Source organism: Diospyros lotus, chromosome 10, assembly GCF_014633365.1.
Source record: "Diospyros lotus cultivar Yz01 chromosome 10, ASM1463336v1, whole genome shotgun sequence".
Classification (NCBI taxonomy): Eukaryota; Viridiplantae; Streptophyta; class Magnoliopsida; order Ericales; family Ebenaceae; genus Diospyros; species Diospyros lotus.
The window spans coordinates 5,128,998-5,201,086 of NC_068347.1; the positions used below are offsets into that span (position 1 = coordinate 5,128,998).

Below are 72,089 nucleotides of genomic sequence, written 5' to 3' on the forward strand. Positions count from 1 at the left end.
GAGACTCTCAGAAAGGTTCTGATACACCATTCGGAGAGAAGTTGATTGGCAGGAAAGAGAAGGGTCTTTTTCAGGAAAGGGTTTTGAAGGGCCTCGGAGGGAACTGGGATTCTTTTGGTGGGGCAAAGATGTCTTTGGCTCAGCTTCTGGAAGAACTACAACACGCAACAAAGATTAGAAGGCTTACAGGAAGGATCTCTTACAAAGACGCTCTGATGGTTGAGTCAGTGGGTAGGAAAGTTAAAAGGCGTAGAAAGAAGTGTAAAGTGCTTTAGAAAGGAAAGTTTGAGAGAATTTAGGTTAGTTATCAGATATTCTAATCCCGCCAATCGTGTTATGTCTTACTTTTTATAGAAATCTAGGTCTCAATAGTTGATTGGGACACATGTACGATACCTCGTTGGCCTTTTGAAAAGGATGTCCCGAGCTAACCTCTCAGAAAGGATGTCTGGAGTGGTTTCTTGAGGGAAAGAAACTTTCAGAGGGAGATCCTTCGAAAGGCTTTCGAAGAAAGGCTACTGGAAGCCACTAGAAGGTCTCCGTGGCCTTCTCCCCAAGAGCCCTTCTCTTGAAGAAAACTCTCTCTCATAGAGAGAGAAAAAAAGGTACAACATTAATTAAAATAAAAAATAAATTTTAAAAATATAATCAAACATAATACAGATAACAAATTTAAAATCTTACTTTTAAAAGTAAATAATAAATTTTAAAATTTCCATCTCTAACTAGGTTAGGGACAAAAAAATTTCGGTCTCTAACCTTTTTTGGACGAAAATACGTTTTTGATATTTTTTTAATATTACAAAATGACTCTAAAATATTTTTAAAATTATAAACATGATCTAAAATTATTTTTTTTATATTTCTTGACATTTGGTATAAAAAATGTTTCAAAAAGGCCTAAATAACGCCCTTAAAGCGTTTTCATACATCATAACTTGACATGCTAGTTGAAGTTATGCGCAAGTTGTCACGTTTAAGTATCACATATTTATTGAATTATTAAAATTCAAAATTTTAGTATTTTGTAATAATTGACCTTTTTATGCAGGCTGGTGAGTGGTGACCTCCACTTTGGACTAAGTATATTATGGAAAACGAATAAAGGCAAGCTTATGAAATCTCACTTTCCCAGATGCCTCCATTTTTTTGTCCTTTACGGTCCCTCCAAGTAGTAATAATAATAATAATAATAATGAAAAAAAATTAAATAAATATCTATTAGATGACATTTAACAATAATTGTTTAAAGAATAAAGTTATTTTTAATCTAAACTATATTTAGTTTTTGCAATTTAGGGCATTTAAAATATTTTATTGGGTTATTTAATATATTTTATAGCTCGAACTACAAAAAAAAATAAATGTAATTTTGATCGTAAATAATTAATTTTTTTATTTAAATTTTAATTATTTAAATGAAATTTTAAACAAAATGAGTTTTGATGTAAAAGTAAGAATTATTTTAGAAATTAATTATTTTAATTTAACTAAAATAATTGAATCGATCAGAATTATCGATTTTATTTAATTTAAAAAATTAAAAATAAATTAAAACGATCAAATACCGTCCAATAAAGTCTAATACCATCCCCTTCTTCTCTCTCTCTCTCTCTCTCTCTCTCTCTCTTATATATATATATATATATATATCCACACACAAAATAAATAAACAGCAGCCACCAATGTGATGTCTTCTACTGTTCATCGATCTTCTTCTTCCACCACAAGAAGAAATCTGAAGCTGCGGTGGACATGGCCGCTAGCATCATTATCCGTTCAAATCCGGTAATCGGAGGGGCCTGCCGGCCGCCGGAGCTGCTCGCAGCCGGGACAATGCCGCCGGTTCATGAGGCGAAGAAGAAGAAGAAGAAGATTACAATGATGCGGAGGCATCTCCAGACATCCGACAAGGGCGACGGTCTGTTGAGTTTTCCTCAGGCTGTTGCATCTGAGGCTTCATCCGCCATAGATCAAGAGGTAAAGCACTTATCTTTTAATTCTCTTTCCTTTAATTTTATACCCAAAAAAAAAAAAAAATGATGGGTAAATGGAAATATCCTTTAGGGTTTATGTGGGATTGTTTTAAAATTTAAAGAGAGAATAATTGAGGTCGAAACAATCAAGTATGAGATTATGGGATCATTAGCATTATCTACTTCACTTAATCAACTAGCTCGATCGTTTTTAAATAGCACGTGTAAAGAAATGTTGCCCAACTCAATGCTCTGCTCATGTAGTGGGAGTCACACAATCCAATAACACTTAAGAGTCGGTTATGAGTCTAATAATATTTCGTTAAGCTTATACGACAATATCATTATCTATTTTACTCTTACATAAATATTATGTTTATTTTTCGTCCAAATTTTAGTTAACATGATTGAGTGTTAGTTTATATTTGGTTGGGAGGTACGAAGAGGGACAAGAAAAGAAAAGAAGAGAGATCTCTTTATTTTATTCGAATATAAGTCTTATAGTAGAAGGGAAGTTGCATAATTCTTTTAACTATTTTGTCATATTTGATTATCTATCCAAACAAAGTAAAACTATATTATGTTCATTACGTTATTTTACTCTTCTGCTCTAATCTATTATATACTATTTCATTCTCTACTCCACCTCTATCCCGAAGACAGAGGTAGTTGCAAAAGAAGGTTTTTGTTTTATCTTATTATAAAGAAGATTACTCCACTCAAGATCTAATAAGAAAATAACTGCTTAAATTCGAAATCGGGCATTTTTTCTCTCCTCTTATGCATCTCTACTAGACCGCTTTCTACCAACAACCACCCATAAGTTTATTAGTTATAAGCATCATATGTTATATGGTATGTGACCCGTCACCTTTTATTATTAGTATCTCATATTAATCAAAGTAATAAACTTACGTGTTGGTCTGTAATTAATTAATCTAGGTTTCCATTTGAAAAATCTAAAAATTAAGAATATTTAAGAACTATTGTTGCCAACAAATTTTGTCACATATTCTTAATAACTTAAGAATGAAATCTCTAACAGAAAATCTAGAAACTTATCCATACAAAAGTTGGAGAGTAATGAATGAAGATAAGTTGCTATTAATTATATACTAAGATATATTAAATGTATTATATTCAAAAGATATCATCTAAATCTAATATTAAGCCACGTCACAAACAACGTTACCTCTTGCTCATCTTTGCCTATGATCAGATTTTTCTTGTCATCGATCTCCTCTTGCCTCCCTTTTGCCTCGTCTTCACCATTGCTTTCCTAAATTCATCAATCGATCTATTATTGTAACAGACTGAATTGATAATAGATCGGTCTAATCTTCAATTTTCACATAAAATATTTTTTAATTTCAAATCAATTCGGTCCAAAAACGAGTCTAACTTTGGACTAATACTCACCCTTCAAATATATTTAAAAAAAAAATTGAGAATCAATGAATCATAACAACACGTTATGACCTTAAATGGCAAGTTTAATCTTTTTGGGAACATAATTTTAATCCTTTTTGGACATTTGAAAGAGACAGAAAGCAATCCATCACCTGATAAAAACAGGAAAGAAAGATCTAGGATCGAGTCTCACCAGCGACAGTGTGAGAGCAATCTCTCAAATGAGGGGGACTTCTTGTGCGCAGTATGCACTGGTCTAGTTGCTGTTAGTTGGCTGAGTCACTATGATTAACTTCCCTTCACATTCCTGTCGGGGCGAGAGTGGGGAGCGCTCGAGGTGAGTGATTTCACCTTTTGGAACAAAACAAGAAAGAAAGAAAGACACACGAAATGGTCCAAAAAAATAAAAAATAAAAAATAAAAGAAAGAAACATATACGAAATGTCCAAAATGTATAGATGGGCCCACTCGTGTCGGGAGATATTTAGTGAGAATGCGTTTATAGATATGTTTATTTTATTATTTTTTAATTTACATAATTTTTTAACATCCTGTAGCCACAAAACAATAATGACGCTTTCGACGAAGCATTTCTTTTTTTTTTTTATTTATTGAAATATGTTTTGATTTTTAAATTTAACATCATTCTCGAAATTTTACTTGACCTAATAATTTGAGGAGCCATGTTACAGTGTCTGAATGATTGATGCACGAAATGACCAAATGAAATGAAACCTGCTCGGTCAAGGTTCGGCGGACTTCATCTAAGATGAAATCCACCCAAACACTGCTATTAAAATAAAAATAAAAAAATAATTAAAATTATAATGTAAAAATTAAATTAAATTAAAATTAAAATTATAATATAAAAAACAATTAAAATGAAATCCGCCCGCATAGCAACAGGTGGACTTCAACATACTTGAAGTCTATGTTGAAGTTCGCCCATTCAGTTGGGTGGACTTCATCCATGATAAAGTCTGCCTGACTTTATTTGGACGTGTGTTTTGAGGTGAAGCAGCAATTTTAAGATGAGAGTGTTTTTGTCATTTAATGCTTTTAGTCATCCTGTGCGTCAATCAATTCGGCCCAAGTAACATTTTTCTAATTCGAGAAGGAAACCAAATGTCCCGCACAATTTTTGTCAAAATCATGTTACTTGTAGATATTAAGAGTTATATTTTAAATTATATACACGTATATAAATAATTAAAATATTTTTTGTGTCTGATCATCTTGTCTCGTTACTTTTAAGTAAGAGGTATTTTAATCATACATCTCACTTTCTAACATAAAGGGTATTTTTGTTATTTTAACTATATTATATATTTTAAAAAATACAAATAACATTTTCTCTTTTAGATATATTACTGATTTTTTTTAAAAAATTTCTATGATGAAGATAGAGTTCTTGGGTGCATCGAGATATTCTTTGTCTTTTCTTGTGAATATTTGTTAATTAAGATATGAGATGCATTCCGAGCTTCTATAATTTCTAACATGTTTATTAAACTTATCTGATCATTTTTAAAAATTTCATTAATGATATTTTATTTTGATCTTTCAAGATATGCTTATCTCCTTCTCTCAAGATAAACATATCTTGATTTTTATAGATAAGAAAAAAATGATATTTGTGTTTTCTAGTATATTTTAAAAAATTTAACAATCAGTTTGATAAAAATCTTGGAATACTTCTCAACTTTATCTTGACCATTCTATATCTTGGTTCGAAAATCATTCTGAACTTATTTTGATACTTTTTTATCTTACTCATTTTAACAAACGCTACCTTATTATTTTCTTGCTCTATTTTGCATCGATTTTTCAGGACATTGTTTATATGTTGTACCTTAGAAATTGCAGGATCCAACAATTCCCGTGACGGACGTTGGAACAGTGCTACTAAACTATGTGCCAGTCTACGTAATGCTCCCTGTAAGTCGCCGCAAAATCACTTGATACAAGCGTATGTTAGTCCATGAGTTTATTGGTAGGAGACTAGACTGCACGGAAATGATAATGGGAAGATATTATTTAAAAAAAAAATAAAAAAATATGAGAAAAATATATAAATAAAAAAATATAGAATTTTTTTGGTAAATATAATTTTTATATATAGTTTATTATACGAAACTAGGTTGTACGTAGAGATGGCAAAATGGGTTTGGCATGACGGGCTGGTCCGTTGGGGCCCGGCCAGGCACCGGGCTAGGACCAGCATTTTGCTGGCCCATTTAAGGCCTGGCTGATTTGGCCCGGCCCTCTTGGCCCAGCGGGCCAAATGGTGGCGAGCCGGGCTGGCCCGCTAATCGGCCACACAACCCCTCCCCCCCAAACAGCCCTCGCCCTCACCCTCTGTCTCGCCCTCGCCCTCTGTCGCCCTCGCCCTCACCCTCGTCTCGCCCTCGCCCTCGCCCTCACCTCGCCCTCGCTCGCCGGTCGCTGCCCTCGCTCGTCCTCGCTCACCGATCGCCGCCCTCTGTCTCGTCCTCGCCCTCACCCTTACCCTCGTCTCGCCCTCACCTCGCCCGCGCCCCTCACCCTCGCCCTCGCCCTTGCTCGCCCTCGACCTTGCTCATCCTCGCTCGCCCTCTGTCTCACCCTCTGTCGCCCTCGCCCTCACCCTCGTCTCGCCCTTGCCCCCTGTCTCGCCCTCGCCCTCGTCTGCGCCCCTCACTCTCGCCCTCGCTTGCCCTTTGTCGTCCGCGCCCCTCGCTCTCAGTCTCGCCCCTCGCTCTCAGTCTTTGGGTGGGCTGGGCTGGCTCGTTTGGCCCGCGGGCCCGTGCAGGGCCGGGCTAGGGCCAGCAATCTGCTGGCTCGTTTTTAAGCAGGCTGATTTGGCCCGGCCTGGCCCGTTTGCCATCTCTAGTTGTATGGAAATAAAAATTAAAAAAATTATATTTTAAAAAAATAAAAATAAAAATATAGAAAGATACATAAATAAAAAATATATTTTTTTTATAAGTATAATTTTTAATATAAAAAATAATTATTCAATTTAAAAATAAATATAAATTTCATAATGCATTCAAACAAATTTTAGAAACAATATCTATATCTAAAAAAAATTTGAGTTATACATGAAATTTTTTTTATCTCTATTCGATGAAAACGCATTTTCATATTGGAAATATATTCTTAATATTTTTTTAATATTATGAAATGGTCATGAAAAGTTTTTGAAATTGTAAAAATAGCCCGAAAACGTTTTAGAAATGAAAATTGTAAAATTTTAGGACCCAATCACTTATCACTCGAGTTAAAAGTTAGACAATCATTCAATCTTATAAGAGCTGCAAGTAGCGCCATTACTAGCGCATGAGCCTTGCGAACCAATTTTGGGTCAATTTTTGAGTAGCTAAACCAAGTCAGGGCCATATTTACCGGGGACTATCATATTAAACCCAACAATTCCCCATCCATTCCAGAATTGCATTTGTGCAAACTTGAATATATGATTTGCTCTGATACCAATAGAACCTCAAAATCCAAGTGCTTACCACTCAAGTTAAAAGCTATAACTGTTAACCGATACAACTACTTAATCCTATAAGTGTTATGGGTGGTGCCATCATCAGCGCACAACCCCTGCGAACTAACTCTGAGTCAATTTTCAAGTAGTCGAATCAGGTCAGGGCCATCTCTTCGGGACTACTAATATTAAACTCAACAAAAATGTTTTAGAAACATCGAAACAACACTCTCGAAAAAATGTTGTGCATCATAAATATGAGATGTTTATGATTTTATCAAAAAAAAAATCCATAATAGGGGTTTTACTTGGGACAGGTGAATGTCCTAGTGAATCATCTCTACGAAGGGTGGTCACTATAAGTGAACTTAAATGGGCAGCCAGCCAGGTGCTCCAAATCTCTAATCATGGTTTGCATTTAAACTATTTGATTAATTAATGATAAATACACTTTATTAGAAAATAAAATACAATCATTGCATCTTAATCAATATCATTGTTATTTATTTAATAAATAAAATTCTTATTCAGCCTCTAAACAAGTCTGACCCTTAATCTTTCTTTACATATCTCTCTCGTTTGCCATTTAATATAATGTACGAATTTAGCATAAAAAATAAATCATGATCAAATTATCAAACACATAAAAAAATATAAAAAATTTTACGTGAAAAAATTAAATTGAGAAAAATCCTGATTAAAAAAAATAAAATATCATTATGATAATTTTGCTATAATAATTTTAATATATTAGATATTTATTTATAAATCTAATATTTATATATAAATGTATATAAAAAATAATTAATTTATATAAATATATATTTTAATAAAAAAATGAGACACGAAAATAAATCTTTTAATGAATCCCCACAATTATAGATGTGTTAATTTAAATTGCTGACTATTTGAAGCAACATTGCCTCTCTGGCATTGGCAGCTGGACGTTATTACAGTAGATAATGTTCTTGAGAACGAAGATGGCATGGAGAAGAAGCTCAAGCAGCTGAGAGCCGCCGGCGTTGATGGGGTGATGGTCGACGTCTGGTGGGGCATCGTCGAATCCAAAGGCCCCGAACAATACGACTGGAACGCCTATCGGAGCTTGTTCCGCCTTGTTCATCGCTGTGGCCTCAAGTTACAAGCTATAATGTCGTTCCATCAGTGCGGCGGCAACGTTGGAGATGCCGTCAACATTCCTCTTCCCCGGTGGATTCTTGAAGTCGGAGAATCGGACCCTGATATCTTCTTCACTAATCGGACGGGTAACAGGAACAAGGAATACCTCACCATTGGTGTCGACAATCTGCCTCTCTTCGCCGGAAGAACAGCTGTCGAGGTGAGACTTATGGTGAATTGTCGTCGCTTTTTTGCGGCTAATTACTGTGAGCGATCATGGTTCCGGTTTTTGATTCCAATTGATGACATGTAGGGCCTTGATGTGGTAAGATTTCTGTCAGGCATTTATGCGACCAGGTTATAGGCACGAATAGAAGCCATGTTAGGAAACGTGGGGGACAACAATTAACTATGGAGAGAAGTTATTGAACCTGAATAACAAGTAATTCTCCTAAGAAAAATCCCCCCAAATTCTCTGAGTGTAAGATGCCCTTTGAATAGTAGGGCTTATTGGAGCCTTGCATCAATTAGGCTGCATCAAACATGGATTTGGAATGACCCCAGGATGTTTAATTGAAGTGATTAAGTCAAAAATTGGTCCAGGCTAAGTTTGCTTTTATGGGCACTAAGATCTTGCATATTTCGGCTACTATTGAACCATTAAACTTCAAACCATTTGCACTAGCAGCAATTTGCATTCTGATAGTGATGTTGCAACTTGGATGTGTTTAGGTCTACAGAGACTACATGAAGAGCTTCAGAGAGAATATGTCAGACTTCCTAGAGTCCGGCCTCATAGTGGACATTGAGGTAGGGCTTGGACCGGCAGGCGAACTAAGATACCCCTCTTACCCAGGAAAACAAGGATGGCTTTATCCCGGCATTGGAGAATTTCAGGTGAGGTTGGCTTGGGTTAAATTTGTTGACTTGTGAATGGTTAATCTGTCATCTTAAGGATCTAAATTTTTTCCAAGATCATTCCTTGGGATTTAAGATATTATCAAAGTTATATGGCAGTGCCATGACAAGTATCTCAAAGCAGAATTCAAGGAGGCTGCAAGAAGTGCCGGGCATCCCGAATGGAACTTGCCAGACAATGCAGGAGCATACAATGACACACCCGACTCAACTGGGTTCTTCAGACGAAATGGAACATACCTTTCTGAAGAAGGGAAGTTCTTCTTGACTTGGTATTCTAACAAGTTATTGAGCCACGGCGATCAAATACTTGATGAAGCCAACAAAGCTTTCCTGGGGTGTAAAGTCAAGTTAGCAGCTAAAGTAAATGTCATCAATGTTTTGCCTTTATTATTACCTGTAATTATCACCGTTCACTGTACTTCAATATAACAGTTCACATTTCATTGTCGTTACACAGGTATCAGGAATTCATTGGTGGTATAAACACCATAGTCATGCTGCAGAACTGACCTCAGGATTCTACAACCTAAAAGATAGAGAAGGGTATCGCCCCATAGCAAGGATGCTTTCGAGGCATCATGCCATGTTGAATTTCACGTGTCTTGAAATGAGGGATTACGAGGACAGAGCCAACGCAAAAAGTGGACCTGAGGAACTTGTTCAGCAGGTAAATCAAGGAAGAGACTTATTAGTTATGTGTTAATTCATGGCTCATAGAATGGGAGGTCCCGTTGCATTTTCTAGGTTAGTTTTCATGGCAATGTCTACAATCTACGTTAAGCCCTGGTGCCAATGGTAAAAGAAAATAATACTCTTCTCCGAAGAAAGAAATGTTGATTATATGACACGGTAGCAAATTAATGATTTGAGTGCTCAATGTTCTGCATGTAAATTTACAGGTGCTGAGTGCAGGCTGGAGAGAAAACATTGATGTTGCAGGTGAAAATGCTCTTCCAAGGTATGACCGTGCAGCTTACAATCAAATTCTTTTAAATGCTCGGCCAAATGGTGTCAACAGAGATGGACCCCCGAAACTAAGGATGTACGGGTTGACATACCTGCGCTTATGCCATGATCTACTAGACTGGAAGAACTTCCGGATATTCAAAACTTTTTTGAAGAAAATGCATGCAGATCAGGTGAGTGAACCGTTGAATTGCTAACCAACTTCTCATTTAAAAGCCTAAGCTTGTAATCACTCCAACGACAAAAGTAGCTTGTAATCACTCCATTCCTCTTCTACTCAGGATCTTTGTCTGGATCCCAGAAAGTACGGCAATGAGGTAGCTCCCTTGGAGAGATCAAAGCCAAAAATCCCAATTGAAGATCTGTTAGAAGCTACTGAACCCATGGAACCATTCCCGTTTGATGTCGAAACAGACATGCCTGTTGGCGGTGTGCTTGCCGGCTTGGTGGATAACTTGATCAACGCGATTGCCTTCTTGTTTAGTTGATACCATTGCCGGCTTAGAAGAGATGCAATTTGCAGAGTAAATGAGAGGATGAACAAATTGTTACTTGTTCTTATGTGACAAACACACTATCATGTTGTACAGTTCTGTTTCACTCGAGTACATGACATTGGACAAGCTTTGACCTAATGGTAAAGTTAAAGCGAATATTTGGTTATTTTGGTTGATTGTACACTAATCAGGGAACCGAATTGAACTAATTGATTGTGTTATCATTGTGACTGAAGGGGAAGATAAAGACATACAATCGAAGAACTTAATGTGAAAATGAAAGGTGCATAAATAAAGATTGAAGATTGAAGGATTCTAGTGAAGATTGAAGGAGCCAAAGTGTTGATACAGTTTCTTGAGGAGATTGAAATGTCAAAATGTTCAAGAATCTTTTGGCTGTGATTGTGTTATTTCATGATTTTAGGGTGGGTTATGCAATATATACTTGTAAGGTACCGATATCCTTCCCTTCCAAAGTGTATTGCACCCTTGAATTATGCTATACCCCTTCGTGTTGCACCATCTTCTCACTCTTTATTTTTGCATCACACCCTTTGGTTATTGCATCGACCTTTCTTACTTAAAAGTTATTGTAACAATCCTCATACTAGAGTCAATGCAATATGTGGTGGACGAGTTCTTTTTTTTTTTTTTTTGGAGTGTCTCAATCCATTAAGCTTTCTGACCAAAATCCTCTACAAAAGGCAACAAGACAATGCCATTTAGCTCAACTATGTTGCTATTAGGTGCGTTTGATAGGGGTGAAAAATGAGAATAGAATTTATTTTTCATCTAAATTTTAAAAAATTCTATCAAACAGCTTTTCAATTCCATGGAATTCGAATTCCATTTTAGTTCAAAAAGTGAAGATTTTCTTTGAAATCAAGAAATTGGAATTCTTAGGGGTTGGGATGAGAATTGGAATTTCACCCTTATTTTTTATCTCTATCAAACGCACCCTAATAGCAACATCGTTGAGCTAAAAAGTGGAGTGGAATTCCAATTCTATGGAATTTCAATTCTCACCCCACTCTCTAGGATTTTCAATTCCTTGATTTCAAATAAAATCTCTACCTTTTAAACTAAGATGGAATTTGAATTTCATAAAAAAAAAAATTATTTGATGAAATTTTCTGAAATTTGGATGAAAAATGAATTTCACCCTCATTTTTCACCCCTATCAAACGCACCCTTAGAGTGTTAATCCTTAGTATAAAGTGTTTATTGTTCAGAAAAAAGTCTAAAGTTCAAAATCTCGTAAAATCATTATGCTTTGCCTCTTAGGTTATTCGATTCTTATCATTATTAATTGGGTTTAAGGAGTCATCACATACTTTAAAGAATCTCTTGACAACATTGGGATTATCTTTTATATACGAAAATAATTACTTACAATCATTATGAATCTATCATGCATAAAATTGTTTGCAATTAGTAAAAAATAGGTTAGCTATCTCAATATTTCTTCTAGTTTTTTTCTTTTCCTTTTCATGTATACAAGATAAAGATACAAATTAAAAGAGTTTTACACACGACAAAAGTTAAATTTAGGACCTAAAAATTGTAGGGTCTCTCTATTTTGTCACTAAACTAAGGTTTCATTCGCTTAATTTGAACAATTTTATTCATTTTTCTCTTTTTGTTAAGTTAATTTAAAGAGTATGTAAGATATGTATTTAGTGAATTATTTCAATTTAGTTCGATTAATTGACAACACATCCATTAAACTCAAACGGAGACCCATTTCTCATGGTCTCCTTTTTGTCCCCTTCTTTTCCCTTGTCCATGAACTCCACTTGTCTCTCTCCTTTCTATCCCAATTAAATTTGGTAAAGTGTTTAGGGTATAGTCTTTATATTTTAATTCACAGATAAATTGGTCAAATAAATTATTATATTTTAAAGTCGAGATCAATTTGATCATTATACTCTAAAAAAGTGTCAAATAAATATTATATTTTTAGACCCATTATTGTGTTAAACATTGTTGTAGATATTTTTTTAACATCGTTCAATATATTTTAACTTTATTAATAGTGTCAACGCTATTCATAATCAAAATAACTTCACATGGTTATAAAGGCTCATATCAAATTCTGTCAACGTTCAGAATTGATCGACTGTGATTCGTCAGCTTGTACTGATAGAATAATCACGGCACGAGGGGAAGAAAGCTATGGCACAATCAATCAGACATTAAACAAGAATTTTTACGTGATTCGACCATAATGATACTTAGTCCACAACTGCTCTCTGATCATTTTTACATAGCAATAGTATGTATTTTCTTCTCCATCTCTCTATATAATGGTTTTTGACCCCCTATTTATAGTGTGGAGGTGTTTGCAATTTACACGAAATTCAAAGTAGTGGGCCACATCATGGGAGACAATGTGTCCTTATTATTTCCATAAAATTGGAGAAAAAGCTTCGCACCATCTAAAACTTGGTTTACCATGGATAAGACAAGTAGATAGTATTTTCGGCTATCCTGCTTTACAGTTCTTTTTGCGAGTTGATCGGGTTGGCCAGCGAGCTAGAGTCATCGCTAGGAGCTCGCTTGCTATCGTGGTCGGAGCTCGTGCTTTAGTATTTATGCGACCTCGCTGAGATGTCTTCAACCTTAGGTTCACTTGGCTTCAAGAGGTTGGACCCAATCATTAAACTATTCCCAGCCCACAACAGTCCAGTCAATAATCCAAGGCGGCTCAAAAAATGCCCGTAACAAATTCTGAATTCATATTAAAAAAACAAAAATCTACAGTTGCAGTATGTGTCTCTTTAAAGAATAGTGGCTAATTTGATCATAAATTTTAAAATATAATAACTTATTAACTATTTTTAACATATACTTGTCAATTTGACCTCAAAATTAAATTATAATGACTCGTCCTAATAACTTATTTGGTGGCTTGTATAGTATTTAATGACATAATTATTATTATATATATTATCAGAAGATTGTTGTCCAGTGGTAGATTGATAGCATTGGTGAGTTCAAAGTTATGAATTTAAGTCTCATGGGTGTCAATTATTTCTCCACTAAGTCACGGATGAAATAATCTTATATATATGAATATAATAGTTATTTTCATTTAATTTTAATTTATATCACAAGGATTAGATTTAGGCATTATTACATGTTAAATAACTTTGATCATAAATACAAAATAATTAAAGCTATAAAATTTCAAATAATTTTTTTTTTCAAATTTCATCACAAAAAAAATCAGTCGAACACATGATATCAAGTGTCACATTGTCACTATGACACAAGCAAAATAGCATGAACACGCCTAAAAAGGGATCGAGTCTTTGTTATATTACCTACTTAAATAGTGTTTATTAATCAAAATATAGACCGAAACAAATAGAATATAAAAATCATTCTAAACAAAAGTATTTTTCATTATATTTGTTAAATTTATTTAGTGACCCTTAAAAAATAGGACTAAATTCATAATTGATTAAAGTCAAATGTATAAAATCCTTTTTGTACTTTTCACAGGAAAAAAAAAATATTTTTGACTATTCAAATAACTCATTACACTCTATAATCACTTTTATGCAAAATATCAAAAATACCATTAATGAGATTTTAAAATAGAAAACCCATACTGTCCTTAGCCTCATTTACCAAAATACCCTTATCTCTTTCATATAACCTTTCTTCTCTCTCATCTTCCCACATTCACGTTACTCTCTTTCTCTCCATTGTCAAACTATCCAAACTCAGTCATTCTTCATATATTCAATCTTTTTTCTTGTTGGGTCATTCAATCTTCTTCATCAATTGCAGCGACTTTACTGAAGTCCCATTCAACAAGTTTCTTTCTCTCCAACAAACAATTTCACCCAATCTCAAGGTATCTATTCGATTTGTATTTGTTTTATTTTTTTAAAAGAATTTTTGTATTCACATTGCTTATTAAGATTGAGTAGAATGATTGTAGTTGTGAGCAGAACATATTTTGATAGATATCATTCCAAATCTGCACTAATTTTGGTGGAAAAAAAAATTTGAAACTGCACATCATTAACGAGTTTTGTGAGCGATTAGGGTTTAGTTAATCGGGCTTAGTGAGGAAACAAAGCCCGATCAGGCTTAGTAGGGGAACAAAACCCAATCGGGCTTTGCTCCTCACAAAGCCCGTTCGAGCTTTGCTTCCCAACTAAGCTCGATCGGGCTTTGTTCCCCCACTAAGCCCAAACGGGCTTTGTTTGGGCACAAAGCCCGATTATGATTTTTATATATATTATTTTTAAAATAATATGAGTATTTTGTTAAATAATTTGATGTTATATATGAGTAAAATAATATAATTTAATATAATATATTTAATTTTATCATATTATTTAACAAAATTTGACTTCTTAAGCATTTGTGCCTAAATGTGTTATGTTAAAATCCTCCAATGTTTTTCATAAAGTTTTTAAATATTTTTCATAAACTACATATTTAGCTATAGAAGATTGTTGTTGGTTTATAAGTAAAAAATCATGTTAAATTGTACAAATTATCTCTTTAAAAAAAGAAAATAAAATACAAATCTCAAAAAGCAAATAAACTTACTTACTTATAGTTATGACTTGGTTTAATGAGGAATTGAACCCGATTTGTGTAAGCACCCCCGCCCGGATATCCCCAATCGCCCGGACTACCCGAACGGGAGCGCCTACGGGAGGAGAAAAGTAATAAACACGAGACAAAGACCACCCCGGCATGCATACTCAAAGATGAGAGCAACGGAAGCGAAGAAAAACACATGCATGCACTACGGGTACCCCGCTAACACAGCGGTCACAAAATAAATAAATAAACACAAACTCCTGTGCCGACATACACAAGACTTGAGAAAACACCTGGCACAGTACGAAATAATAGTGTAAATTCTAGTTAGACATCAGAGTGGATAGGGCTTGACGAGACTGCCTGTACACCACACCGACTCTGCCGTTAAAGCTGACTCCCTTGCTATGGCCCACGCCGCCACTACCTGGAATGATGGAAAGCAAGGTGAGTCGAGAGACTCAGCAAGCATAAGGAAGAAAAGGCTGAAGGCTACACAAAACCAGAAATCTCACCCCAGAATAAACCCCCAGGTACACACAAGCCATGAGACGCTACAACACAACAGCTCAATAGCATAGTAAAATAAAAGCACATACCGGTCATTAGGGCCCACATAAGACACTTGGCACCCAAGTCCCATACCAACCTGCCGTTGTCCTGAAAGGCAACAAATATCTGCAACAAACCTGCGCGCGCTGTCTCAGGCCGGTACTCCCGTCACCTGTATCCGTCGGTACTCCCGACAACCGAGCCAAAGGCTCCCTCGGAACGGTACTCCCGTCCGAGAACTAAATACTACCAGTATCCATGCAATGCACATAAAAATGTAATGGCGTAATGAGCATCAACGTGATACAAGGCGCCCATACATCCAGGCATCAGGCCATGCTCCGCCCACATAGTAAACCACACGCCATGCATATGCTCGCGGTGGATGCAACCTAACCAAACTAGAATGTCCGTGTTCAAGCATACTCAATAAATGAATATCCCAACATGCATCCCGTACCCATGTGCATATCAAATCATGAACAATAATACAAGGTATCTAATCATGCAGTAAATCACATACCGGCAGAACTAGTCAGCAGTGCGTGGCATCGGTCAACGGCCAGTGACTAGGAGTATCCACCCAACGATCCTCTTCAGGGTCGTACCGTAGTCTACCCCAACGTCACCAAACGGTTGACCCCTGCCCCACTGCTCAATAGCTCTAACCAAATCATAAGTGAATCCGAAAAAAACCGTAAATAAAACCCGCACGACTAGGAACCTAGTTCCCCAACTGGGTTCAGCATCATTCCGGAAGGAATGGGGGCGGTACAAACCCCCGTAAGCTCACAACGAATAAAATTATAGAAGCCTCGAATTTAATTTAAATTAGAACAAATGAATAATACTTTAACAAATAAGATTAGGAGCTGAATTAAAGTAAGGGAGGTGATAAAATACAGGAAACCACGGGGTCTTACACGGGAACTAAAAATCAAGAAGAGAGGGTTAAGAGCTTGCCTTTACACGGCCGTTTCTTCTCTTTCTTGCACTCCCGCTGCGAAGTAAAACGTTCGCTGGCAATAAATAAAATCGCAGCTTTAATTAAATAAATCTACCGTGTAATATAATTAATTTAGCCATCTAAAATCCCACGTAAGCACACCTCAAATAAAATCTCAACGAATCTCATATTTATTTTAAATTAAATCATGCTAATAAAATCCTCAAAGCCAGCTTAATGAATTAAATTTAACTCAAATGTCCATAATTAATAAACGAATTGAAACAGACGAAGGGAGGGTATAAAATATGAGAAATCACAGGGTTTCTCACGGGAATTAAGGAATACGAGGAAAGGGGTTGGAACTTGCCTGAAATTAGCTGATTCCGACTTCTCTCAAGCTCCCGAGGCAAATTAAATAATTTCCTAGCAAATAACACAATCGGGACCCAAATTAATTAATTTTAATCGCGTAAAATTTATAATTTAAACATATAATGCTTCTACTAATTTTTACCCACGTACCTGATCACTTCCCTTGTCGAAAAATCCCAAAATCCCTTTATTTTCCCCTTATTTTCTTCTTTTCTTCTCCTTTTCTTCTTCTTCTTCTTCTTCTTCTTCCCTTCTTCTCCCGCGCACTGCTCTGCGCGCCTTCTTCTTCTTCTTCTTCTCTTTCTTCTTCTTCTTCTTCTTCTTCCTCTTCCTTTCTCTTCCTTCCTTCTTTCTTCTTCTCCTTCTTCTTCCTTTCTTCCCCCCGTTCTTCTCCCAGCGGCTGAACCAGCACCGCCGTGGCCACTCGCGCGCAGCTGCCCGCCATGGACGGCCCTTGCTGCTCCAGCCGCTGCAACCTCCGACCGCCTTCGCTCGCCATAGCTGGTCATCAAAGCCCCCATCGACCCCCCCTCAGCTTCCTCTCAAGCTCTCCCTCTTTGTTCCTTCTCCATTCTCCATTTGACAGAAAACAAACACTGTTGATGGCTTGGAGACCACGCACACGCACTGCCTCTCATTTTTCATTTTCATTTTTGTTTTATTTAATTTAATTTAATTTAATTTATTCTTTTATTAATATTTTCAAAATTTGAGGATATTACAATTTGGGTGTGTATGGGTCCGTTGCATCCATGGTAATGGTGAGACTAATTTTTTTCTCCTTTCAATCTTGCAGGAATGGATTTAGTGCAGTTGGTCATCGTGTGGAACGGGGAATGGAATGATAATAAGTATATTGAGGGTAATAGGATGTGTGTGAGAATCTACAAGAATACAACTTTTACTTAATTGGTTGAGATTGTGTACACGGTGACAAGAATTAATAAAACAAGGTATGCTATCACCATTCATTTTGTAACGAAACACTCAAGCGAACTTCCAGCTACTAAGTTCCCTATCAAGGACGACTATGGTGTCATGTTTATTATGTGCGATGACAGAAAATATAAAGTGATGTATGTTGATATGATTTGTAAAGATGTTGGAGTTTGTAACCTACATAGTGGTGGTAATCAAGATTCAGGTGTTTCCATTCCATTTACATTTGCACATAGTCCACTGCAAAATGATGATTTTGGTATATATAGTATGACTGGTTTGTCAGATGACGCTCCATACAAGGATGATGATTGTGATAATGAAACTGATGATAATAGTGACAATAGCGATGGTGATAATAGCGATGGTGGTGGTGATGAAAGAAGAGTCAGTCCGGAGTATCTAGAAGTAAGATTTTCAGGTTCACAATTTGAGGACAACCATTTACAAAGAAATTGGATTGTTCTTGGTGTAGAAAATTATGCAATTGAGGAAACAAGACCCGAAATGTCAATTCCATACTAGGGTGATCTTTTACACATGGGTGCACTCTTTAAAAATAAACAGGAACTAATTTTGGCATTTGGATAATATTGTGTTGATGTGAAGATGGACTATCGAGTCAGACGTTCGTGCACAATTCGATTTGAGGCTGGTTGCAAGGATGTGAACTGCAAATTTATGTTTCGTGCAAGATATAGACCTGATTGTTCGTTTTGGCATATGGTGAAATTTATGCCAAGTCACACGTGTACTGCAGATGTCTACGATTCACATTTTCGAAGTGTGAAGGCTATTGTCATAGGAAGTTTGTTTTCAGAAAGAGTGGCGAGTAGTGAATATACACCTAGAATGCTAATAGGGGAGTTGTTGGAGCAGCATGGTGTGCAGATTATGTACACTAAAGCTTGGAGGTCTTTACAACATGCAAAGAGACTTACTTATGGTAATGCAGATGAATCATATCAGTAGCTACCCTCATATTTTCACATGTTAAAAGAAACAAATCCTGGTAGTATCACGGTAATAGAGATAGATGAAAATAATCATTTTTTATATTCATTTTTTGCACTCGGAGCTTACCTTCATGGTTTTCAATCTTACATAAAACCAGTTGTTGCCGTTGATGCCACACATTTGAAATGTGAACACAAAGGGGTGATATTCATTGCTATTTGCAAAGATGGGGAGGAAATGATTTATCCCATCGCTTTTGAATTTAGAAATTGTGAGTCTGACAGATCATAGATATGGTTTTTGATGAAATTGAGAAAGGCTATCGGAGTGCGAGAAGATTTAGTCATTGTTTCCGATCGTCACCAAAGCATTGCGAATGAGATGAGCCACGTCTTCCCTTTTGTCCCACATGTCTTTTGTTTCTTCCACCTTAAGCAAAACTTAAAGAAATGTTGTAGATAGTGAAAAGATATGATGACTGCATTTTACCTTGCAGCATAGAGTTACACCATAATAGAGTGTGATACATACTTGACAAAAATACTATCGATGCATCCTCAGACTCATCTGACATTGATGGAAGCAAGACCGAAAAAATGGTCATGTGCATATTGTCCAAGAAGAAGATATTCCATGATGACCACCAACATTGCCGAGTCTCTCAATAAATGCATAATGAAAGCACGTCAGTTGCCTATAATAAGTGCACATGAATTTCTGAGACATATGCTTCAGAAATGATTTAGTGATAGGCGTGTTGCAGCTGCTAGACTCGACACCATTGTGACCTCCGCTGTAGTAACACATGTCAATTTGGCGCATGCCAAAACATTAGAGTGAGGATGTCGTGTAGTTCCTGTAATACAAGGGAACAAATATCTCATGCAATATGCAAAGGAAGGCGATGGGATAGTTGACATTGATGTGAGTATATGTAGTTGTCGCAAGTGGGACATTAATCAAATGCCATGTCTTCATGCAATTGCTACTAGCAGGTATCATGGTTTGAATTTTATTTGCGTATTATGTTCGTAATTTAGTGTGATATGTTAACATTATGTGTTTCTTTAGCGTATGCGACAGTTTCATGAGGGTGCACTACCATATGCTTTGTCAATCATATTACACCGCAAATTGGGTCAAACCCGCATATGCACCTCCCATCAATCCTTTCCCTAATAAGTCCGCTTGGGTTCTTCCAACGTACGTCAGACAGATGGTTATACTTCCACCCGTACAAAGAAGACAACCGGATAGAGCGAGAAATGGTTAGATTCCTTCCATAGGGGAAGCTTGTCAAAGAAAAAAATGTGAAAAATGCGGTGAACTAGGACATAACAGTCTTAGTTGCCCTAATGAATGGATTTCCTCTATTGGAGAGTCGAGCATAACCACTACTCCGGAATCTAGGGACGCTGCTAGGGCCTCTGCAAGGGCAAGCCGAAAATGCAGCATTTGCAAAGAAACTGGACACACTTGTTGTCGGTGCCCTGTATAGTTGACAATTCCAGGTGATGATAATATTGGCAATGATGAAAACAATCAATAGACATGAACTCATTTAGGTATGATATAATATTATCACATATGTAATCAATAGTTGTTAGATCGTTTGTACAAAAAAAAAACAAGTTTTTTTATTCGCAAAGTGTTAATGAAATTTTTACTGACCATATATCCTCTCTCTTTCAGCAATGCTTAAAAATCACTGGCACAATACAAAAAGGATGACAACATCAATCAAATCTCTTTTTGTCGGGGGTTCAAAAATAAATATTATTTTTTACGTTAATCTTTGAATTTGATTTATTCATATTTGTAATCTTTCAGTTTCCTTCACCTAGACTCATAATTAATGATTGACAGATTGTATTGTAGTATGTTGTTGAGCAGAGAACTGAGTATATAATATAGTTTCAATGGCCTAGAAATAAGGGAGACTTTGCCAAATTTTTTTGAAATATAAATTACTAACAACATTGGACCAAGATGATGCAATGATAATAAACTTACTCAAAACTTAAAGTATAATTTCTTAACAATCATTATTATTTGAGATTACTAGTGGAAAATTTCACAAAAATCCAATTGCAAAAAAAAAAAAAAAAATTAGGCTATGCGGCCCATAAAACCCAGCCATCGAGCTTTGTGGCCCACAAAGCCCTAAAATGATTTTTTTTTTAATTTTTCTTGATTTTTCTTCAAATTAGTGTGTTCCATTAGCACTAAAATGATATCTTTTTATGTTTCTTGGGTTAATTGAATGTATATATCACAACAAACGTCATTATTTTTTACTTTATGTGAGGATGTCCATCTACTATCAACACAACCAACACATAATCAATTGTTCTAATTAATAATATTAGACAAAGTAAAGATAATAATGCTATGATAATAAACTTACTCAAAAATTAAAGTGTAATTTCTTAACAATCATTATTATTTGAGACTATTAGTGGGCAACTTCAAAAAATCCAATTGCAAAAAAAAAAAAAAAAAAAAAAAACAGGTTATGGGACCCACAAAACCCGATGGCTAGGTTTCGTCGAGCTTTGTGGGCCACAAAGCCCAAAAATAAAATTTTTTAATTTTTCTTCAAATTAGTGTGTTCCATTAGCACTAAAATTATGTCTTTTTATATTTCTTGGGTTAATTGAATGTATATATCACAACAAACGTCATTATTTTTCACTTTGTGTGAGGATGTGACTATCAACTATCAACTATCAACACAACTAACACATGATCAATTATTCTAGTTAATAATATTGGACAAAGCAAACATAATAATGCTATGATAATAAACTTACTCAAAAATTAAAGTGTAATTTCTTAATAATCATTATTATTTGAGACTACAAGTGGACAACTTCAAAAAATTCAATTGCAAAAAAATAAAAAATAAATCGGGCATTGTGGGTCACAAAGTCCGAAAATAAATTTTTTTAATTTTTCTTGATTTTTCTTCAAATTAGTGTGTTCCATTAGTACTAAAATGATGTCATTTTATATTTCTTGGGTTAATTGAATGTATATATCACAACAAACGTCATTATTTTTCACTTTGTGTGAGGATGTCCATCCACTATCAAGACAACCAACACATGATCAATTGTTCAAACTAATCATATTGGACAAAGCAAAGATAATAATGCTATGATAATGATGACGTTCAATTTCAGCCGACCGTGATTCGTTTTGGGCCGCGGTGAGTGAATCCAAAGTGCTAAGAAGAAGAAAACAAAGGTTTTGGATGTGAGTCAACACCAGAAGTTTTACGTGGTTCGGCCATAACGATGCCTACTCCACGACCGCGCTCTGATTGTTCTTTCAGAACGGCGATGTCTCATTATTCTCTCTGTCCCTGCCCCTCATGATATCTCCGATTCTTATTTATACTGAGGGGCCTTTACAATTTAGATAACATATAGAAATACAATGATTACATAATGGGGGACAAACAGCCCTTATCATCTACACAAAATCGGGAGTGGGATCCTTATTACGAGGGGCATGGGTTATTGCAGATAAAGTGAATAGTCCATGCCTCTGACTTCTCAGCAGCTTTACCACTTGTGTGAGCTGGCGATTTTAGGCCAGCGACCTGAGCAGTCCTGCGAACTGAGGGTTTTATTGAGAGCTTGTTAGTCGATCGTTGAGAGCTCACTAAGGGGCTTTACCAGGAGCTCGCAAGGTGCTTGCTTTATGGGCTTCAGGATTCGGTGGTGTATGGATTTCCTTTGACGAGGTCGCCTGGACTTTCTGGGCTCTGGGTGATTGGGTCGGCCCATTGGACTGAGCCCGACCCATGAGGGGTGAAGTGGGAATGGCGTATAACAGATAATAAACTTGCTCAAAAATTAAAATATAATTTCTTAACAATCATTATTGTTTGAGATTACTAGTGGGCAACTTCAAAAAATTCAATTGCAAAAAAAAAAAAAAAAAAATCGGGTTATGTGGCACACAAAACCCAATGGCCAGGTTTTGTCGAGCTTTGTGGGTCACAAAGCTCAAAAATGAAATTTTTTAATTTTTCTTCAAATTAGTGTGTTTCATTAGCATTAAAATGATATCTTTTTATGTTTCTTGGGTTAATTGAATGTATATATCACAACAAATGTCATTATTTTTCACTTTGTATTAGGATGTGTCTATCAACTATCAACACAACCAACACATGATTAATTGTTCTAGTTAATAATATTGGACAAAGCAAATATAATAATCCTATGATAATAAACTTACTCAAAAATTAAAGTGTAATTTCTTAAAAATCATTATTATTTGAGACTACTAGTGGGGAACTTCAAAAAATCCAATTGCAAAAAAAAAAAAAAATCTTGATTTTTCTTCAAATTAGTGTGTTCCATTAGCACTAAAATGATGTCCTTTTATGTTTCTTGGGTTAATTGAATGTATATATCACAAAAAACGTCATTATTTTTCACTTTATGTGAGGATGTTTATCCATTATCAACACAACCAACAATGATCAATTGTTCTAACTAATAATATTGGAGAAAACAAAGATAATAATGCTATGATAATAAACTTACTCAAAAATTAAAGTATAATTTCTTAACAATCTTTATTATTTGAGACTATTAGTGGGCAATTTCAATAAATCCAATTGCAAAAAAAAAAAAAAAAACAAATCAGGCAAAGCCCACAAAGCCCGAAAATATTTTTTTTTTAATTTTTCTTAATTCTTTTTCAAATTAGTGTGTTCCGTTAGCACTAAAATGATGTTTTTTTATATTTTTTGGGTTAATTGAATGTATATATCATAACAAACGTCATTATTTTTCACTTTGTGTGAGGGCATCCATCCACTATCAACACAACCAATACATGATCAATTGTTCTAACTATTAATATTGGACAAAGCAAAGATAATAATGCTATGATAATAAACTTACTCAAAAATTAAAGTGTAATTTCTTAACAATAATTATTATTTGAGACTACTAGTGGACAACTTCAAAAAATCCAATTGCAAAAAAAAAAAAAAAAAAATTGGGCTTTGTGGGTCACAAAGCCCGAAAATAATTTTTTTTTAATTTTTCTTGATTTTTTTTTTTCAAATTAGTGTGTTCCATTAGCACTAAAATAGTGTTTTTTTATGTTTCTTGGGTTAATTGAATGTATATGTCACAACAAATGTCATTATTTTTCATTTTGTGTGAGGATGTCCATCCACTATCAACACAACCAACACTTGATCAATTATTCTAGTTAATAATATTGGACAAAGTAAAGATAATAATGCTATGATAATAAACTTACTAAAAAATTAAAGTGTAATTTTTTAACAATCGTTATTATTTGAGACTACTAGTGGGCAACTTCAAAAAATCCAATTGCAAAAAAAAAAAAAAAAAAAAAAAAATCGGGTTTTGTGGGTCACAAAACCCAAAAATGAAATTTTTTAATTTTTCTTTATTTTTCTTCAAATTAGTGTGTTCCATTAGCACTAAAATGATGTATTTTTATGTTTTTTAGGTTAATTGAATGTATATATCATAACAAACGTCATTATTTTTCACTTTGTGTGAGGATGTCCATCCACTATCAACACAACCAACACATGATCAATTGTTCTAGGTAATAATATTGGACAAAGTAAAGATAATAATCCTATGATAATAAACTTACTCAAAAATTAAAGTGTAATTTCTTAACAATCATTATTATTTGAGACTACTAGTGGGCAACTTCAAAAAATCTAATTGCAAAACAAAAAATAAATAAAAAAAAAATCTGGCTTTGTGGGCTACAAAGCCCAATGGCTGGGTTTTGTGGCCCAAAAAGCCTAAAAATGAAATTTTTTAATTTTTCTTGATTTTTCTTCAAATTAGTGTGTTCCATTAACACTAAAATGATGTATTTTTATGTTTCTTGGGTTAATTGAATGTATATTTCACAACAAACATATTCCAATATGTCTCCCATGTTTCTTGGATGTATATATCACAACAAAAATTTCGACAGAGTCTCCCCTATTTCTTGGACATTGAACCTACATTAGAGACTCAGTCTTTATGTCCAACATACTACTATGACAATATTTACCATCACGGCATTAGAGACTCAGTCTCTCTTCCCAACAATATACTGCCATCACAACCACTTATCCCTTACCCTCAACAACACCGCAAACCACATTTTATCAAGTGAGCAATACACAATTTGCTATTTGCTATGTCTATACAAAAATATACAACATTTGAACTAGATGAAAATAAAAACACAAAATGAAAAATTTTCTAATCTATTGATCTACAAGTATGCTACCGTGCTATGTCTATATAAAAATATTTCAATCTATCTCCGGAGGGTACGGACATCCAGAGTCGGGTGCATCTGCCAGTGATCCTCATTATGCCTCAATATGTCCTCGATGTATTTGATACGTAGCACCCGCAGTTGGCCCTATATTAAACATAACACACATTGACAACATAACCATATTTTCATGAAAATTTACTCTATAATATAATTTAAATTAATTTACCCGCCCGGTTGTTGAGGCACATTCTGAGAATCAGTATTCTCCACTTCCCAATCTCTGTCTAGGGTCGCAGTTGCGGTTTTATGTTCATAATATGCATCTCTCTTTAGTAGAATGGGTAACAAGCTCACAAGTGGTTGTATAGATTCGGCCCTGCTCCTACAACTGTTTTAATTCATGGCATTGGAGTCATATATGACAACTCTCCTATCTTTCAAGCAAATCTTTAAGAGAAACCAATGAGAATTTGCTACATTACACGGGAGCAACACCTGTATTTTATTCTAATACTTTAGTTGTATGGAAATAAATAAATAAATAAATCATTAAATGGAATGAATTAAAACTTACATAATCGACTGTCCACCAAGGGAGACTCCCGTTAGTGTGCCCGTCAACGAAACCAGTCCACTCTTCCGGGACAGACGCAATAGAAGGCGCAAAAACCCTCATGTTACCCCCGTACTCTTGTTCCCAAAATCTTACTATAGTTGCCTGAAAAATAAAATAAAATAAAATAAAAATATTGGTTATAGACTAAATTAAGATGTACAAAAAAAAAAAAAAAAAGAGTAGTGCAAACTCACAAAAAGTGAGATTGACATGATAGCATAGTTTGTGTCATATTGACGCCGAGACTGTATACGTCTTAGGCAACATTTGTAACTATCGATATGGTAACCCTCCAACCAGTTGGCTTCATTCTCTATGTTTCAGAGGTCATCCGGTGTTAGGTTGAGAATGAAAACGGTGTGAAGACTACAATAACTAAGAAAAATAAGAGTAAGAATGTATTGTTGATGTAAATAGAAAAAATGTAAATATTGTTACTTATCTAATATTTTCGTTGGAACTTATGAACTCAATATAGCCCTCAGGGGGCACTGTCTCAATGTCCAGCGGCATTGGGTCTAGTACCGACGGCGTTGGGTCCACGTTCGACCCCTTCAAAGCAGCATCCTTCTTTCTCCTTTTATATTTTGTTGGATAGGTGAAGGGTGGCCGACGAAACTGTGATGGCAATCTATCTTGCATGGGTCGCTTGTCGACCCTAACCAATTCCTCTTCCTGTGATTGAACAAAACCTAACTGTTATAAAATGGTATTTTAGAATGAAGTAAAATGTATAAAAGTAAATTTGGAACTTACTCCAGATGTAGATGCCTGCTCCTCATTGTGATAATCAAGATCTACCTGATCACCACCTCAGGACTGCTCATGAGCATGATCGCTGTGATCTGGGGAAATATGCGTGATGCGTAGATAAGCACATAGTGATGCCTACCTCCTCTCTAGTGCTACTTGCCCCCTCTCTAGTGATTCATGTGCCCTCTTTAGTCTCAACAACTGTGTCTTCACCTGACTTATTTTCCCATCCATTCTTCACAACATATCTAAAGTTTGTTTTAGCATTTCGGTGATCTACAAAAGGCAAACAAAAAACATATATAAACAATTACAAAAATTATAAATTAAAACAATTATTATAATAAAAATCATACCTTTACCTTGTATTGTCCGTGGTGTGAATTATCAGGGAATCTTGCCTCCTCCTTATCCTTCTCCTCCCCATTCTCCTCATTTCCCTTCTCATCTACATGTATCTTACTCGCCTCATTCTCATCACTGCCCTCGTCCTCATCCCCGCCATCCTCTTTCTCATTTTCACCCCATCCTTCCCCAAATTTATAGATGTCGACCCCAACCGAGTGTTGAGGGTTAAAAGACCTCCAAAAAATGAATTCCCGCTCAGTATCGGTGGGCTCAAGCATCGGACTCGATCCTCGTGCCTACAAAATTATATTATTTAGATATATATGATTTAAAAATAAATGAAATTTAGAGGTAAGTTGCACACTTCCTTCCTAAGACAATCGTCGTAATTTTTTATTTGTGGCTTTTTTTTGGATAGCCATTTTCTGTATCTTGGAATGTCTGCGTCGGACAGTCTAACGACCCATTTATTCTGAATCCATGGGAACGTTTCGATCAACCACCATTGTAGAGAGCGAAAAGAAAAACAAAAATAAAAATTTAAAAACAAAACAAACATTTAGTTACTATAGACATATCATATACAATAAGGAGAGAGTAATATATTACTGATTGTACCTGAAACGCCCATACAAAACCATAAAGGTTAATTTTCTTACCACATTCACCAGTTAGTTTTCTTTCTTTCGTGGCCAACCGGATGTAATGTTGACTCTTACTGTAGACATACGTACCCCAAGGGAACATCTCAAATGCGTGTAAATTCTCGGCTATAGTCCAGAAGAAATCATCCACATGCCTACGCTCATCCTGGCCCAACAAAAACATGTTGACCACAGCAATGTAAATCAATTTCAGGGCATTCTCTGAAATCATGTCCTCTCTGGTACTAATAAGTAATTCAATGTCGTCTTTAGTCACCTGTAACACCCGAGATTTTGTTTATTTCATTTCTCGGTTTAAATATGTAATATCCAAAAATTTTAAATTGTGTAAATGTTGGATGTTGCAATAAAATCTTTCAAATAAAAGTTTAGAATTAAACTATAAACATAAATGGTTTTAAGGCATTAAACTAAACCCGAGTGCAAATATTACAACTTGAAAAAGAGATAACTTGTCTCTAACCAATGGGAATATTTGCAATGATGAATTCTTATTCAAGAAGGCTTGAGTTGGAGAGTTAGGATTGGAGAATTTTTCCTAAAGTCCTAAAGCCTTATGATGGTAATAATTGGATTCAGCCTGAAAGTCAAAAGTAATATAACTTGTAAGATTTGTATTGGCTTACAAAGGAAGTAGATAAAGGGACTTATCTTGAAGGCCACGTGAGGATGCATTTGGAAGCTTTGGATTGGAAGAAATGGAGGCTTGCTTTGGAAGATAGAATCAAAGAAGAAAATTTCAAAGTTTGTAATGATAGATTTTTTACCCTAAAAGTCTAAACTTGGAGGATTAGGATTGGCTAGGATTTATCTTGCAAGGGAAGAAGATGATAAGGCTTATCTTGAAGGTGTATTTGGTGACTTAGGATTGGAGGAAGTAGAAGCTTGCATTGGAAGATTGGAAGAATTTCAAAGTTGTGATGATTATAAGGGTAGAAAATGAGTAACTTGGAGGCCAAGTGAAATCTTGAGGATTTGGTAATTTGAAAGCTATATAAAGGGAAGGAGTTAAGGCCACGAGAAGCTAAGGAGAAACGAAACAAGCAAGTGCAAGAAAAATCAAAGAAAAAGCCAAGAAGAAAGGATATGGAGGCCTGATCGGAAACCTGAAAAAACAGAAGGGAATTCGAAAAGGTAAGTCAAATTTCTTTCCATAGGGTTGTAGAACATGAAAAAAGGAATCCGTAGGTTCAAACAGATAGCGAATCCGATAAAAAATGAGCAAGTTATAGCATTTTTAATTTTAGGGTGCAAAATTCGAAACAAGGAAGGAGGTGGCGCGTGGCCAACCTTCTTAGGGCACGTGAGGGCGCATGGAAGCCCCTTTTTCCATGAGATTTCACATATCAACCCTTTATTTAATTACCTACAATACCATGTAAGATTATGTGAGGTTTAGTTCACGAAAATACGTATTTTGTTTGCAAGAAAACAAACCCGGTAAGGCGTGAAGCCTTAAACCTTCGAATTTCATCCAACCAAGTTCAGGTAAGTACATTATAAACTATTTATGATGTTTAATCATGTCCATGAATTATGTTATGTGGTCCATTATGATATGTTATGTTCACGCAAGTTTTGGGACCGGAGCTTAGTAGCGCTATTTATGATGTTTACCCCTGCAAGTTGGTGGAATCTCTCGTGTCTCTATATGATATGTTATGTTATGGAATGACTTGTTTAAATACATATGATGGTTCTCTTGTATTTTCTAAGACTCGCAAGAATCTCATCCCATATTTTTCTCCCCCAGGTGATTATGAATGAGGAGATCGGAACATGGACGTGGAGTATGGTGGCTATTTGAAGATAATTTTTAATAATCAAAATCTTGTTTTTCTCTTCTTGTATTAGAAAGATTTTCAGTATTACACTCTTATGGTATATGTATACTATTGCTACATCGTATGTCCTTAAAGCTTATATAAGTTTATGAAAAGGTCGAATCTCAATTTAAGGCTGGATTTCTCAAGTTTCTTGTCTGTGCTAAACCTTGAATTTTATATGAATATTATTATTATTAAGCATGTTTTTAAGTTACGGGTGTCACATCACTCATTTCTTATGTTGTGGAAATAATCGAGTACGTAAACTCTCCGACTCAACAGGTTTCGCTTCAAGGCTTTCCTTATCAATAGCCCCAAATCGGAGTCCACTAATAAGTATGAACTCCTGCCTCCTGTACCTGTATGGCGTACTGCCAATCTCGAACCACATCTCATTGTGGTTGGCACCCGAAAATGTCACCTCCCTAAGTAGAACATGATATATCAATTGTGGTGCAGTCAAATGGAGGGACAGAGACATCTTCAAGAAATGTCCTAATGGGCCCTATAGGAATCTATCCAATAACTTGTATCGGTCTAGAGCATGACGCATCGCCTCAAGGTGTTTGATCCCATAATGAGTAGTAACTCGTATTCCTGGCGGTAATATCCGATGAGCATGAACATAAGTAAATTTTATAGTTTGTTGTTCAGCCATCTGTAAGAAAAAAAAATACAAAAACAACAATTGTCTTAGCCAATGACCATGTAAAAGCACAAGTACAAGCAGAAGAAGCCTAATTGTCGCAGCCCAATCATCGCAACCTGAACCTGATTAGGATTCGTTGGGTTGCGGTAACTAGGCTTCGTCACAGCCCAACGGTTGGGGGAGCCCGATTGGGCGTTGGGCTTAGTCGCGGCCCAATCGGGCTTCGTCTACCTTCGATGCAGAGACGAAGCCCCATCGGCTTCCTTAGGGCTTTGTTCCAGAGATGAAGCCCATTTGGGCTTCTTCCCCCAACGGGCTTCGTTGCGAACGAAGCCCGACCGTGGGGCTTCATTCGCAATGAAGCCCGGTCGGTCTCTATTGTCGCCGACGACGAAGCTTTGTTCATTAAAATCAAGCAAAAAACTCTAACCTTGTTCAACGAAGATGAGATCGATGTCGGTGGTAACAGTGGTGGTCACGGTGGCGATTAAGTGGCTATCATGACGACAGGAGGTTGCTGTAGTGAGAGAGATGATGTGGGTGAGTGAAATGAGTAATGAGGGGGTGAAGGTATTTTACTATTTGACTATTGTTGTGGTTGTTTTTATTTCTTTTTGATTTTTTAAATAAAATAATGGTCAAATCTGGTAAAGTGGCTATATCATGTAATTAGTTTGTTTGAAAGTACAAAAATATTTTTTTTTAAAAAAAGGGGTTAGAAACGATTTTTATATTTGAATAGTGGTTACTTTTTGCCATTTCCACTAAAGAATAAGTCATGTGACTTCTTATTTAGGTTTTCTCAATAAAGATAAGACTTTAAGTTTATGCCAGAGATGATAGTGTAAGCAATTAAGCTCAAAACAACTGTACAACCTTAATGAATCAAAATTAAAATATTAAAATAATTTTATTCAGGTAGTTAGAGCAAAGACTATTTTATTATTGAATTCGTCTAAGAACTAGCCTTTTGTGGTCACGACGAGTCTAAAGATTCAAATAATCAATGTAACTTTCTTAAACAATTATAATTTTTAGTATAAAAGTTGTGAAGAATAATTGTAAAAAAAATAATTATTTTAATAATATTATTATTATTTTATTTTTAAAATTATATTTTTATATTTAAATTCACCCCCCACTAAACTAAAATCCTGCCTCCGCCCTTGTAAACCTCTATTGTTACTGTGGTTAAAACATTCTTTGGACAAGTTCACATATACATACGACATATATGTCATTGTTGTGTTTTTCAACATAATAATCTTTTATTAACTTTTTATAAAAATGATATTTAATAAATAATTATTATAACCATTCTCAATTATTAAATACTATTTTATCAATATTACAACATAACAATGCTTCTGTTGGCAAAATACCTTGAACCTACGAGATCTACCCTATCCTAGTTGAGGTGGAGTCAAAAATTGTTTGATCGAGATTGAGTCAAGTCAAATTCAAGGAATCTCTAATTATGTTTCAATCGATACCATTCCACTCCCACCCGACTTATACATATGTATATTACACTTATGAAGAAATATATTATCTATTTTATTAAACACAAAAAATATATAAAAATATTATCTATTCTATACATATGAATATATAAATTTAGGATTAAGGACATCTTGTTCAGAAATTAAGTGAAAATTCCTCTCATTAAGGTATAGGACGAGACATAAGGTATGGAGTTAGGAACAGGATAAGCCTGTGCTATCCCGTTGCCAACACTAAACAATGCTAAGAGGCTATTTGGCTTAGCGGTTTGATTGCTTATAAGCTGCTTTAAAGTTATATAACTTTTTATAATTAAGTGTTTGGCAAAAATTAACAGCTTTAAAGCTATATAGCTTTAAAGATGCTATAACAGCATTTGCCAAAAAAAGCTAGAGAGTTGACTAAGAAAAATACCATTTTATCCTCAAATAAGTTTCATATTTACATGCGTGTCACCGCCATTACCGTTGCATCTTCTTCCCCAAACTCTCTTCTCCCATCATCTTCTCCAAAAGCTGTCGTGTAATACCCGGGAATGATTTGAAGATATAAACAATATTTAATGAAGGGCATAAATGGAATTTACGAAAAAGTGAGACTATGGGGTACACTAACGCAGCTTTGGACAATCGAATTAGTCAAAGAGAGTACGGTGGACCCTAGATAGTCAAGGAAAATGGTATAATATCGATGAGTGATTCGAATTATGATTTTTAGTAATGAAAGAAATTGGATCGGGAACAATTTTTGGCACAACTGTCGACCGGGCTGAGAAAACCAAATCAACGTTAGAGATATCTGAAAAGTCAACAGAGCATGTCAAGGACCAATATTTTATGTATAGAACAACCCTTAAGTGATTTCGGGTTGAAACGAATGGATTTAGGGTCAAAACGATCAATCAGGCCTAAGTATAATTTTCTAATTTTGCCCGATGGAGGTCAAAACAGTAATTTTTCAAGAGTTTCAAGGGTGAAATGAAAAGTACTAATCTTGTGGGCCTTAGTGATGGTGTTGGAAAGATCAGGGGTATCATAGTAGGGGCTAAAATGGAATTGGAAGAAAACAGGGGTGAAAGTATAAAAAATGGAAAGTTACAATGTGAACATAGCAATGGATTTCGGCCGCCGCACTGCCACCGCACTTGGCCGTCGTTTTAGGTGATGGGATGGCCGAGGGTGGCTTTGGGGAGGTGGTATCCGGCTATGTGAGGCTTGGGGACTAAGCTATGGCCGGCAATTGGTCGAAAAGTGGCCGATTTTTGGGTATAAATAGTAGCCGAAACTTCAAGGTTTTTGGCATCAAATTGGCCGCGTTTTGGTACGATTTTGGGAGCTTTGATAGAGGGCTTTTGGTAGCAAGGCATCAAGGATCACTTTGGGAGCGTTTTGAGGCATTTTTGAGTGAGTTTGGTGGCCATTCGAAGCTTGGCCGTGAGTGGGAGGTGGACCGCTAGGGCTGCCTATAAATCAATTTTTGGAGGGCTTTTTGGTGTTGTTTCGGCCTACAAATTGCACTATCAGGATCGATTCTTCAAGGGCTTTAAGGGGGTACCACTTTCATGGCCATCAGAGCAACTGTCGGCGACCGAATTTTTGGATCAGATGATGGCGCGTGCAGCCACGCGCCAGTCTTTACTTGCATCCACGCACCAAGCGCATGAAGGTGCGTGACAAGGGGCTTTTTTGTAATTTCATTTCTAGAATTTTTATTTCATTATTTGAGAATTTATTGTATCGAAATATTTTGGAAAATGGTTGAGAAAATAATTATTTTGAAATTACCGAGGTGAAAAATGGGAGAAAATAGAGGAAATTAAGGAAAATTTGAGGAAAATGGATTTTAATGCTCCTTAATTAAATATGGTGTTTAGGAAGTGTTTTGGTTCGAGGTTGAACTGTAAGTTCGAGTATTTGTGTTTTAGCACGTAAAACGAGGTGGTGCACAAGGATCGAGGCGATTCGAATATGTCGAGGTGAGTGTTCGCCCCCAAAACTTGGTTTATTGCGGGTGCTTCTACCTTAAAAACTTGGTGTTTGTTCTATCTAAATGTGTTGTGACTTTATGCAAAATGGTTTTGTTGCATGCAAATGATAACTGGTGACGGTTGGTTTTATGAGGGAGGTTCGTCCCTAAACGTTTGTGCATTGTATTTTATAAAACTGTTGTTTATATGATGCATTGAATTGTGAAATGTGGCATTGTCTTTAGTTTTGTGTGTACGTATGGAATGTCAGTCTCGGATCTTGTCTGGATAATGTAGCCATAATTCTCCAAGGGCGTGACAGAATAATAGGGGTATTTGATGCTAGGTGTGCATGTCAGGATAGCCGCCTTGGTTTCCGTGCCAAACCGTTTGGTCAAGGAAGTTGCACTAGGACGACTAGGTGGTCCATACTATGTTGTTCATGTGGGATGTCAGCCTACGATATTGTCTGGATAGTGTAGTCGTAATTCTCCAAGGGCGTGACGGAATAATAGGGGCATCTGATGCTAGTGTGCATGTCAGGATAACCACCTTGGTTTTCGTGCCAGGCCGTTTAGCTAGGAAAGTTGCACTAGGATGACTAAGTGGTCCATATGAAATTTTGGAGTTGGGACTAGATGGTGGTTCCTGAATGCTTAAGGTGGGAACGTTTTCTGGTGAGATGCGTTGGTAGCCCCATTTAAGCTAGAATCGCGTCGTGTCGTCGAATCGGTATGGTGGAATAGCTTTTAGAGAAATTGCTCTTTTTCCCATGGTAAGAATAAGCGCGTGGGATTCTCTTGGGCTAAGGCTTGCCGGGTGTATTGGTTTATTTCATGTCTTGCATTCATTCATGAAAAATGTGTTTTAAACTCTCACTTAGATGATTCATCATCTAATTTGGATTATGTCCCTAGAATATTCAAACGTTCCAGGTGAAGGCAGCGATGCGAAAGGAAAAGAAATTGCCAAGGAGTGACAGCGATTAGTTGATAGCTTGTAATATGTCGCTTTCAATAATGTTGTTTATTTTGAAGACGTCTTGTAAGTGTTGGTTTGACTTTATATTATAAATAAAGTGGTTTCAGTTATAACTTGTTAAGGTTTCAATCTATCTTCTACATTTGTGTTGGTGAACCTGTCTTAGTTTATTGATGGTTCATAGTTGATATACTGAGAAGGTGTAACGGGATCTTCAGGGAACTATTTTTGTGATGGGTTTTTATTTGAAAAAAAATTTATATTCCCGAAATCTTATGTTACCTAATGCTCCCGGGAATTGGAGTGTTACATGTCGTCGTCGCCTCTCCGCTATTACAGCCATTGTCGCTGTCGCCCCTCCTCTATAACCGTTGCAGCCATTATCCAGCTGAGCCACTGCAAAAAGCCTCAAGTTGGTGGGTTGCGCCATCGTTGTTTTTGTTATGCCATTACTGCGACAAGCCGTTGTCGCCCCTCCTCCATAACTGCCGTAGCCGTTGGCCCCATTGACTGCTTCTCGTCGGCCATCGCCCCTACCGGCTATCCCCACCCTCATCTCATCTGTTCCCATAAGATTGCCCACTGCGTGTATATATATATTATGTTATATGTATATATATATAATAGATAATATTGAGCCAACTTGCTTATATTAATTAAGTTTTGATGATTAATAAAAATATTTTTATGATATAAATCTTTTTTCTTACGCATACAAAAAGTAAATTTATTTTAAATTAAAGGTGCGACATGTTTTCTTATTATTTGAGAAAGTCTAAATATTTTTTGAACTTCAAACTTCATATTAACCATTTCTTTAGCGGTTAAAATGCTTATAAATACCCCGCAAAACTCATTTTTTGAGTATCCAAGTACTTTCATTGCATATCTAAAGCACCCGAAAGCTCTCAAATACTCTCAAGCAAAGCATCCAAGCAATCCGAGACTCTCGAAATATTATTGCACATCCATCGAAAAGCCACAAGGCAAGAGCAGAAAAGTTCTTCAAGTCTTCTACAACAAATCCAAACTTCTCCATTTGAGGTTACTAATTTATTTATTTATTTAAATATTATTGTCTTATATAATTTGTTCTTAATTGTTTATTTGTATCTAAGTGTGAACAAATTATTTGTAATATTTAAATTACTATTGTGGATTATATATGTTTCCTAAAACCATTAAAATTTAGGTGAATCTAGTTTTCAAAGTAAGTTAGGAAGAAAATCTTGGTGTAGTGGTTGCTTAGAACCCGTTATAATTTAGGTGTGTATCTAGTTTCCAATGTGAGTTAATGTGAAAATTTTGGTAAAATTATTTTAGTGGAACCCCAAGGGTGGTTAGACATTGTGAGAATAGATTAGATGTGTGTGAAGACATCGAATCATTATAAATTGTGTTGTGCCTCATTGTATTTATTTTTGTTATATCTTGTGACTTATATTTATTATTAGTCTCAAATATAATTTATTATATTTATCAAATATATATTTTTTAATAAAATTATTAATTAAGAATATTTATCAAAATTGAGAAAAATTTTAATCACTCAATTCATCCCCTCTTGAGTGGTCATTCTCTAAGAAACCAACACATAATAATATATATTATTGTTATATATAACATATATAACATATATAATATTGTATTAATATATTTTTAATAATTATATATAATTTATCAATATTTAATAATAAAATTTTACATCACTAAACACTATCTATTTTAGTTTTTTTTATCAAATTTTGATAATTTATCAGCTCTTTTAAACCAAACACATAACTAATAATTGATAACTTAAAACCACATTTATCCAAACACGTTATCAACTTAAACACTATCTATTTTAGTTTTTTTTATTAAATTTTGATAGCTTATCAGCTCTTTTAAATCAAACACATAATAATTGATAGCTTAAAAGCACATTTATCCAAATACGTTATCAACTTAAACACTATCTATTTTAATTTTTTTATTAAAATTTGATAACTTATCAGCTCTTTTAAATCAAATACATAACTAATAATTGATAGTTTAAAAGCACATTTATTCAAATACGTTATCAACTTAAATACTTTCTAACTTTTAATTTAAAAATTAAATAATTTAAAAGCTATTGAAAAAAATGCTAAGCCAAATAGCCTCTAAATAGACTGGAAAGCAGAAATTCCTAAGGTAAAAAGGAAAATGGAGAAAATAATAATAATAATAATAATAATAATAATAGTAGGTATGGAAGAAGAAGAAGAAGAAAATTGAAATTGAGGGGGCATTTGTCTGTCTCTCTTTTAACTCTGAATCCCCTCCGAAAATCATGGAACATTCCAATTCACAAACGAACGTGATCTGAATACAAAATCCAACGGAACAACGGAGACAAAAGGTTTCTGAAATTTCTGGGGAATTCAGCAGCACCATCATAACCATCCAACGGGACAAAACTTTCAATTCAAATTCCATGCGGAGCCTCGTCGGGTTGTAGATTGGCGGCTCATGGCAATCTTGCATTGTCGTGGGGCGCCGACGAAACCACTTTGGGGATTGCTTCTCTTGGCGCAGTGTCGGATGCATTGCAAGATTTGAATGCGAATGGAAAGGTGATTTTTGGGAAGCACAAATGGAGGGGACCACAGTCCGTTCCGTCCTTGTTTTCTTGGTTTTTCTTGTTGGCTCGGCGGTGGTGGTGCATTCGGGAGGCTGCCGGAAAGTTTTAGGAACCCTTTCTGGGAATGAATTGCCTGCTAATTCCCAAGAAGCGGTACCAATCTGATTTCATTCTTTTTCCTCTTTCATAAATGTGCCTATTTTGTGTATTGATACGTATATACATATATATATATATATATTGTATCTTGCTATTGTTGTTTCACACATTTGGATTTCGTGGAAGTGTTTGGTTTCTCGGAGTGAATAATGGTTTCATTGCAGATATTCATTTTGTTGTTTCTATTTATGGATGGTTTTATAAGCAATCTTAAGTATATGATGGTTATTCAGCTGAAATTCTTGTAGATTCTCAGTGGAATTGTTGCCTTTAATTCGTTGGTTTCATGCTGATGGTTTGAATAAGAAAATCAACTTTCTAAACAAAGAAAGTTTATATATATATATATATGTGTATATTCTTCCTTCTGTTCTGGAATTAGAAGAAACCTCAGAAATACTAGAGCAGATCAAAGATTTGGCTGAGTGTGGATGGCAGTAGACAAGATGATTGGGACCAAAAAGAGCGCCTACAGTCATCTCGAGTAGTGATCCAATGAGCACACGATATAGACCTTCTACAGCACCATACAAGAGAACAGTAGATATCCAAGGTCATGCTGAAACTATCATCTAAAATTGCTAAGAGCTGTCCAACTACAATATAAGTGCCTTCCCGATTCAGGCTGGCTGTCAGCTTTGACAGATCTGGATTCAATAATGGAACACAAGATTATGACTCCTTTGACCTATAATACAAGTGCTAAATGGCTGTGCATAAGTGGCTTTGAGGAAATCTGAGTTCTCTAGCAGCCTTACAAATTGCCAAATTCAAATCAAGAAGACAGCTTATAATTATCCAAACTTAAAAAGTAGTTTCAAATCACCACCCAACCAGAATCACCTAAGATGGATTAACTCTGTAACTTAAGCTCCAGCCTGCAAATGCTTATTTGTCCACTCAGATAATAAAAGAAAACATTTGACAGTTTCTATTCTACATATAGATGGTAAAAGACTGGATTACAACATTTGTTTTGAAATTGATTTTACACCACAGACTCAAAGTTGGAAAGAATTCTCACAGGAAATGCTTCACTTTGCTAGATTTTATCCAAATAGTTCAAAAAGAATCATCAATTTTGTGCTCATGTTTATCTTAACTTCTTATCAATTCTATATGATGAATTGATGATAACTTGAATATATGAAAATTGGCTTGATATTAACAATTGAACTCATATATATATATTTTCTTAAATCGTAGCTTCCAGAAACCGTGGCTGGAAATATGAAATGTAAAGAATGACTGAACTTCAAAAATGAACTTTGTCTGGGTTGGGTTTCACCAAGAAATCTTTGCTGTTAGAATAAAAAAATTGCAGATTCATCTATAGAAAGAAAAATGAGAAGGTTAATGTGTACTTTGGGGATATCTGTAGCAGTCCATCGTGTTCTAGAATATTGATGGTTAAACTGCATGCTTGAGGTTTAGAGAGTGTGACCCATCATAGTTGTCAAAGGTGTGCCTAGGCGCAAGGCTCCAGAGAGGGTGCCTCAGCATGGCTCAGGCGAGGCACCCTCCATTAGGCACGTGTCTCCACCACAGGTACCTTGTGCGCCTATGGGCTGTTGGTTTTTTTTTTTTTTAGATTATTAATCAATTTTTTTCTATAACAAGGAAAAAAATACTTAAATTTAATTTCACAAAAGGTTAAATATAAAAGCCCGTGCCTGCGCGTCACGCCTTAGGCTCCGAGCACCTTTGCTCCTCCGTGTGTCTTGCACCTTTTACAACTATGGACCCATAACCAAGCAAATATGGGAAACTATTATTATATAGCTAAAAATCAATTGGTTACTAACAAAAAAAGGTTTTATTCAATTGAGTCATGGTCATAGCCACAAGAGAAAGCATGATTTCCAGTAAGGATCTCTTCGTGCTATAGTAATGTTTTACAATCTTCAAGAATATCTTAAAAGTTCTGCCTTGTCATTAGCTATGCATGAATCTCTTTCACCTCTGTATATTACTTAATACATATAACGTCAATTACTTTTCTATAATATACTGTGGCAGAGGTAACACTACTCATTCAGAATATAAGTTAACAGGTGGACAACACTACTCTAGTTTTACTGCAGGATCTGGAGGATGTTAGCATGAAAGGGCATGGGAGAATTTATTATCAACTCTCTACCCAGAAGTGCTTCAATCCAAATTCCTCAGCTAATTTTTGGGGAAAATGTAGCATGTTGTGGCAATTTTTTGCTTCCAAATAGTTAGAAGACACTTCAAGATATACCTGTCTTTCTAATTAATGCAATCTTGTGTTGTATGTTTCAGGGACAACAATCTTCCTTGACTAGATTTTTGATTGCACATGCAACATATCTTGCTTGAAGGATATCCCACTAATCATAAAATAAAAGGGAAGATTACAAAAGCATAGTTGAGGTTTGCTATAATATACACTTTTCATTAAACTTCCTATTAACCTTACAGAAACATACCAAACTATTTTTAACCTAATAGAAACCTACCTAAGGTATAAATTATGAAGGAAATTTTTTAAAAAATAGTCAATACATGTTCCAAGGGATAATAGAAGTGTTGATAAAGTTGTAAGTCCAAAAAATCATTTTAAGGGTTTTAGGTATTAAAAAGTTAACCATGAGGAAATAGTTTTAGAGCATAAAATTAGTCAAATGAAATTTTTTTGGACTGTCAATTTTACCAATGCTTTTATCTACCCTTGGAAAGTGTAATGACTATTTTATCATAATTTTTTCTAACAATTTAGAACTTAGGTATTTTTTTGTTAGGCTAAAAATGGTTTAGGTATGTTTATGTAAGATTAGCATGAATTTTAATGAAAAGTACTTATTATAACAAACCTCAGTTATATTTATGTAATTATCACAAAATAAAAAAGAAAAGAAAAATAAAGTTGTGAAACAGTTGTTATTTGACTCTGATTGATGATCTGATACGAATACCCTATGCTCGTGCCAGCTCACAATTTCTATATGCTTTACAAGTTTATTTTGCATAAAAATGGCCAAGTTACAACATACCAAGCTTTTATCCCACTATGTGGAGTTGGCTAAGTGATAGTATACACATGTAAGAAAAGGCAAGTCGTGAATATTTTCTATTTGTCATGGTTGAAAGATTTTTTTTCTTAATACGTACAGTGGGGCTGAAGCTTCAATTTTTTGTTCACTGTTGAATTGATGGCCCAAATAGCTAATAATTATGTTTGATGAAAATTTGCATACAGGCAGAGCAGGTTTGGATTCATTGCGGGAAAGAAATGAAGGATAGGACAGAAGCTGTTCAAATTTTTGACAGAATAAATGGATATCCAGTTCATGCATCTGGCGACAAAGCAGAGTCTAGGACTTGGTTTAATAAATACTGGCCTTTTGGCTTCTCTGATGTTCCAAGAAGGTACCTTCAGTCACGTAAGGATAAGGCACAAACACATGCTCAAGCACCAGGTCCTGCAGCTTCATCTCCCACCCATGCTCGAGCACTGGGCCCTGCAGCTGCGTCACCACGTTATGCTCCAGCACCTGGCCCTGCAGCTGCAGAGCCAGCTTATGATCCAGCACCTGCCAGCTCCCCATCTCCAATATTACCAGCCCCTGCTAAGAAACGATCTCCACCTCTACCGCCAAAGCTGAATGTCTCACCTCCCCCACCCAAAGTTAAACGCCCTCCACCAGCTCCTGATTCTGATCCTCCACCACTTAGTGTTCCGAATCCTCCAAAGACAAAGATTAGCAGTGACGAATGGGAGTATATGATTATTGCTATATCTGTAGCCTCTGCGGCAATACTCGCCCTTGCTGTAGTGCTCTTCTTTATCTGTCTGAAAAACAATAACAATAAAGTTGACCCCACAGACGGACAGAGAGATGAGAAACCTCTTCTTAACACTGGCTTAGGTGGTATGTTTCAAGTTCTGTACTGTCAAAGTTTTTTAATCTTCAGTGATTTGGATAGTTTTTGTTTATATTTTAGGCTGTTAACAAAGTCCCATAAACAACAACATACCAGGCCTTTATCCCACTATTAACCGAAGGCTTATAATGCAGGAAATTCAAGTAACAAGGATTTCAAGACTTCATCTGTTAAGAACAATTCAACTGATGGTGATGGTTCTTTAATCCTCCAAGGTCAATCATCTGAAGCTTCATCTGGAACCAGCCAGGAAACATCCACAACTCATAAAGGAATAGCACCTGCAGCTCCTCCACCACCTGGGCCTGCTCCTCCTCCTCCACCTAAACCTCCTGCTCCCAGAGCTCCACCACTTCCAAAAGTTGTTCGACCTCCGCCAGTTCCACTAGCTAAGCCTGGACCTCATGGACCACATCATCGAGGACATTCTTCTTCAGGTGGAGGAGATGAAACTGCTGGTGAAGCTGATGGTCAGAAAACCAAGTTAAAGCCATTCTTTTGGGACAAGGTTCTTGCAAACCCTGATCAGTCAATGGTTTGGCATGAACTTAAAGCTGGATCATTCCAGTAACGCACTAAGCCTTCATTTTTTTTTTTGTTTTTTGTTATGTTAACTTCTCAAAGAATTGGTTTCCACAACTTGTAGAGAAAATTGTTGAATTTTGTTTGGAACTTGCAGGGTTAATGAGGAGATGATGGAAAGTCTGTTTGGATATACTCCTGAAATGAACAAGTATGATCGTCGGAAAAATTCATCATCTGATGTAACACCCCAGTTTATCCAGATTATCGATCCTAAGAAGGCACAAAATTTGGCAATTCTTCTAAAAGCATTGAATGTGACAACAGAAGAAGTCTGTGACGCACTAAAGGAAGGTAACTCTTTCTCTCTCTCTCTCTCTCTCTCACACACACACACACACACACACACACCCACCAACACACACATATTTACACTTATATCTACAAACAAATATTGGTGCACAGAAAAGAGTTTCTCTGGCCCTTTTGTTAAATATGGAAGAAGTTTCTAATTTAGTAAGGGGAATTATACAGGCAAAGCCAATAAGCCACCATTATCTTCCCCCTCCTACCTATTCTTCTACTGGATTGGCTTAAATACCCTGAAAAGAATAATATTCATTACTTCCTGTTCTCCTACAATATATTAGTACGAACTACTGATTACTAAGTGCAAAAAAATATTCACATTGGACATTGTTCTAAAGTTTTACCCATGCAGAAGCGCACCATGTTTAGGCTTGCAATAGAGATATGTTTAGCCACTTACGTTCTACTTGAGAGCAACTTCCGGTCTATCCTTATTTTCTTGATAGTCTCCACCAGGAATCAACTGAAGTTTCCTTGATTGGTAATTTTATTAACTATTAGTTTTTTTTCTCTCACCTGGTACTTACATTTTCATTGTCCACAAATAAGAAGGATATATTTATCATTTTTGAGGTGTAATTCTTTTCAGTTAACTGAAATTTTTGGGCAATATTGTTAACTGATCATTACAACAAGAACAAGTCAAACAGCAACAAGAACAGCATATCAAGCCTTTATCTCACCATGTGGGGTCAACTACATGAATTCTAGCTTACCAGTCATTTCTATCAATGATTTTTTTTATCTTTTGTAAGGCTAATATACTGCAATCAATGTAGTTGAAGAGATATGTGCCTCCTGTCACTGGAGATGCATGCTGATTGATGCAAACATTCTCTGCTTTGATGTACTCTTTATTAAAATTGTTTAACTTCTCATGATTTATTTCTTTCTCTTTTTTTATTTTTTTTTCTTTTTATTGTTCTGTTTTTATTGATCAGGTAATGAGCTTCCTTTTGAGCTCGTCCAGAGTTTGATAAAGATGGCGCCAACAACAGAAGAAGAGCTAAAGCTTAGGCTATACAATGGCGATCCTTCTCATCTAGGACATGCTGAGCGATTTCTAAAAGTCATGGTTGATATTCCATTTGCATTTAAACGGATGGAATCATTGTGTTTCATGAGTTCTCTTCAGGAAGATGTCCGTACGCTTAAAGAGTCTTTTGAAACCTTAGAGGTGAAACATTTGATCTTTTCATGAAATGTCTCATTCAGTTTGGTGCCTATTAGTTTGTATTCCAATTTCAATTGTTGCCAATTTACACACCATTTAAGTTATTGTAGGGTTTATCTATGAGCAACCCACATCTCATCATGCTGCCATCATGCTGCCATTTTTGCAAATGTCGAGTTTCTGGATCATAAAATCTGTTGAATGTTTTGGCTCACATTCATGTTAAAAACGAATGAAATATTTCTTCCTGAGGATAGAGTACTTATTTAGTAAACCATATTTTCCATTTGCCAAGTATATGGTAGAACACAATTGCATCCTGACCAATGAAATGCCATGGATTCCCAGGCATTGATAGATGCACTTCCAGAATAATCTATGCAATTATCCTTGAATAAGTATGAGCGCTATGTATTTTCAGTCGGCTAACAATGTCAGATCTTAAATTGCAGGTAGCATGCAGAGAGCTCAGAAACAGTAGACTTTTCCTGAAACTGTTAGAAGCAGTTCTCAAAACTGGTAACCGTATGAATGTCGGTACCTTCCGTGGAGGCGCCCAGGCATTCAAGCTCGACACACTTTTGAAACTTTCTGATGTAAAAGGAACTGATGGCAAGACCACACTTCTTCACTTTGTTGTCCAGGAGATTATTCGATCTGAAGGGGTGAGAGCTGCACGTAAAGCAAGAGAGAGCAATAGCATATCCAGCATCAACACAGAGGATCTTGTTGAGGATTCTACTCGTGAAACCTCGGAGCACTATCGCAGCCTCGGTCTTCAGGTAGTTTCTGGGTTAAGTAATGACCTGCAGAATGTAAGAAAGGCAGCAAATATAGATTCTGATGGTCTTACATCTACAATATCTAAGCTTGGTCACTCACTGATAAAAACTAGAGAGTTCTTGAATAATGAGATGAAAGATTTAGAGGAAGACAGCAAGTTCCACCATAGTCTTGTCAACTTTGTCCCGCATGCGGAGGAGGAGATTGCAAAGATTCTGGAGGAAGAAAAAAGAATAATGGCACTGGTCAAGAGTACATCAGATTACTTTCACGGGAAGGCTGTGAAAGATGAAGGCTTGCGGTTGTTTGTAATTGTCCGCGATTTCTTGAAAATATTGGACATTACATGTAAGCAGGTGAAGGAGTTGGCAGCGAAAGCTATGAAGACTCCTGCAAAAGAGACTTGCGCATCAACTTCTTCTGAAACACCCCGGATGAAGCCGTTGCCTGATGTTCGCCAACGGCTATTCCCGGCCATCAAGGACCGCCGGGTGGATGATGATTCCAGTTCTGATGATGAGAGCTTCTCCCCATAACTCTTCATCAATGTAGGTATAGAGGATTCTATGGCTAAAATCAGATTTAGTTCTTTCTTTCTTTGTTTTTTTTTCTTTACTTTAGCTCCAGTTACATGGGGATTTTTCTTAATTTCCTTAACTATTAAGTCCATGCTAGCAACTTGGCGAAAAAATTAACTGGTTACTAAACAGGATGGCGCATGAAGCAGGTTTGCAATGTCGAGGAAGGGCTTTTGAGATGGGTAAAGCAGGCGTAGGGCGACCAGTTCTTGAATTTGGTAAAGCAGTTTAGACATCACTCGATAAACTGCTGCACATCCAGCTTGATTACTGTAAGATATGTTAAATATGTCCATGAGCAAAATTACCAAGCTTTGGTAGAATGGGGTTGTCCTCCTCCACTTCCCCTAACATTTCATCTTTGTTTCTTGTGTTGTGGAGAGGTACTTCTGTTGCAGGCTTTAACCAAAATTGAAGTTTGTAAAAATTCAGAGTTTAGCAGGGAACACATTCTTGGAAATGCATCAAATTTTCAACCTCCTTTAGAGACAAACATAGCAAGTAAAATGATACACCACTGATATCATATCATTTGAAGCAAATGCTAGATGTCATCCTTTCATACATTCCTGCATTTATATCGGAATTAACAGTCTCATGCTACACATATTCCTGTATATCTTCTCCGTCTTTTGCCTTGAGATCTGTAATAAAGCATTCAGCTTTGAGTTTTCATCCTGAAAAGAGCATCTACAGGTAATGGAAATTACGTACTTGTTCATGAAAACAAATTGCTCTCCCCTTTAGTAGAAGAGCTGTAAATAAGAACAAGAGCCGGTTTAGTTATTTCTATGCTGTTCACTAGCGTGCCATCTGAATTCATTTTGTCTTACATTTGTCCTAGTCTGTTCGTGATCGATAAGGATGGAGTTTTCTTTGAATTCGTTAGGCATCATTTTTGTTACTTATCCTCTGGACTTAACGAAATTGCATGCAGGAAATGTGATGTTATTTCGCGTTCAGTGTCTTTCACCCAATCTATGTGCAAGTGAATCGTCGATAAGGACCAAATCTTACAGAAACTTCTTTCCTTTGATGCACCTGCAACTTACAAGCATGCCGTGTCCTTGATCTTTGTTATAGAAAGGGTATATGTTTGTCTCAAGTGTTGCTTTTAACCATTGCTTGCATATATATATGCTGTCTTTCCAGCTGATATTACAGTACAAAATGCAAGTTGCTCAATATGCACACTTGGTTAATCTTGTTGCACTTTGAAGGCTCTGTGTATTTGGCTACTCATTTTGGGGCTTCAGACTTTTCACATTCTCTCAATTCCATACTGTGATTCAACTTGAATTCAATTGCTTGTCTACAAATTTGTGTTTTACTTGTCATTAAGTGTAGATTAAGGGTGAGTTTTGCTAAGGCTGTTGTTCTGTGATTGGAAGATTACGGGTTCAAGTTGTTGAAACAACTTCTTTTGCAAAACACAGATGATGCCGCTTTACAAAATTGACTGTTTACTAACCCTATGCAAAGGATAATCTTTGGAACCCCTTTTTGTTGCCATAATGCTATTCGTACACAGTGTTTTAATACCGTGTTTGGACACTTGCAAAAGTACAAGTACTTCTTCAATGAATTAACGATACTTCTTTATAAAATTATACTGCATTTTTGAGAGAGAGTTGATAATTTTGTGAAGACGTATTGTTAACTCATAGAAGAAGTACTTATATTACTATGAGTGTCAAAATACAGTATAAATAATGTTACCCTTATTGTCTAGACTCATATAAGTTGTGACACATCCAATTTGATGTTGTATTGCTGCCATGTAAAGAAAATTTTCACTTTTCCCAAAAAAAAAAAAAAAAGAGAATTTTTTATGCATGAAAATGGTTCCCTCCCATTAAAAATTGCATCTTGGGCTCTTTGGAATATTCTTTCACCGTCTAAAATGTGTTTTTGGAAAATGAATTATCATTTTTGACTTAATCCATATAGTACCCTCTCAATAATTAAATTATTAAAATTATTAAATTATTATTTAAATTATTAAAAATTATTAGTGTAAGTATTTACTGTGACCGAGAATAAATGAAGCCATTATTTACATCACCTAGGATGCAACCTCACAAAAAAAAAAAAAAATCATGTTAACAAGACACATCAAATTAAGTTTAATATATAAATATGATATTTAATCTCTCAATAATTAAAAAAATATGACATTTGGTCCTTAATATGAAAAAAAGAATAAATTTGATGAAAAAAAACCTAAATTTTATAAAAAAGACCTAAAAATCTTAAAATAAAACTAAATTTACCTAATGAAAAATTGTGATAACAAGAATTCAAATGAAAAACAACAAAAGATAAACCCCATCAAAGTACTCATCTATATTAACACACACTACATGTAGGAAATACCAATGAGGTCTTAAACCATAATATCTAAAACAAGTCTCAACAAAAGTTCATAAAAATATTCCATACTTTAGACAAGTCACAAAATAACAAAATGTCTCAAATCTTCTAATTTTTAGAAAGATGATGGGTTTCACTGTTGGTAGTCGTGACCCTCCTCCTTTGGTACCTTAAAGCAGCTTCTTCCTGAAGTTAGTTGATTGTGATACTTGGTTTACCACGCCACTATAAACCTGGAAGCTGATAGTTCATACTATTGTATTCTCTAATTGCATATAGAGCTGACTCGATCATGAAGCCATCTAGGTGATTGCCTAAGACCTTCGTGTTTACTAAGGCCCTAAAACTTTGTAATTTATATATGTATTTTTTATTTTTTTAATAATAAATATTTTATTAAAAAATTAAGTCCAAAATAAAATCCAACTTTTAGTTCAAATTTCACATAAATACACATATTCCTAGCCCAACAATCAATTTATAAAGTTTTGTCTTTTCCATTTTCACTTCCCAATTTTTATGTTCTCTCCTCCCATTGTTCTTAATTTTCTCTTCCCAATTTTTACCGTTTCTTCTTTCATAGATTTTAAGATTGTAAATTTATCTTTGATCATAAATCTTTCAATTGCAGCCCTAAAAAATTTTTCTCAATTACAAATTTTCAATCAAAAGCAATAACAATTATCATATGTCTTGTTCTTCTTGTTTTAATTGTTTCCTTTTCCTTGAATAGTTATTTTTTCTTTGTTTATTGTAGTAGATTATTTATTTATTTTTTTATCTATTAGACATTATATTTTAGTTAAAAATTCACCATCATTAAGAAATTATTATATTTTGTAATTGATTGAATTTTAACTTTTTTTTTTCTTTTTTAATTTAATGAAATGGAGGAATTTTTTACGTGTATTATTTATTTTTTTACAAAAAAAAATTCTTGAGAAGGTCCCGACAAACTTTTTCCCTTAAGGCCCAAGTTGGTTGAGTTGGTTCTAACTGCATATTGTATAACACTCCGGGAAAAATTTCTTGAATGGACTAGTGGAGGTGGAGCACTGCTTGATGGCTCTATTGGAGCAGTGCTTGGTGTAACATTGCTTGATTGCTTTAGTGCTCTCATAAACCTTTTGGTATGTTGTCCAAGTTGGTTAAAAAAAAGTTTGTTAAATAGGAAAACATGTCGATAATCCATCAAAAACTAAGTTGGCAGTGTTAAAAGAAAGCTCACATTCCAAAACCTTTTTTAATCTGATGCCAATAAACCATGCCCAATTTGTAACTTATTTCTTCTAGACCTTTTAAACTGACTTCTAACCTCATTGGTTTGGCCTAGTGCATTTGCATCTATTTTCCATTTTTCTCCATCCCTTAAGTCTTCTAGGCCTTTTATTGTTATACTATTTACAATTTACACAATGCAATTAATTTATGGAAACTTAAACATTGAAATGGAAACTTAAACATTGAAATGGAAACTTAAAAGTAAAAATGATAGTGTATTACCTTAGAAGTCCCAACAAGCTTAGTTGAGCACTTGTATGCATTGTGTCATGTTGTCTTGCATAAACTATAAGTCATAATTGTTCCTTTTTTTTATTTATAGTTTACTTGTTTTCTTTGGTTCATTTTTGTCTCGTCTTCTTTTCTTTTTGGCCATTTTTGTCTCGTCTTCTTTTCTTTTTGGCCTACCTGGCATCCTCCTACCTTTTGGAGGTTTCGCAAGTGGTTTACCCGTCTAAACCCAAAGCCTCGTTCCTCTTAAGGGTTGCAAGTAACTACCATAAGACTTTAAGTATGTTTCCTTATTGTATCATAAGTCTCTAAATGCTTTCTAATAGAATATATGGCAATGACTATATGAGCACATGGGATACCATTGAGGACGTCCCATTCTCTATATGTGTAAGTCTTGTTCTTCGTGTCAACTATATGAGTGTAATCAAGATCATACAAGTTCTTGATTTCATACCCAAACTCCCCATTCTAGTCCATCATCTAGTCATAAGAATTCTCTTTAACTTTATCTAACTTCTTCAAATCTGTTGGAGATAAATAAAAAATCTAGGTTGTAGCTTTTCTTCTTTTACTTGTTATTTTCTTCATCGCCATTACCTTGATCTCCTGAAGCATTGAGACGATAGACTTATGTCTTGGATCCAATATCCACCTATTGAAAGCCTCGACTATATATGTAATATCTCAAGAGCCTAAAGAATAGTAGTATATATTGAGGATAAGTAAGGAAAGAAACAACATCAACTGGATACTTTTTAGGCTGAATGTAGGCAAGGAACCCCCGGATTAAGCATGCTTGAACTGAGCAACCTCAGGGATTGGTGACCTCCTGGGAAGTTCACATAGACCCATCAAGGTAAATTATTCATGTCGCTCGATACGGGATGTTACAAGTTACAATATATGTTATTATCCACCACATTGCATTTAATATATGTTCTAAAAAAAGCTCGACATCATTTCTTCACTGAACAACTCAATGCATCTTCAACAATCCCTTTTTCTAACTTGCCGCACTTCTTTAACTTCTCTTTCAAATCTTCTTTAAAGGAGCCCTAGCACACTCCCTAAAAGACCATTTTTTCTTTCTTCACCCTTTTATTTTTTAGCAAAAGCATAGTAAACGTGCTTAATTAGCACATTCTCTATGCTCTATTTAAGTCAGTTTTCATTACAAATAAATTAACATTTGGTATTACTGTTAGTGTAGGTGCTCTAGACCCAATCAGATTGGGCATGTTGTACACTGACAATTGTAATCATGTTTATTATTTGAATAAGGAGTTATTCAAATTCACAAGAAGTCATTCTATTAGTTTCTTGTTATTATTAATAACAGAATGAAACTAGATAGAAGTCCTTATGATGTATACTGTGATTAATCTATAAAGATGTGAGATGATGTATCATAGTTTCTAGACATCATTAAACGTCCCAAGTCGTAGCAATGTCAAGAATGGACATTGACAATTGCGGTAAGACTTGTATGTGCTATGTTTTTGTTATGTGATAGCAATGGGGGTCTCACACCCATAGACATGGGGATACCTAGACAAGTACATAGGTGACCAATGTTGTAGAATGTGTCACTAGACATGACTCGCCATGAGAATCTATTTTGATTATATGTTGATGAAATTCTTATACGAGATGGGTGTAACTAATCCTTAAACCTGAGATTGTCACGATCATCTCATAAGAAGACCGGTATGCTTTGACATCATTTCGATGGGCCTAGACAAAGGCTGCATGTGGGCGATCGTTGGGTATATCGTGAGGCTTATGGAGATGGGTGTATAACCAAGATGGGACTCGTCTATCTCTTAATAGAGGATGATGTATCTAAGGCGCCTTCGGTGGATATTCACTTTAAATCCATGGCCATTGTAAAAGAGATCAATAAGGAGTTATTGAATCACTTTCTATTAAGTGAAGATATCCGGAAGATCGAAGAAAAACTCATGTGATCGTTATCAAGCAACACATCGCCATACTTGAGATCACATAAGATACATTGACGAAAGTATCGAATTACACGGTAACTTCTCGTCAATTTGGTCAAGCCCCACCTAAGGGAACGGAATGCATTGGGCCACCGAAGGGTCGGCCTGGGTGCTTCACGTGGACCTCAGGGAAGAGTCAAACCGAAGTCCGAGGGAGTGGGAGGGGCCGGGAGGCGGCTGGGTAGGCTAAAAAGGCCAAGAGGTGCAGTTGGAGGCGTGCTCGGCGCACATGGGGTGCGGCTGGGCCGCATGGGGCGCGCGCTGGGCGCGCATGGACGCGGCCTGTGTGGGCGGCAGGGGCCGCGCAAGGGCCACTAGTGCCGCGCGGGTCGGTCGCGGCCGCGGGTCGCACCCGCGCCCGGCCGCCCCATGCGCGCGGCCACGCCCCAGCGCGCGTAGCCGCGCCTGGCCAGGCCCTGCGCTCGCCCAGGCCGTGCCCAGCGCGGGCCCCGCTCAGCCGCGTCTTTCGACGCCCCGGTGCATCTGTATGCACCCCGAACCCTATTTTTTGCCTTTTCGTGTCATACACGAACTTTTGCCCTTTCACAAAAAACGTTTTGCAATCCAAAAAATATAAACGCAATAATTATTTAATTATTTCATAAATAACAACATAACCGAATCCGCACGTAAGGAATTGAAATATTTTGACGATGGCTCTGATACCACTGAAAGTAAAGCATAATCGTTACGGAGCAAACAGCGTAGTTTAAAATTTTTGAACTTATCTCGATCCCAACAATTGTGCTTTACTTTCAATTACAATATAATCAATTGACAAACAACCACAATATAATCAAATGAAAGTTACCTTTTGCATGTCATATACAATAACAATCACTTCACTGTCTCCCAGCTAAAGATATTGTTGGGGTAAGCTAATGAACCAAGTCCAAATAATAGTTGTTTCATTGTTAACAACAGGCAAAGTTCAAGTTATAGGGAACATTTGATTATTCCCATATTTCCCAACAACAACTAACAAAATACCTTTGCATATCCCTTCCAAAAATCAACCATCAACACCCTGCTAGCCACCTTTTTTTTTTTTTTTAAAGCATCAAAACATATATAGAACTTGTCAAAGTAGTTGATTTTCTTTAAATTATCATCACATGACCTCAACACAACACTTTTTCCCAATCTACTGTAACATCTCGTATCGAGCGATAGAAAAAATTGAAACAACTTACTCTGATATGGGTCTATGGAAATTTCTCAGGGAATCACCTATTTTTAAACTTTCTCAGCTCAAGCACGCTTAACTCAGAAATTGCTTGTTTACATTTAGACCAAAAAGTATTCAATTGGTATTATTTTCTTCCTTACTTATCCTCAATATATACTATCTTTCTCTGAACATATTATATCTACCATATTCCCTAATGTAGCACCCCATAATAGAATCTAAAACATTTTCTTTGCATTCCTGCAAACACTGGTGTTTATACTACTTTCAAAACACTTCTACAAAGAGCTTTGATGGTCCCAAACTTAATCCCAAGTTCAGTAATAATACGCTGCCTAAACTCTTTTGCTATAAAGGAGGCTCTAACCAATTTGTTTTTGGGTATGACTATATAATGAAACTTCCATTTTAAGTTAAAAAATTTGTGATCACATAAAATATTGGACACTTTATATTTTTTTGAGAGATGAAATATTCAGTATATCAATTAAAATTAATCCCCTTTTTAGAATAATTTATTTTTTTTAAGTTTAATAATAATAACATCATTCACACTTTTTCTTTTTTAAAAAACAGTGATGAAAATATTATTTAATTGATAAAACATTATAAACTCCTCCAATATATACTACATGATTCAAACTTAAGTATATTTTGTTTAAAGCATACTCGAAACATTTTAAAATTATTTATTCTCAAAATTAGGAAATAATTTTCTTTCATATTAAAAAATATATATAACTTATTCTCCACAACTAGAACTGAAGACTATCTCCAATGTTAGCCAGCTTTGCCTCTAAAATTTGAAATCAATGCCTCATCAAAACACCAAAAGGCTAAAATTATTGAATTATTCTTGGAGGATATCTTGATTTGCCATTTGTTTCTATTTTTAAGTAATAAAGTAGTGAAACATGTCTCCCTATCTAACTTAGATTTAAGAAAAGAAATAAGCCAACAGATTTAACTCTCAAGGAATTCATACAGGTTAGGGAGAATTGTTGTTATCTTGATTAACCTTCCAAATCATCTATAAGCTCGTAATTGGCAAGCTCATAAATCTCATAGATAATCTCGAGTGTCCTATCTCACTAAGCCTATATAAGGAGCAAGATCCCCACATGTACAATCATCTTATTCATATTTTGTTCACTATACACTTGTTAATACTTCGTACTAACTTCAGCATAAGAGGATAAAGCGAGAGATCCAACTGTACCACTCCTTACAAGTGTAGATATAATTAAGGCAAATTTAGTGATCGATCTCTCACCATCATTAGTCATGGATATGGATGAAAAGGATTTGGTCATTTTAGCACCAAAAGAAAAGGTAATTCTTTATTGATTAGTTTAATCATTACAACCCAAAAAAATAAAAAAAAAAGTGATGTCATTTCATATTATTTAAGTTGAGGGATCGCCTATAATAGATAAATGACTACTGTTGCGACTAAATATGGTAGGGCAATGAATTCCCTTTTCTCTACATAACCTTATTATGGTTCATATTTCAAGATAATATTAGAATTTAAAATTTAGAGTTTAAGCTTTGAAGAATCCTTTGTAAATAACATATATCAAATAAATTAACCAATTCATACTTTTAAGAGGTTTAATTCTTCACAATTAATGCAAAAAAACATACTTACTCACCTGATTATGTATCTTTTTAAATTTGAATAATTTTTTATAAATTTAAATAAAAATAAAGTTTATCCATTATTCCACTTGACAAATCAATTAATTGTGACCCACAAAGCTTACCTCTTCATGATGAGAAAACATTAATGATAACAGTGATATATAGTACATCATTTTGCTAACATTGTGTTATTATAATTATATAAAAATGAGAAATTCGTAATTATTATTTTCCAGATGTGCAATAGATAAGCTTTGGATGTATACAATAGCTTGCAAATCATGCATACCAAGTAAAGCTAATCAAAAGTTGACAGTTCATGTCTCTAGAAAAGATTTGATTCCTGATATAGCGAGTGTAGGAAGCATATTGATCACCTAGTTAGAGGGGCCACAAACATGTGTATTGTGTCGGATACATAGAGTTTGGTAAAAGTTAACAAGTCACACTTGAGGTCAGAATGCTACAAAAGCTAAGCTGATTAATAAATTAAAAGCTTAGGACAAAAGAAGTAAATTAAAAGGCTTGAAATCAGGTGATGATATCTCCATATGCCTGCATGAACAAATGAAGCTTGTTTAATTATGCAGTGAATGCAGCAGTGCCAGTAGCAATATAAGCCACAGAAAAGCCAGCATGAACAAAGCATAGAATGCCCCCAATGGACATGTAGTGATGGTGAGTGAATCCACATGAAGCCCTTGACTTGTGGTTTGACATGGTCCCTATAACCAGCAATGCCAACCCAACTGCCAATGTCACCCTGTTCAACCATGCATCATCACCATGCACCCACATAAATTTAAAGCATAATATATAGTTCACAATTCAATCACACGTACCAAATAAATAGATAAAAACAATTATGTGTTGTCTTGTTCCGAGAGAGTTTTGAATCTTTATATATATAGTACCCTTGTCATATTATCTCAGCGATGTTAGATAATGGACTCGAACACCACTTGTGGAGAATCTAAGAGTAGGAAATTCGGCGTACCAGGTGATAAAGAGGCAGGCCAGTGAGCATTGGCCGCTAGGGGATGCCCTTGAAAGATCATCTGTTGTACAAACGCTACACCCACCAAGCAGATTGGCGAGAACATGGGCCGCACACAGAAGGGTGGCTGCAGCCACCCCTAGAGTGAAGGCTTTATGGCTCGGATCCTTGCACTCAAACAGCCATAGCCTCATATGTTTAGCCTGTTCAAATTATATATATATAGGTTAACAATATGTATATATATTGAAGTATATCTTGATTTACAGATTTGAAATTGACTCAATTCAAATACTTCGAAAAAAACCCAAATCCCTTTTTTTTTTTTTTTTTTTTTTTTTGAGGGGGTGAAACATTGTAACAGTAAAACTGTTTTCCCCTCACCGTAGACAAAGAACAAACACTGTATTCGAACCACATAAATTCTGTGTTTGTTTATTATTTTTTGGCGCTATTTTGCATTATTTATTTTTTATGACAATATATATGTAAATATGCATATATACATAAAGAAAAATGCTACTTATGCAAATAACTGGCTTATCGAGAGAATGACCAAATGCGTCAAATAACAAAAATGTCCTCAACCAATTTGTCGTTGTCGTCTTCATGAATCATCTCATGATCGGGTTTCATCTGAACTCGATTGAGCTTCATGAAGCCCAAGGTTCTCTAATTCACGGTGTCTTAACGATCGAAAATGAAGTCCGATCTATGAAATCCAATCAAACTTTATCATCGGATGAAATTCAATTCAATTATCGAGCCTGTTATCTCGTCAATACATGTAGCATGGTCCATGCATAAATACCTGGTTTTGAGCTGCTTCTGCTTTGATTCCAAGTATGCCTGCTGTGATGTCCATTGCAGCAATCAAGAGACATGCAACAATAATACCCACCGTTCTGGCTGCCATTTCTGATGCTATCAAGATCTTGAAGCCAATGCAAACTTGGTTTTGGTTTGCAACTCTCTCTCTCTCTCTCTCTCTCTCTCTCTCTTTGTCTCTCTGTGGAGCTAAGTTTTAGAGGGCAAGGAAGATATATATATATATATATATATTCTGTGGAGCTAAGTTTTAAACAGAGAGAGAGAGAGAAAAGGTGAATAGTGTTTGATTAGGTGGGGATCTAAGTTAGTTAGTTCTAATGCGTGGAAAAGGGTCTTTTGTCCCTTAACAGCGTGGGCTCTACTTTATTGCGTTGCTTTGGGGCATTGGGGTCCTTCTTTTTAGGGCAGGATGGATTCCTTGCATGGGGTGGGAAGGAAAGTATAGGGTATAAACCAGCTAAGGGTTGTAGGAATATGAGTCGGTGGATTCCCTCAATTGTAAGGCACCTTTTTGGCACTGATTTGCAGATCAGTTTTCAAGTGAAGGGAACTGGGGTTCAAATTTTTATGGAGGTGGTCATGTAAGTTGCTTAATTAAGAATGTTTGATGGACCCATTCCATCTAATCCCAACCCTAATCGATCTAATTTTTTATTTGAAAATCTTTACAAATTTTGGGTCCGATATATATTGACCAAATAAACTGTTCCCCTAAATGTAGCTGTTATTCCTCATTTATTTGGGAATAATAGAGCATAAAAGAAAAGTAGGTAATACTTTTTACTTTCAAAATAATATTAGGCAATAAAAAAAATAATAAATGTAAAATTGTAAAATTAATGAAATTATTTATTAAGAAAAAAAGAGATCAGTTTGACTCTTAAACTCTTTGATTTTAGTCAATTTAATTTAATTTATAGGTGAATTTGAGTTCGAATACTAAGACTGCGTTCACTTTGCTGTTTTCAATTCGTTTTGAGTTTTTAATTTTTCAAAATACTGAAAATATATTTACTTTATTATTTTCAAAAATATATTTTTGAAAATAATAAAAAAATTTATAAAGAAAACTCAAAATAATAAAATATTATTTTAACTGTTTTAAGTCAAAACAAGAAAAAAACTCAAAACACGAAAAACGAGTCTCTCCACTTTTCTCTTCCTTCTCCATTTTCATAGCAAGTCACCAAGGGAGGCTTCGCTGGAAAATAAGCAACATCTCCTTCCTTTTTTGTCTGTCTTCTACAACTCATATCCATCGCTGCCATTGTTCGGGCTTTCACTGTCGCCATTTTGCCCTCCACCACCACTGCCATCATTTGGGCTTTTGTTGCCGTCGCCGTCGTTCAGGCTTTTGCAATGTTGCTTCGTAGTTGTTGACCTTTCGCTCGCCGTTGTTGGCTGCTGTTGCATGGCATTTTGCCATGGATTTATTGGCCTCTATTTGCTATTTGCCTTTTCCATTGAAGAAGTTTTTGCCCAGCTTCCACGAGAAGCTATTCATTATAATATATATATATATATATATATGTTTCATGATTTTTTTTTAATTTTTTTAAAGTAAAATAATAATCAAAAAATAAAATGGTGATAGGTGCAAAAATATTAAACGAATTAACATACTATTAATGATTATCACATACGTATAATGTCTTATTTCCTAACTAATTTGATTAGGGTTTTTACAGTTTGAGATTATGTGAGAATCGTTGAATTCACAAATTTTTTGAGACAATATTGCTGAATATGATTAGCAAAAAGAGACATAAAAGATACAATATTGTTGGCTTTGAAGTGTATGATAATCAAATTCATTGAATTAAATATCATTAAAAAATTATTCTCAAAATTTCAAATAGAACGCGTTTTCTAATTTTTTGTTTTGAGAAATAGTTTTTTAAAATGACAAATAAAACGTATTTTCAGTTTTTGGAAAAAAAGTGAAAATAAATTTAAAACTCAAAACTAAAAATTAAAACGCAAGGAGAACAAGGTCTAAAGTTTTAAAGTCAAACTAAAACTAGTATTTTAAAGGTAAAGTGAAGAATTTGAAAAGTCTTGAGGCGATTAGTATTATTAAACTTTAGAGTATTAATTTTTTTCTTTTCTTAGAATCAAATTGCATAAATCAATAATAAAAATATAAAAATTAAATAAATAATAATAATATATAGTAAATTAATGTGATCAAACTTAATAGCTCACATTCTTGATTGAGTCATGCTACTCTTACACCATTGTGTACACCTTGAACTATACAACGATGTAAAAAAGTCCAAAATACCCTACACCTCACTATGCCTCATGGTGCCTCACAATGAGACACATGGATATTTTGAACTTTTTTATATCATTGTGTAGCCTAAAATGTACATAATGGTATAAGAGTAGCATTTTTCTTCTTGATTTCACCACAAGGGCATAATCCACTTAGCAAAATAAGCTAACCTCACAACCTTACCTAACTCGTCTCACACCACAAACAGAGACTTTGGTTATCAAGTTGTGAAACACACATGAGACGCACAATAATAATAATTTGGATATATCCCTTCACATATTATTGATATTAATTCATCAAAATCAGAGCTACCTATTTATATATAAACATCAAATTGCAATCACAACAGGATTAAGTTTTTCGAACTTATCTATTGAGTAATTTGTTAAGTTTTGAATTGATGAGAAAATAAGATAATATTTTTGATAATGATGATCAAAATAGTGTACTAGATATAGCAGATGTCAGTGAAAATAATCGAGTAATGCCTATAAATCAATCCAGTAAATCAGTATTTTCTTAATTGAGTACAAATCCAAATCTATACATGTTACTCGAATAATATATCAATTACTCATATCATGTCAGAAAGTTTATTCTTTCAATCAAGTATAAAGTTTTATGTAATCAAGTAACTTTCTGTAATCAATCTTTTATTCAAGTAAAAATTTTGTATACTTGAGTAATGAACTCATTAAAATAAGACTAAAAGCCAAAGCAAATAAAGCTTATCCTTTTAATCAAGCAAAGTTTATTTGTAATTGAATAAGTCAAATTTGTTTAAAAAATAATCGATTACAAATAATAATGTATTCAAGTAAGCTTAAGTTTATACTCAACTATATATACTTTTGTACTTGAGTATATAATGCAAATTTCTAGACAAACAAAATTAATTGAATACTTATAATTTGTAATTGAGTAATCATCTGAATGTACTCAAGTAAATCTCTTTTCTAATCGAGTAATTATTCTCTAGAAAGTGGTTAAGACTCTAGTACCTTGATGTAATCGAGTACCTAAAATTGTAATAGAGTAAAAGTTTATTTATACTCAACTAAATAAAGCCTTCCAATCGAGTAAGCTATACAATTTTCTATCGCAAAAATTTTAATCGAGTACAAGCAATTTGCAATACAATTGGGCTAAGTCCATTTCATTTAATACAATTGGGCTAAATCCAATCCAATGGTGTTTATTTGAATCCAATATAATAGTGCAATTGGATCAAGCCTAATGTGGTAATAAAATGCTCAATCCAATATAATCACAATATAATCATTTAATTGACAATGAGAATAATCACAATATAATCATTTAATTATTCTTATTTATCTAATAAATAAATACACTATCATTAGTAATTATAAAATTACTAATTTATCCATCTTCTCTTTAAAAATGATTTCTTTTGGGTGGAACTTTCTAGGTTTACAAATAAATTGACAATGAGAATAATTAATAATTAATTCTCGTAAATCATGAGTGACATCTAGCAATATGTTATGATTACCCAATTTATTATGAAGCGAGTATTATGAACATTTCACTACGTTACCATTCAAATTCCATCGTTATATTATCTCGACTAAGAATTTATCGTCAAGTGATTATTAGATCACATAGGATATCCTCCTCATAAATCTCGAGGTGATATATTCCATGTATAATACACACATATCTCATGTATCACTAAATTAGGCACATAGATACATATGATTATTCTAGATTAAAACAACCATATAATATCGCTGATATCCTAATCCACCAATATATAGATATCCATGTCATCTTAGGTCTAAGAACTAGTTGCACATCCGTAGCTAATATTGAATCATTGATGTAACGCCCCGTCTTCCCAAAACGAGCATTACCTCGACATTTTGGAAATATATATATATATATATTTTTTCAACACCATATACACAGCACAAGCCTCTTGATATACATACCTTCATCATAGTCATTTCCCGACAATCCCAATCGTACCTTCTCAGTATATCAAAATTTAATAATTAATAAACTAAGACAGGTATTATCAATCACATCAGCAGAAGCAAGATCGAAACCTCAATGATATATAACCGACAATTCTTTTTACAATAATCAAATCGATGTTTCACATGAAAATATCAAAATATTACATAATCTCTGGACATCGTAATCATAGACAAAAACCTACGAAAACTAAACATAGCAGCTACATCTCGATAACATTCTTTCCCTTGGCGCCACTGCTTTCACCTGGAACATTTAAATATTCCAGGGATATAGTCCAAATTAGATGCTGAATCATCTAAGTGAGAGTTCAAAAACATTTTCATGCAGATATACAAAATCATATGTACAATCGACAAACCCTGACATGCCCTAGCCTAAGAGAATCCCACATAGCATTTAACCCTAGCCAGGGAAAATACAATCTCTCTAAAGGCGACATGACCACACCGACCCATTGGCAAACCAATCCTGCTTAAGAGAGACAATCTCGACATATGAACCTGGGAATCACCCCATTGTCATTGTTAGGCATTACGCTCCTACTCAAAAGCATTCTAAAACCCAACTCAACCCTAGCCCCAAGAGTGTCACATCAGCACTATCCCCGGAATCAACGACACCTCGGTATTAATGCTATTGCTCAATGGAACCTGGGGTGGTGTCCATTCTTAGCCCCCCACTTGAGCCAACAACCGGGGTGGTGTCCACTCTCAGCCTTGCCACTTGAGTACCGTAGGATGGAGTCCGTCTCAGCCCCGTCTCAAGTGGGTCACATAGCAATAATCCTCGGCACACATCCCGAGTGCTGTCACTCGGGGGCCACATCACAGGATTATAACCCATGTCCCACATGGCCAACACATAATATGCCAACGCCAAAAATCATAACATGCATGACATAAAATCAACATTTCAAAATATGCAATTTACCGTATAAAATTTAACATGTGTAAATAATCATTCGTAAAACATCAATAAATCTAGCCATAGGGATGAACACTCACAGTAACCCATACAAACGAGTTTTTTGATAGGACCACTCACCTTTGGATGCGACTTGATTTCCTCGAAAAGCGCGGTACGCCTTGATTTGTGTGCCCACCTCGAACTTCGTACGAGTCACTTCGCCTTAAGCTTCAAGGCACCCTAAGCATCATATTTGTTTATAAAAGCATATCAATATCTATTTTCTCCAATTTTCTTTTTATTTCCTCTATATTTCTCTTCAAAAATTCAAATAAATACTTACTCAAGGTTTTTCCTCGATTTTTCTTCACAATAATCCATAAATCAATATTCCATTACTTCTAAAATTTTTTGAAAATTTTCCTATACTTTCTCCTATTTTTCCTAAGCCTTATTTCCCTTGAAAATTACAAAATGACCATTTCTTCCAACATTTTTCAAAATTTTCTTCCACCATAATTCCTAATTTATTTTTCTCAAAAAAATAAAAAAAAATTCAAAAATACCTAGGCCTTCATGCGCCCTCACGTGCAGGTGAGTGGCTGGAGGATTTGGCTAGCGCGTGATAGTCACGCGCCGGTCATCTTCTTCCTTTTTCCAGTCGCCAGCGATGCTCCGATGCCCGATTTTCCTACGCCGATCGAAAGCCCACTTCCAATCAATCTTGATGCCACCGGTTTCAGGCCGAAAGGCCACCAGAAAAGCCCCCGATCGGGTAGTTACAGGTGCGGCGCGGCTGTCCGCCTCTTTTCTCCGATCAACCTTTGAAACCCCTTCAAATCACCTCTAAAACTCACGAAACTTACCATAAATGCTCCTCTTGCCTCAAGGATCAAAAACCCCTTATTGGTTTTCCTTGATTCGCTCTCAAAACCGAGCAATTTGATGCTTCAAAATCGGCCAAAAACCCTTGGTATTTATAGGCCAAAACCCATCCCTACGTGGCCAATTTCCGGCCATACCTTCCCCTACACGCTTCCTAGACTACCCTAGGCCATGCCCTGATGAGATTTGTTGCCCAAATCTCCCGATTTTCTGGCTGAATCCGCGGCCAAATCTGCCATGCTTTGGAAGATTTTCAAAAATTGCATTTTAGCCCCTTAAAAACTTCCTTTTGCATTTTGGTTCTTATCCTCAAGCCCCTGATCTTTCCAACACCATCACTAAGACCCTCAAGATTAGTACTTCTCATTTCTCCTTTGAAACTTCCGAAAAATTACTGTTTTGACCTCCCTCGGGCAAATTTAGAAAATTGCACTTAGGCCCGATTGATTGTTTTGACCTTAAATCCACTTGATTCAACCCGAAATCACTTAAGGGTTGTTCTATACATAAAATATTAGTCCTAGACATACTCCGTTGAATTTTTGGACATCGTCTATAACAATTCGATATTATGACTTAATCGGCAGCTGTATTTTTTGCTGTACCGAAAACTGTTCTTGATCTCATTTCTTTCGATGCCATAATTATTTTCTAGGGACGTTCGTTACTGATGCAGCATTTTATTTAGACATCTAAGTCCCGGGGTACTCCCTTCAGTTAATTCGATGATTTATTTTACTTTTAAACCCATTTTTCGGTATTTTAAATTCATCTAAATTACACGATGACCTTACACAGATATGGGATATTACAATTGACCCATAAGAAATAACCCATGTGATTTAATATTAACAGTCCCGTTTAGTGAACTCGTTCTTATAATGAGCACCTACTCATTTTCCTTCTATATCTCATATAAAATGACACGAGACTCACCAACTTTACGTTTCAGTATCTCATATTGAACAAGGAGAAAGATGATGTGCTGGTCTTTACGAGTTGCTATTATCCAGATTAGGAACTTTTTTACCAGGAACTTGTTTATAGTATAACGAAATGTGGATTATTCGTAACTTGTATTCTTAACTCTTAAGAATGGTATCCACTCCTTATTATACTAATGGATATATGTTTTTTTAATTAACCATATTGCAATTTAAATAAAAATATAAACTTGTCATTTAAATAATATTTAAAGAATTACAAGATCGAATCCCTTTATGTCACTAGAATTGGTCTTTAGGGCTCATATCTAACAGAATATGACACATAACATAACATATTACTCTATTCATGCATATGTAGGCATAAGACATAAACATGCCCTCCAAGCTCTGCCTAAGAATCATTCCCTAAACTTGAATGGGGATCTATCATGCCCCTAAAGTTTTGTTGACACACATTTTTGTAACACTTCGCATCGAGCGATAGGAAGGTCCGGGACAATTTACCCTAAAGAGCCTAAGCGAACTTCCCAGGGGGGTCACCCATCCTTGGATTACCCCAGGTCAAGCACTCTTAACTTGGGAGTTCTTTGCCTACATTCAGCCCAAAAGGTATACAGCTGGTGTTGTTTCCTTCCTTACTTATTCTCGATATATACTACCCTTCTCTGAGCTCTTGGGGTATTACACACATCGTGTCATTATGGGCCCACAACCATGGGTTAGCTCATAGGTATCACCCTTCGACGACCAAGAGTCCCGCCGCACTTGTAAGCTTCTCAGTCACCCTCTGGGTGACCGAAGTGGGACGAACCCAGTGCTAATGCACCACCACCAGAGCCTCATCCCCTAAGTGCAGTGGCGTTTGTGGGCGCGGACCGTCACAGAGGTGATAGAGGATAGTTCGGCCAAGGGGGTTCCCACAAACGACGCCAAATGTTAACACACATTTTTGTAACGCCCATTAAAACCCTATCACATAATTGGGTCAACAGCATGGAAAGCGAGCAGTTGCCGGAAACGGATGTGGGTTGTAATACCTCTAGAGCCTAGAGAATGGTAGTATATATCGAGGATAAGTAAGAAAGGAAACAACACCAGCTAGATACCTTTTGGGCTGAATGTAGGTAAGGAACTCCCAGGTTAAGTGTGTTTGAGCTGGGGTAGCTCAATGATTGGTGACCCCCTAGGAAGTTCATGTAGGCTTATCAGGGTAAGTTGTTTCAGTCCTTCTTATCGCTCGATACGGGATGTTACAGGTGGTATCAGAGCCGACCCCCGAGCCTCTGAGCGCGGTGGTGGGGCAAACCTTAACGAGGAGGCTGAGTCCCTAAGGGGGGTGTATGTAGGCACCTTAGGTAAATCCCACATCGGCCATACAAAGGGGGAAGATTTGGGACCGGTTGTAAGGTAGCATGACGAGAACGTCATGTGCTCAAGGGGGGAGAATGTAATACCCCGAGAGCCCAAAGAATGGTAGTATATATCGAGCATAAGTAAGGAAGGAAACAACACCAACTGGATACCTTTTGGGCTGAATGTAAGCAAGGAACTCCTAGGTTAAGCGTGTTTGAGCTGGGGTAGTTCAAGGATGGGTGACCCCTTAGAAGTTCGCATAGGCCTATCAGGGTAAGTTGTTCTGGTCCTTCCTATCGCTCAATGCAGGATGTTACATGGGTAGGTAGTGGTGGGCCGACAATAGCCACAGCAAGAAAAACCCTATCACGAGGAAGACGAGCAGTTGACCAACTACTCGCCTCACACGTCGTCAATGACTAAATCTACCCACCCACGTCACTATTATCACTAGCCCATTGACCCCAATCGACACCGTCACTAACCACCAGGACAAAGAAGGTAAGCAAGAAAGTGAATGCCCGCCTTCCACACCACTGATGACCAGATCTGTTGCCCACACCACTGTTATCGCTAGCCCTTCGTTGCCTACCCACATCCGTCGTTGGTGACCGCTCACTTCCCATGTTGTCACCCCAATTATGTGATAGGGTTTTAACTAAACACATGTAAGTCACGCATATGCATTTGAGATTTTAGGTGTGTAATCGGATCAAAATTGAAACATTAGGGGCCTAATAGGTCCCCATTCAAGTTTAAGGACACAAATGACTATTAGGCATAACTTGGACTTCATGTTTATGCCTTATGCCAACATATGTATGAATAAATTAAAGCTATTTATCTAGACTGGAGATGAATCTCTAGTTTAGATAGCACATTTTCAATGAAAAACTACACACATGTACCTCCTAAATTTCCAATGAAAATGTGCTAACTAGATGAATAGCATTACTCGTATAAATATGTACATGTATATGTATGTGTATGTGTTATGGGGTGCCCTAAAAGTCTCTTAAGTTTAAAAGTAATTTTCGAGTCCATTATTCCCACGACAGTCTCCAAGACGAGAGCTTCCCGGAACCCCCGATAAGTCCTCTAGGATCGACCTTATCATGTATCATTTTTTCCCAAGTCCAAAGACACCTTTCTGGGTCTCTTAGTGGCCCGAAGCCTCTTCAGGACCACCCGGAGACAACCATTGTGGTGCCTCACCCTCACCCTAAAGACTTCCAGGCCATCTGGCCTCATCCGATAGGTCTCTCCAAAAGAGCCTTCCGGCTCACCCATGGGTCCTACCATCCTTTCAGACCTCTAAGACTTTTTTGAGACAAGCGAATCTCACTAGACTTTAAGACTTTTTACATTATCATATTATTAACTCAATTCTCTTGATCCGTTCGACCATAAGATAAAAGCCCCATCCGGGAACTTGAACATAACACGAATACCCTATCGAGACACTAATTATATTTAGACACTTGCATCATTCCTATGATATTGAACATACAGTTGGAAATTTCTCTTAAACCATTATCTAACTTAGGCATCAGAGGGCCCACGTGGGGGAGTTTCTTGAGTGTCTTTCTGGCCTTCATTTGTGACTGTAGACTAAGCTCTAGTCTAGCTCATTAGAGGAATCGAAAGCCCCTTCTCCTGAACACCCATCGGGGCCCCTTCCTCTTAACTCCTTGAAGACCCATCCAAGTAACCCATCCAGAAGCCTCGAAGACCCATTTGAGTTCCTTCCTTATTGGGTTTCGGCCCCGACTTGTCTCAAGATCCATTTGACCTTGCTCGTGGCACCTCAAACCTCCGTCGTGGTGAAGGACTTGCTTTGACTAATCTCAAGACAAATAAATTTAATTATTGTAATTAGGCAATAACAGTATAGATGATGCATGTCTATGTATGTATGTATATCTATATATCTATGCATGCATATGAATTTATATATATTGTTCCTTCCTGACCAAAAGGGGGACGATCGGAGGCGGGGCACGGCCTCCAGTGATGGATCCGTCCGAAGGGGCGGTTGGCACCTGCAAGCACTCCGACGGTCGAGTGAGTAAGAGAGTAAGATGAGGCAGTGCATCAATAGGTCAAAGGTGAGAACATACCTTGGCTTTGAAGAGAGCTAGTTGATATAGAAGGAGAAGATGTCTTCCTGCATGCATGAGATGTGCATTTCCAGGTAATGGGACTGACTATCCAGAGTCGGTGGTGGTTCCCAGGTGGTAGCATAGCGGCGACCTATGTTGCACGAAAATGGAAATGTGAAAATGGATATTTTTCTAAAAAAATAGGCATAAATAGGATCCGAAATGGGAATAAGAAACGTTTCAAAAATGGGAAAACGCCTGCTATGAGGTGTTTCCGTGCAACATAGATGGCGATGGGACCCTCATTAATGTGGATGGGATCCGCCATTAATGAGGATGGGATCTGTGACGACTGCACGGATATCCAGTGGGTTTGCAATGATGTCATGGCAAGCTGGCGCTGGGCCAGAGCTAGGTCCAGAAGGGAGATAAGATTGGGTCGAGATTGGGCCTGAGAAGGGGGACGAGATTGGGCCTAAGAAGAGAGACGAGATTGGGCCTAAGGAGAGTGCCGAGATTGGGCCTAAGGAGAGTGCCGAGATTGGGCCCAGACGGTCCACAGCCCCCCAGGTCGGATGCTCGAGCAGCGAGCATTTGAGCTAGAAAAATGGAGCTTGAGCGATTTGTGTACGGCGATTTTGGAGAGTCGGATTAGGTGGGGCCGAGATAGCCGGTGGAGCAGATTTTGTTTTCACTGGGGTGATGACTCTGAGTCATTTTGAGGTCGGCTCGAGACGAGTAAGTGGGGCAATATCTTTTACGCGTCGGTCTACGTTACTCTTGGCCTCGAGATTCGAGGGCGCTTTTCCTGGAGGGTGAGGGTGCTACTTGGGTGGTAACTAGCAATCCCTTGGATGTGTGATAGGTGGCAGTTTGGTGATGATGCGCGTAGCTTCAAGGAGTCAATGAGTGCTAGTCACAGTGAATGTGCGACAGAGGGGTCTCATATTGCCAGGACACGTTCGAAGTATGGTCGAGTTCCTAATTATGCATGCTGTTCGAGTTGAGGGAGGAGAGGTCATACCAAAAAGGCGCGTCGTCGTAGGTGTGTACGATGGCTTCTGATTTCCCTGGGAAACTTGAATGCGTGATGAGCGTGTGGCAGGTGGTGCGCCCCTAACGCTCTGTCGGACGTTTGATGGGGTTTTGCTTTTTTTTGAACGCGACGTGCGAAATAGTTTAAAAGGTGCACCCCCTTGTTTCTGCATTCCCCACTGTCTCTTTCTCAAAGGCATGATATTCTCCCAATCTCTCTCAAACAGAGGCGATTCTTTGCTTCAATAAGGAAAATGCCGAAGGTTAGCCCTATTAGTCATCAAAGGGATGTTAGCGGAGACGCCGAATGAGGCGTCACTCTCCCAATCATTGGTCTGACATTCCCTATTACTGGGCCCGCTCTTCCGACTGCTTATGTTGAAGAAAGACCATCGATCGGGAAGCGTCAGAAGGGCACCGGGGGGGCGAGTCATCCGCTAGGGTGCCATCTACGGGTGCATCCGTCGCTTCCGGGGACTATCGAGCGGCGTATCATCCAATGGAGGATTGAGTTCTGGGGGTTTTGGCGGAGTACCAGGCGGTGGAGTTGGGATTCTGTTCGGAGGTTGCTGCCCTCAAGCGATTGCACCGAGAGGAGATGGAGGGTATCTAAGAGGCAGCAGAGAGTGAAGCAAGTAGAGATGTCAAAAGGGTCGACCCGGCCCGAGTCGGCCCACGGGTTTCTTAAAAGGGTCGAGCCAGGCCCGGGGGCCCCCCTACAAGGAGGTTGGGCCGGGCCCTTAGCCCATAGGGCCTAGCAGGCCGGGCCCGGTGGGCCTGACCATTTCTTTCTTTTTTTTAAATATTTTTTTAAAAATAATACATATAATATATACATATATAAATATCAAAATAATACATATATAAAAATCAATTTTTTTCTTTTTAAAATATTTTTCATCTTAATTTTTAAGTTTTAAATATTATTTCATCATTTTATATTTCAAAATTCTATATGCCTTATAAATTTTCTTGTAAATTGATATGAAAAATAATGTATATATAAAAAGGAAAATGTTTATTTATAATTTAAATATATAAAAAATTTAACTTAAAAATTTTAAATAAATTGATGGTTATTATTTATATATATTGCGAAATTAAATTTTTTAGTATCCAATATCAATAATTATTAAAGAATAACAAAATTAAAAAAAAATGAGTAAGGGCATAACTGACTGGCCCATAAGGGCCTCATGGGCCGGGCCCAACGAGCCACGGGCCGAGCCCTTAAATGGGCCGGGCCGTGGGCCCAATTTCTTTGGCCCGGCCTGACCCCTTTTGAACAGTAAAGGGTCGGGCCAAAGCTTGGCCCATCCCGGGCTAGGGTGGGCGGCCCGCGGGCCGCCCGACCCTTTTGACACCTCTAGAAGCAAGGAAGAGGGTGGCTGACGAAACGGCCGACTTGCGTCAACGGTTGAAGGAGTTGGAGACGTCGTGAACTCACTGTCGTAAGGTCATGGGTCGTCTTGTCCGTCATCCCGAGGATGCCAGGGCCGTGCTTCGTGATTCAAGGGTGGAGGTCGCCTGTCTGCGGGCAACGCTCGGGACTACTCAATCGATGGCGGAGGCTGGCAGGACTCTGGTGTTGGATGTCGCTAACGAGTATCATGAGGGTTACGAGAAAGCTCTTCTACATGTGCAGACTTTGTTCCCCAGCCTAGACTTGCAACCCTGTAGGTTGTACATAAGGGTTGAGGGTGGCCACCTTGTGGACCCGACCGAAGGGGCGCGAGCTGAGGCTTTAAGAGAGATTCCAGAGGTGGGCCGAGCTGGAGAATGTGTTGCCGACGATGCTGAGCCCCTGGCTGAGTTGGGTTAATTAATTGCTTTCTTTGATTGTAATTGCGTAGGCTTTCAACATTTTCTCTGTTTTGTCTAGTCTCGTGGTATCATGACTTTTTGCTGTCTTTTGACTTATACTATTCCCTTTTTCGCAAAGCGCCTTCTTTTTGGCATGGAGCATCCTCCTTCCTCTCTTTTTTTATGTTGCTTGATTGTGGACATGGTGGCTCTTGATTGGGTTAGTGTCCAATCTTAGAACTCGAGGTGTCAGCTTTGGGTCTGGCGGAGGGGTTGAAGGATTAAGATTGCATACGTGGCGTAGGTTTCAGGATTATAAATGATGTGGGTTTTTGGTGCCAGATGTATTATGGGGATGAAGCGCTTCGTCTTTCAGGTGTTTCGTTAATACGCGAGAGAGGTTGATTGGCCAAGGCAAGATTTGGTGTTTCGTTTTCTAAGGTAGGATTATGCAGCATTGATGGTGCAATTTTTCGGAGCCTGACTGTATTAAATGTTTAGGAGATGGTGAGAAGCTTCCAACCATCGGGCATTTGTGTTTATAAAAAAATAAGGGAATGGGTTTTCTCTATGCGATCCCTGCTGGCTTGCATCTTCGTTCTGGGAGGCTAAAGAGATGTGGTTGATATTCTACAGGGGGAGTTTGTTGTTTGAGTAGGGCATTTTTGTCGATGGCCTTAGGGATGGTAGTTTTCTAAGTAGTTTGGCAGAGGCCAAGAGGTCTGTGGTTGAGTGTGTTGAGACGAGGGCAATACTAGGATGGGTGAGACATGGCATGTCTAAAATGGGTGATGTGGCTTTCTCGGACTTTACTTCTGGCAGAAATGCCATGTGTTGTAGTCCGAGAGCTTGGGCCATTAATGTTGATATTATCTGGCTGTGGTTGGGGATCGTCTGCCTACTCCAAGGTTGAAACTTGTAAAATGTCGGGGCTACCTAGGCGGTGGGTCGCTCCGAATTTTTATCAGGAGCAGTGGTTATGCTGGCAGAATCTGACCCATTAGAGGGCAGGATGTCAGGAAGTACAAAAGGGGTCTGGCCCTTTTTAGGCGATTCAGGAGTAAGGCGATTGTTGATAATTTAGAGGAGTGCGACCGCTGCTTAACCGTGCCTTACCAATTTGTTTGTCCTTTGTTAGATTTCCACGCACTTGTATCGTGTGACAGTTGTAGTGTGATAGGAAAGTGTAACGCAGAACAGTTATGGGCATAAGGCTTACAATCAAATGTAAATTGTTCATAACAAAAGTGTAAGTGTTTTCTGGGTACCTTGTCTTGTGTTGTGTCTTAATGTAAGGCTTTATAGGATCGAACTAGGGGGGAACTCAGGATCCGATGTTCCTGTCTGTCTGAGTCTCAAGGTCCGTGTAGGGTCTGTGCACTTATCTGATACAAGGTGTGGCTCGATAGAGCCGAGGCAGGCTCGAGGCGCCTAGAGCAATGATGGGGCTGTGACTGAGGTTCGCTCGGGACAGACTGACCCTGTCGGTCTAGGTCCCGAGCACAGCTTAAAGGAGGACCGAGTCTAGCTCGAGATCATGTGTGCCTGTCTGATACAAGGCGTGGCTCGATAGGGCCGAGGTGGGCTCGAGGCGCCTAGAGAAATGACAGGGTTATGCCTGAGGTCCGCTCGAGGTAGACTGACCATGTCGGTGTGGGTCCTGAGCACGGCTTAAAGGAGGACCGAGTCTAGCTCGAGGTCTAGTGCGCCTGTCTGATACAAGGCGTGGCTCGATAGGGCCGAGGCGGGCTCAAGGCACCTAGAGCAATGATGGGACTGTGCCCGAGGTTTGCTCGGGGCGAACTAACCATGTCGGTCTGGGTCCCGAGCACAGCTTAAAAGAGGACTGAGTTTGGCTCGAGGTCCTGTGTGCCTGTCCGATACAAGGCGTGGCTCGATAGGTCCAAAGCAGGCTCGAGGCGCCTAGAGCAATGACGGGGCTGTGCTCGAGCTCTGCTCGGGGAGGACTAACCATGTCAGTCTGGGTCCCGAGCAGGACTTAAAGGAGGACCGAGTCTTACGTCACCTGTTTTCGATGTATACAAGTTGTAAAATGTGGAGTTTTCAGCATACCTTTTTATTTTGTCCTGCTTTGATAGTGGCTCATCCAGGGCTAGCTAAGGCAGCCTCGGGATGATGGAGAGAAGGTAAGGTTATACTAGGACTTATTGGTAGGGGTGTGCAAAAAATCGGATAAACCGATTTAACCGAACCGAATTGACCGGTTCGGTCGATTCGGTTCGATTAGCAATAATCCACAGTTCGGTTTTGGTTATTTATTTTAAAAAAAATTGGTTCTTCGGTTCAGTTCGATTATTTTGATAAAAATAGCCCAAAACCGAACCGAACTGTGGAATAAACCAAAACCCCCCCGCCCCCCCGCGGGCGCAGCACCCCATGCCTCACTGCCATTTCATTTTCTCTTCGTCACTCTCTCTCTTCCTCTCCCTCTCCCTTGTCATTTCATTTCATCCCAGATCTGGCCGCTAGAGAAGACGTCGCCATTGCCGTCGCTGATGGAGAAGATGAAGACGAAGACGAAGGCTCTTGCTATTCGAGGCTTCGTACTTCGTAGATCAGAGAGAAGAGAAGACCCAGAAGGCGAAAGGACTGAACTAATCCTTGGTCCTTCCGTTTGCTCACCCCCATCTTCTCCGACTCTCCTACACGACGGCACCATCGCCCCCTCCGATGCCGTCGTCAACGCCGATGCGATGCTTCCTCTCTACGCCGACTTAGACCTCTGACACAGTCACACAGCAACGCCGACTTCAATGCCTACGACGAGTGCATCTCTCTCTCATCCGATTTCCACCATTGTGCTCGCCCTTCGGTAAGTTTTTGGCAACTTCCAGAAACTTGTTTGAGTTTGTTAACTATGGAATTAATTTTTAGATCTACAAAAAACCAACCGTCCAATCAAAGTCATTTTTTGATATATGAATCACCATGGTTGGGGCAATCCAATGATCGGTTCCGATCATTGGAATCACCGGCCGGCCAGGTGGCCGGTGATAACAGATGTTCGGTCTCTTGTATTCTAGGTTGGTTCGGTTTTCGGTTCGGTTCGATTATTATATGCTGGTCGGTTCGGTTCGTAATTTTTGGGCGGTTCGGTTCGGTTATAACCGATTGCACACCCCTACTTATTGGGGAGTGCTGAAGGAAATGTGGTGTTTCTGCTTGAAGTGATGACAAGTAACAAGTAGAAAGTCAACTATCTTTATTTAACCAGGAATATTGCAACAATGATTCTCTAAGAGTACAGCTGCTTGGTTGAGGTTTGTCCCCGCTTCCTCATGCCACGGGTTCAGCTAAGTGGCAGCCTCTGCTACTAACATTAGTGCTAGTGTGTCGTTCGTGTCACAGGTGACTTGTTTTGGGCAGGAGTCTGGCTCTTTGAGGTGGGGTTCTGTGCATTGGTCATTTGCTAATTGGTTTTGTTCTTCCAATTTTGTCATGTGTACGTCGGAGTGCGAGGTCTAACCATTTCTTCTTGCTGATTGGTCATTGTTCCCTGGAGCGCCACTTCCCTTGCCGTCCTTGCAATGCCTTAGGCTTCGAATCCTGAGACTGTCGTGGTAGCATTGTTGGGCCTCTTTTTGGTCAACATGAATGGTTCCGACCTCAGTTTCTATAACTGGGAATTTCATGGCTATATGGGGGGTAGACACTAGCACGTCTAAGTTGTTGAGTGAAGGGCGGCCAAACAGCGCGTTGTATGGTGTTTGGAGATTGATGACTAAGTATCGGATGCAGATTGTCTTAATGGTGGGGGAATTCCGAATAAAGTCAACAAGTCGATGTAACCCTTGACTCCTA

The 72,089-nt window shown here is 37.0% G+C and overlaps 3 protein-coding genes across 10 annotated transcripts; 2 read left to right on the top strand and 1 right to left on the bottom strand.

The window, feature by feature from the left end:
• The first annotated feature begins 1,665 nt into the window (after positions 1-1,665).
• On the top strand, positions 1,666-11,013 carry LOC127810863 (beta-amylase). Of its 4 annotated transcripts, none has more exons than XM_052350435.1 (9): positions 1,666-1,980; positions 5,244-5,324; positions 7,802-8,200; positions 8,713-8,877; positions 8,998-9,261; positions 9,359-9,568; positions 9,801-10,040; positions 10,149-10,504; positions 10,601-11,013. In XM_052350435.1, exons 1-8 carry the CDS (start codon positions 1,756-1,758, stop codon positions 10,353-10,355), a joined length of 1,791 nt encoding a protein of 596 aa, XP_052206395.1. In that variant the 5' UTR covers positions 1,666-1,755; the 3' UTR covers positions 10,356-10,504; positions 10,601-11,013. The 4 variants fall into 4 exon arrangements, with proteins under 4 accessions (XP_052206395.1, XP_052206397.1, XP_052206398.1 ...); XM_052350437.1 differs by having other exon boundaries at positions 5,253-5,324; XM_052350438.1 differs by lacking the exon at positions 5,244-5,324.
• A 25,575-nt stretch (positions 11,014-36,588) lies between these two features.
• Positions 36,589-45,944, top strand: LOC127810915 (formin-like protein 3). 5 transcript variants are annotated; one of them, XR_008025606.1, is made up of 8 exons: positions 36,589-37,061; positions 40,291-40,963; positions 41,111-41,543; positions 41,656-41,852; positions 42,809-43,044; positions 43,494-44,372; positions 44,535-44,674; positions 45,340-45,929. XR_008025606.1 is itself a non-coding variant. In XM_052350524.1 (7 exons), exons 1-6 carry the CDS (start codon positions 36,921-36,923, stop codon positions 44,358-44,360), a joined length of 2,547 nt encoding a protein of 848 aa, XP_052206484.1. In that variant the 5' UTR covers positions 36,589-36,920; the 3' UTR covers positions 44,361-44,376; positions 44,535-45,944. The 5 variants fall into 5 exon arrangements, 3 of the variants coding, with proteins under 3 accessions (XP_052206484.1, XP_052206485.1, XP_052206483.1); XR_008025607.1 differs by having other exon boundaries at positions 44,535-44,620; XM_052350524.1 differs by having other exon boundaries at positions 43,494-44,376; positions 44,535-45,944.
• Positions 45,945-53,482: 7,538 nt separating this feature from the next.
• LOC127812040 (protein VASCULATURE COMPLEXITY AND CONNECTIVITY-like) lies at positions 53,483-55,128 on the bottom strand. The gene is made up of 3 exons (XM_052352315.1): positions 54,935-55,128; positions 54,124-54,326; positions 53,483-53,889 (listed from the first exon to the last, which is right to left on the bottom strand). Exons 1-3 carry the CDS (start codon positions 55,037-55,039, stop codon positions 53,709-53,711), a joined length of 489 nt encoding a protein of 162 aa, XP_052208275.1. The 5' UTR covers positions 55,040-55,128; the 3' UTR covers positions 53,483-53,708.
• Between the last annotated feature and the right edge of the window lie 16,961 nt (positions 55,129-72,089).

Bases quoted from the DNA above. Each gene is read 5' to 3' on its own strand.
- LOC127810863 (XM_052350435.1), top strand. From the start codon at position 1,756: ATGGCCGCTAGCATCATTATCCGTTCAAATCCGGTAATCGGAGGGGCC. The intron at 1,981-5,243 runs GTAAAGCACTTA...GTTGTACCTTAG, and splicing joins CATCCGCCATAGATCAAGAG to AAATTGCAGGATCCAACAAT. The intron at 10,041-10,148 runs GTGAGTGAACCG...TCTTCTACTCAG, and splicing joins AGAAAATGCATGCAGATCAG to GATCTTTGTCTGGATCCCAG.
- LOC127810915 (XM_052350524.1), top strand. From the start codon at position 36,921: ATGGAGGGGACCACAGTCCGTTCCGTCCTTGTTTTCTTGGTTTTTCTT. The intron at 37,062-40,290 runs GTACCAATCTGA...ATTTGCATACAG, and splicing joins CTGCTAATTCCCAAGAAGCG to GCAGAGCAGGTTTGGATTCA. The intron at 41,544-41,655 runs GTAACGCACTAA...TGGAACTTGCAG, and splicing joins CTTAAAGCTGGATCATTCCA to GGTTAATGAGGAGATGATGG.
- LOC127812040 (XM_052352315.1), bottom strand. From the start codon at position 55,039: ATGGCAGCCAGAACGGTGGGTATTATTGTTGCATGTCTCTTGATTGCT. The intron at 54,327-54,934 runs GTATTTATGCAT...TAATTTGAACAG, and splicing joins CAGAAGCAGCTCAAAACCAG to GCTAAACATATGAGGCTATG. The intron at 53,890-54,123 runs GTACGCCGAATT...ATGGTTGAACAG, and splicing joins GCCTGCCTCTTTATCACCTG to GGTGACATTGGCAGTTGGGT.